At 36.8% G+C, this 72,089-nt stretch overlaps 1 protein-coding gene across 2 annotated transcripts; it reads right to left on the bottom strand.

The window, feature by feature from the left end:
• Positions 1–23,705: 23,705 nt before the first annotated feature.
• On the bottom strand, positions 23,706–66,155 carry fd3F (forkhead domain 3F). Of its 2 annotated transcripts, none has more exons than XM_073973382.1 (5): positions 64,614–66,155; positions 58,415–58,510; positions 29,632–29,803; positions 29,077–29,569; positions 23,706–24,725 (listed from the first exon to the last, which is right to left on the bottom strand). In XM_073973382.1, the coding sequence occupies exons 1-5, from the start codon at positions 65,828–65,830 to the stop codon at positions 24,337–24,339; spliced, it is 2,367 nt and encodes a 788-aa protein (XP_073829483.1). In that variant the 5' UTR covers positions 65,831–66,155; the 3' UTR covers positions 23,706–24,336. The 2 variants fall into 2 exon arrangements, with proteins under 2 accessions (XP_073829483.1, XP_073829484.1); XM_073973383.1 differs by having other exon boundaries at positions 23,706–24,722; positions 64,614–66,154.
• Positions 66,156–72,089: the final 5,934 nt, after the last annotated feature.

The raw sequence follows: 72,089 nt of genomic DNA, 5'->3' as shown, positions 1-72,089 counted from the left end.
ATTTTCCTCACGCCTGCACATCAAGAGCCAGCCATAATTGTTGAGATATTTTAATTGGGTTGCTCAGCGCCAAGACGGCTTAACCCACCAACCGCGATCCTCATTTCCAGCTCTATCTGTTCCCCCAAAACCATTTATAGTACTATTTAGTACTTTACATATAAATACGAACCTCCTCCTAATATTTCAAAATTCCCTTTACACAATAACAAATTGTACCAAATCCTGTACCATATAGTACGATTCGTATATTTATGGTACTTATTTCCTAAATTTGACGTTATTACCAAATAACAACAGTAATCTTAATTCTAAATCTCACGAATCCCGGTCTATTCGTTAGTCCAATACAAAATTGTACCATGCATTGAACCATCTTCGTACCACTAAGACTACCAAATCCTAATTGTACCAAATTTAGTACTGTTTGTAAACATAAGTACGAATTTCCTAAAGAAACGCCAACAGTAATCTCAATTCCAAATTTTAAGATTGCAGCTCTAGCCGTTTGCTTAAATCCAAATTGTACCAAATTTGGCACCATTTAGTACTTTTCGCACCCATAACCTAACAAAAAATTTATAAAACTACCTCAATCCTACACTTCAACAGGTATTTTAATTCCAATTTGAGGATTGCAGCTGCATCAGATCACCGAAATACAACTTGTACCAAATATAGTACTTTTCGTACACATAAGTACAAATTTTCAAAACTACCTCAGTGCTAAGTTCAAACAATAAGCTTAATTCCGAATTTCCAGATATATCCGATCACTCAAATCCAAATTTGGTACCATTTAGTACTATTCGTATCCAAAGTACGAATTTCTAAACCTACCACTATCAACACTTCAACATCAATTTTAATTCCGAATATCACGATTCAAAATGTATCCTATCACTGAAATCTAAATTGTACCAAATTTAGTACTTTTCCTATCTATAACTAAAAATTTCTGAAACTTTATCAACCCTGCACTCCATGGTACAATAATACAAGTAAAAGCAAGTCCCAGCTGTAGTGGGATTCTGTACTTCATTTTTGCTGTTACCGACAAAAATCGGTAAAATTAAATGGCAAAATTATGACTAAAAACATAAAGAAAATTTGACATCACTGTTTGTGTCGGTAGAGGCTAGCGACTACTTTTTATTCATCGTTAACTTACCGAAAAATTTGGTTAATTAACGAAATTATAAGCATTTTAATGAATCCCACTACTGATTAGGTTCACCTGTAATACTAGTGTCAAATACAATATGAAGTTCATGAAGTTGTTCTTTTCGTTAATTGTCAATTAATATTTATATTTTTTACTTTCTGATAAACAAACATTAAACACATATTTTTGAAGTACAGACTTCACGAGTAATATGTACGTGCGAACTTCGAATAAATAGATGCAACTTTCGAATAGTTTAGCAATCTGTAAGGATGGTGTAAGAGAACAAAAGACCGTGTAAAATGGTGTGTCAGGCATTGGCGGATACAGGTCAGTGGTATATTTATTTAGGGTCAAGTGGGTATTTATGCTTTTAAAAGTATCTCATTGCAGACAAGGATCGGATGGAAAACATTATGAATGAAATCTCAATATATATACGCAATTTTGGCAGGTCCTATCTGTGTTTTTCTATATTTTTCAACTATATATTCACCACAAATGTTTTTAAATCTGTTTAAATTGAACGCACAACATCTTCTGTATGAATTTATAACGAAAAACCATCAATAAGATATTTATATTTTTCAATCACAACGACAATCTGTATGAAAATTGGAAAATATGGCCCTAAAACCTATATATCAAAAACAAGTGCTGCTAAGAATGTTATATGTTATGGTTACAGATTTCTTTTATTCAGAGACTCATAATGAAATTTCATTTGGAACATTTCTTTCTTTAACGATATTCCAAAAAGTAAAGGATTTTGCTAAATTTTGATCCAGTATGGAATTATGTAAAATTAACAGTCCAAAATTAAAACATATAATTTCATCCTAGTATATATAAATTTGTAATCTAATTTATTAATGAAATAGTGTGCATAGATTTATGGTTTATTCTGAAACTCATAGTGAAATTTTGTAAAGAATTTTTCATCCTTTGACACTTTTCGCCTATAGCCAAGTTTTATATTACTTCCATGTATAAACTTGAAATAAGAAGGAACAAATTTTCATCAAAAAAATTGGGAAATATTTTCATGTTTTTTTCAGCAAAATTGATACTGATATTTTCATGCTATAGAATATAAATATACATTTCATTTCTTTGATGACCTATGGAGAAATTTGACGAAGAATATTTTTGTCTCTGACATCATCTCTCTAAAATTATGTTTTGTGGGACAATTTTGAATAAACTCAGATGAAGTCCGACTTTAACCCTAAAACGTGTTTTTCATTTTTAGAGATTCCTGGCGATTAGACAAGAGTTACAGATTTGGTGTATTCTGAGACCTATAGTAAAATTTTATGACGAACAAAAGGACAAAAAAGACCCCTTTGTTAAACCGCATGAGGGTTAAAATTTTTAACAAAAATATTTCCCACACCCTCCTTAGTAAAGTTGCCAAAGACACTATATACCTGAAATGCAAGGATTCCAAGATATCTAAACTCGAATATTTCAAAAAATTTAAAAATGGGCGGAACTTGCCCCGCCTATTTTGGTTACTTTCCGACGTAAACTTTAAAAACGCCGATACACGTGTCTCATATTTTTAGCTCTTCTTTCATAATGTACTCGGTTTTTCCTATCATTTTGAAAAAAATTGAATTTTGTTGCGCAGTGTTATTAGTAATTCTGGATATTTAGATGCAGTGATACTTACCACTGTCAACATTTTTGAAGAAAAGTAACACGCGGAATTATTATTGATGTTAATTTAAACAGTTTTTAATTCATTTAATAAATTTACATATATTTGTATTTCATTTAACCAATATTTATGAGACTTCAAAGCATATTGATATTTTATATTCTCGTTCAAAATTTTCAAAAATGAAGTTGACACTATATTGCGTACAACAACAAATTTCTATGTGGTATTATTGCTATTGCTTTTACCTGTAACAATTGTACCATGCCTGCACTCCAACAATACTCCTCATTCCAAATCTCGGGATTCCAGCTATATCCGTTCACCCAAATCCTAATTGTACCAAATTTGGTACCAATTAGTACTATTCGTACCCATGAGTACGAACTTCCACAACTACCTCAACCATACACGCCAACAGTAATCTTAATTCCAAATTTTAGGATTACAGCTGCATCCGATCACCATAATCCAAATTGTACCAAATTTGGTACCATTTAGTACTTTTCGTATCCAAAGTAGGAATTTCCAAACCTACCTCAATCAACACCCCAACAGTAATCGTAAATCCGAATTTCAGGATTCCAAATTTATCCGATGATACAAATTATAATTGTACCAAATTTGGTACCATTTAGTACTTTTTTAGTTTTTTGTAAATCTGAACTGAAGTAGGAGGAAAAATAAAGAACCATTTGGATGATGAAGCAATATCAATTTCGATGTCATAAAAAGCAGAGTAGAGGAAGTAAACTTAGTTACGATCAAATTTAATGGAGAGTTTTTATAATTTGTGATAATGTAATAAAGTTAATATTCTTGTTTTACACGAATAAGCAATGTATTTTATTTATTTTGGGATATTTGCAATGGCTTGCATTTTATAACATCTTTAGACTGCATTTAAATTCAATCCAAAACACTACATCAAAGGCTGTGATTTGGATCGAAAATGGAGTGCATCCTAGCTGTGTGCCGTGGAAGCAAAATGGAGTGCATCCTAGCTGCGCGCTCTCTTGTAAAATTCATAGGTGAATTCATAGGAAAAGATGTACTCCAGCGGCAATTGTTCTAGTGATTTAACTGCATCCGCGGATGCAAACTTTTTGCTGGGTAAGTATAAATTTTGAATACTACCTCAGTGCTATGTTCAAACAATAAGCTTAATTCCGAATTTCAGTATTCCATATACATCCGGTAACTCAAATCCAAATTTGGTACCATTTAGTACTATTCGTATCCAAAGTACGAATTTCCAAACCTACCTCTATCAACACTCCAACAGCACTTTTAGTTCCAAATTTCACGATTCCAAATGTATCTTATCACTGAAATCCAAATTGTACCAAATTTAGTACTTTTCCTACCCATAACTAAAAATTTCCAAAACTTTATCAATCCTACACTCCAACAGTACTCCTTATTTTAAATCTCGGGATTCCAGCTATATCCGTTCTCCCAAATCCAAATTGTACCAAACTTGGTACTATTTAGTACTATTCGTACCTATGAGTACGAATTTCCACAACTAACTCAATTAATTTCAAATTTCAGGATTCCAAATGTATCCGATCACCCAAATCCAAATTGTACCAAATTTGGTACCATTTAGTACTTTTCGTAGCCATAAGTAAGCATTTTCAAAAGTTTCCCAATCCAATACTCCAATAGTAATCATAATTTAAAATTTCACTTTTCCTGCTCTATCCGATCACTCAAATCCAAATTGTACAAGATTTGGTACCATTTAGTACTTTTCGTAACCATAACCTCAATCCTACACTCCAACAGTAATATTAATTCCAAATTTCACAATTCCTGCTATGTCCGTTCACCCAAATCCAAATTGTACAAAATTTAGTACCACTCAGTACTTTTTGTACCCACAAGTACGAATTTAGTACTTTTCGTTGCCATAACTACGAATTTCCAAAAGTATCCCAATCCCACACTCCAATAGTATATATTCTAGCTCTATCCGATCACTTAAATTCATATTGTACCAAATTTGGTACCATTTAGTACTTTTCGTACCCAAAAGTACGAATTTCCAAAATACCTCCATCCTACACTCCGACAGTAATCTTAATTCTAAATTTCAGGATTCCAGATCCATCCGTTCCCCCAAATCCAGATTGTACCTTATTTGGAACTATTTAGTACCTTTCGTACCCATATGTAAGAATTTCGAAAACTACCTCCATATCTCAAACCTACACTCCAACAGTAATAGTAATTCCAAATTTAAGAATTCCAACTTTCTCGGTTCGCCCAAATTCAAATTGTACCAAATTTAGTACTATTCGTACACATGAGTACACATTTTCAAAACCACTTCCTTATTCGTACACATGAGTACACATTTTCAAAACCACCTCCTTATATCAACTCATCTTCTAAACTTTGATTTTCATTCCAAATTTCAAGATTTTAGCTCTATCCGTTCACGTAATACCAAATGGTACTAAATTTAGTAAGTTTAGTACTTTTCGTACACTTATAGTTCGAATTTCCAAAAACCCTTTGGTACACCTTTCTACCTCTTCATCAATGAACCTCATTCCAAATTTCAGAATTTTAGCTCTTGGCGTTTGCCTAATACAAAGTACCTTTCACATAATACATTTAGTACCATTCGTACCGTTCTAGTTCGAATTTCCAAAAACCGAGCCTTATCTGACCTATTCGGACCAAGAGTGACCCTCACCCAAAATTTCAAGATTCTAGCTCCAGCCGTTTAGCCTGGGCGTTGATTATCAGTCATATTTTATAAGTATAGATTACTCTTAGGATAACTCCCACTTGTATTGATCATTTTTACTCAAATAATGATTTAGATGTATCATAAAAAAATTATTCTTAAGAAGTCTCTCAAAGATATGATATTTAATAACTGTAGCCTTGGTCAATCCCTTCCCAACTATAAGTACTTGTATATATAATGATGACTTCTAAGTCTCTTCAAAATTTCATTGAAATTGGATATACGTAACAAAAACATGAAATCGACCGAAAATATATATGGGAGCTATATTCCGATATGAACCGATCTCGATATAATTTGGCACATTTATTTTTAGACCAAATCCAGTCTCACATTCCAAATTTCATTGAGATTGAAAATACATAGCGTGTTTGGTGCATAAAATACAGAAAATCGGCCGAATATATATACATAGGAGCAATATCCAAATCTGAACCGATTTCGATGTAATTTGGCACATTTATGTCTAGACCAATTTCCGTCACACATTCCAAATTCAGACATTCCAAAATTTAGCGAAATCGGACATATATAGCGTCTTTGGTGCATAAAATACAGGAAATCGGCCGAAAATATATATAGGAGGAATATCCAAATCTGATGCGATTTCGATATAATTCGATTTAAATTCCGTCACACATTCTAACTATCAGCGAAATTGGACATATGTATATAGAGCGTTTGGTGCATCAAATACAGGAAATCGGCCGAAAATATATATAGGAGCAATATCTAAATCTGAACCGATTTCGATATAATTTGGCACAGTTATGTCTAGACCAAATTCCGTCACACATTCCAAATTTCATTGAAATTGGACATAAGTCGAGTGTTTGGAATACAGGAAATCGGCCGAAAATATATATGGGAGCTATATGCAAATCTGAACCGATTTCGATATAATTTGGCACAGTTATGTCTAGACCAAGTTCCGTCACACTTTCCAAATTTTATTGAAATTGGACATAAATAGCGTGTTTGTTGCATAAAATAAGGAAGTCTGCGGAAAATGTATGTCTACAGGAGCTATATCAAAATCTGAACCGATTTGAATACTATTTGGCATGGTAGAACAAATACAAGGTAAAGTTAATACTACAACAAATACAACTCGAACAACAACCACAAAGGAATTTGTTTTTGTTTGTAACGTTACTGCCAGTTGTATTTGTAAACAAAACAAGGAAATGTCTATAAATTATTGGAATTTAAAAAACTAATAATTTTTCACATTTGGTTGAATATTTTGGAAAACATGAATGAAAATTCGTTACATTTTCAATTTTTATGTTTTCACATCATTCCACTAAATGCATAAATTCTCGCAGAAAGTAGAATTCTTGCAGACGAGTTTGGGGTCGCTGGAAATTCATAGAAAAAGGAGAAGCTGTTTCAATGTTTTGTTTTAGAAATCAAAGAAGCACATGTTTATTAGGGCTTTATTTCTTTAAATTTTAACAAAATACCTCACATATTAACAAACGTTGTATCGCCTCTACAAGCGGGGATTTACTGCGCGGCTTATCGTTCGAACTTGGAGGAGGTTACATATCATTGATATGAAGAAGTCTTTCTGGGAAATGGTTTTTTCCGAATGATATATTTTTTTTCTCAAAAAATATATATCCCTAATGTACATCGAAATAGAAATAAACGTATAAAATGTCATATGAAATTTGACACTAACGTTACAACCCAGTTCAGTCAGCTGTGTATTGCTGCTACCTTTTCTTATTCTACCATGACTATTTGGTAAGTTTATTTCTACATCAAATTCCGTCACACATACCAAATTTAGAGATTGTATATGTAAAGGTTTTGAAGATATTTGCATACAAAATCTAAATTTTTTGGAGGTACCTCCGGCTTTGATGCTATATCTCCAGAATAACGCGGAATTTCAAAAAATTATATAGCCTATTTTCATTCCAGGCGATGTTGCAATAAACCCTAAACATTTCAGGAAGATCGGTTCAGCGGTTTCTGAGTCTATAAGGCACAAGCAAACAAATTTACAAACATTTTTCTATTTTATATATATAGATATACATAGATTCTTCTTTGTTTTATGTTTCTTTCATTTGTTGTCTTTGATTTTTAACCTTTTTATTTTCTTTTCTGATTTGTTATAATTTTTAATTATTCTTTATGTTGTAGTGGTTGTGTATTGGTTCCATTCACTTTCTTCATTTCACTTGGCAAAACCCGGACATGTTTGTCAATACTTATAATATTATACGTGCCATTTATATCAAAGTTATGTAGAATGTGTGTATGAGAATTATATGGAACCAAATCAAAAATTTTAGTAACAATCGCGTGATCGGGGTTTCGAATATAATATATTATTCGCCTGCACCAACAACAAGCAAAACATAATACAAATTCGCGGAAAGATCGCCGAGATTTTAAACAATAATTTTAGAGAATCATCTACGAATGGCAAATTACTCGCGTGTGTGAATTTTATATAAAAATTCGCTAAAAGATCGCCGGATAAAACAAATACAAGAAATAGCAAACTAAACGATAATTGCGTGATTATGGCAAAACAAATGAAAACAAAAACACACCAATAAAATGTAAAGTAAGAACTAGAATGATGAAGTGAATTCTATTCAATAGCTTTGTTCCTTTACTTTTTTAATGGTAAGAGTTGTAAAAGAGAAAAGTGTCAAAATTGCTCTCTCATGAACATTTTTACCAGAAAAGAAAAGGAACGGAAAAATGGTAGATCTGGCAGCAATGTCAAGAAACATAAAAAATCAATTTTTGTCTTTTATTCCAAAGTTTTTAATTTAGTTTTGTCAGCGTTCGACTTTTTCTTCTGTTTTTCGTTCATTTTCTTCTTCATTGTGAGTAATCGTCAAACAAATGTCGAAAAATATGTTGTGTTACCCCCTTGACACCGTGACCGTCCTGGCTATGCTGATATGGGGGTCGTGGTTTCTCAACCCTATGTCACCTGAGGGCACAACGAGTAAACTTATCGGAGACAAACATGGACTAACAACACTGACAATGAGATTTAACAACCAACACTTGATTCGGGGACTCCGGAATACCGGTCCCCTTCTTTACCCTCCCATCCTTAGAGCGCCACCAACAATTATAACATTTTACATTCCCGACATATTCCCCTTATCCTTCTTCACCTTCCCACCATTAGGGGTGGTTATTAGAAGTTGTTTCAGCTCCAACAGATTGTACCACGTCGAAATACTCGCCACGGGCCCTACATACACATGCCAAAATGAATGGCCCGACAAGTTAAGTCGACCTGGTTCGGTCGGCCGTCGGTTCCAGAGGTCGAAATGGCAAATAACAGCATTTGGGAAATAGTTGACGTCTTGTTATACAGTGAACGGATCTGCTCCTACTTGTAGCCTAACAAACATGCCCCTACTAATACTTCAGAAAAACATTGAACCACCAGACCTTAACCATCCATTCGTTCGTTGAAATGTTTCATTTCTCATTGTGGCGGCTTGGTAACGGAACTAAGCTGGTGACTATGTCTGTGTAGTTCCGATTCCGGTATAGTCCTATCTAGCGATGGGCCACATCCGTCAACAAATAGTTTCTGCCATGTTTTACCTGCAGAAATTTTGCTGCTAGCCTGTGGTAGAAGAGAAAGCCATTTTCGCTCTCTCTCCTCTCTCACTCTCTTTAAAAAATTGCTTCCAGTTTTGCCACTTTTCGGGGGTTAAGGAACGCTTTGCAGGTTAAAAATGGTAACAAATGGTAACCTCAGGTAAGTAAAGGAACGCAGCTAATATTTGTTGTTGTAACTCGATTTAAACAAAGTCCATATTTACATTTGGTAATTTTCCTTGCGGCAATTGTCAGTTTGTCGGTGAGAGAGGGTCCTGAGAAGCAAAGGGTTACCACATGGCACAATTACAAAGGTAGTGGCATCGTAAAATTTTAAATATGTTGTGTCAAAAGTTTCAAATTAACGGACATTAATGGGTCAATTCCGCATTGCGATGCGAGTAAATCGTCTCTGCGACAAAATTTAAAAATTGTACTACATAAAGCGATAGAAAATAATCGTCGATAACAAGTTATCGGTGATGTATCGGAGCGTTTTTTGTTTTGATTTGAATAAATCAGAAAAAATATCAGAGCCAGCTGTACAGAAAAGTTATAGTTTTCTAAAATGATAAACTCAGTGGAACAATTTTTTGATGACAGTGAAGAAAATATAGTTAACGTAGCATCTATCAGGCGACACTTAAGAGATAAATCGAATCCTAAAGACTATTTTCGGCTTCCAAAAGACGCTGTTATTTATATAGTAGAGGCATTAAAAAATGACTTTAAAAAACCCACAGATCAACAGCAATAAGCCTGTCTGGTTACTTTCCCAGCAAAAATTGTCCAGCAAGAACTTTCTCAGAGAGTTAGGGGTTTTTTATTCTCTTTTGCTAGAAAATTGTAAAAAGTAAATAGACACCTTCCCAGCAGATACCAGCAAGCAATCAGCTGGTTTGCCAAAACAGAACAATTTGTCCGCCAATAAAGGAAACAAACACGTTCTATTTTATAAAAATAAAAAAGAAAATTAAACAATAAAGTATTTTTCCACATTACAAATTTGTTCTCCATAAAACAATACAAATATGTATTGTTCAGACTGACGGTAATTCGTTCTCTATTCGTTGTTCGACCCCAAATTACGATATAATTACTTCATTTCCCATACAAAATTTTGAGAACGAACAACGATTTGTGTACTTTGTTCAATTTTTTATTACTCTCAGAACGACGATAAAATATGTCCCATCTCTAACAAATGAGAGAATTTATCGAAATAAATTAATTATGACAGGAAAAATATAAAATTTAAAATTTATTAAAAACCCAAAATTTTTTAGTAAAACTACAAAACCTGAATGAGAAGTAAACGGTTTAAGGACTAATAAACATTCAAATCATAGCAAATTTTCTATTTTCGTTTATGGCAGTTGCATTTCTTGTCCATCGTTTCAAATTCGCGTACAAATTTAAAAACAAAAATCAAATGCCTGCCAGAAAGTCTGTATACCAAAAAGTTATTTTGGCAGGTCTCTCTCTCGTTAATTTTGAAAATTGAAAAATATTTTTATTTGCTGAAAACACCAAAATTGTGAGAAAAAATAGAAAAGATGAATGAAAATAATGTAATTAAATATTAAATAGATATCTGCAAGAAGGACAAATAGTTTTTCAGTTCATATCAATTAATTTTACTTGTCTTTTGGACGAAACTTTCTTTAAAATCAGAAAATAAAAAGTATGAAAATATGAATCATGTTGCTATGAATTGTGTACCATGTCGTATGAACGGGTTAATTTGTGTACGTAATTATCAGAACGAACTACGTGATTCAAATTCTAGTATGAACATGGCATTAGACTATGTTATTTTCACCATGGTTTAATTAAAAAGGTTAGCTAAAGCTACCTGTCAGTTTAAATATTTTCTTTCGAGTGTTCCTAAAACTTCGAAATTATATACATAATCTGTGTATGTGCGTGTGCTGCTTGAAAAATTATGTCAAACAATTTTAAAAGCAATAGAATTTAATGATTTTTAAAATTGTTTTTGTAACATTTGCATGGAAGAAATTCTTCAGTTTTGCATTGAAACAATCATTTCATCATATCCACTATTCGATTATGTGGAGAAACTTTGACATTTCATTCATTTTTCGCGTTTTTTATAAAATGCTCAAAAAATGTATTGTAAACAAACCCACTTGTTGCTTTTGTATTTAGTAATTTTGACGTTTTAGGAATTTAGGAAAAACCAGGTTTCTATAATTTGTTTTCATCTAGATCTACCTCTTTACTTATACCATGATTTCCACAATAAAATTGTTTTTATTTTTCACAAACATTAATAAAAAAAACTAAAAGCAGATGATTGACTGTTTTCAGGAAGAAGAAGAATTGCTAGTGCTTGCTAGAAGAAATTTGTCCAGTAAGAATTTGCAAACTCTCAGTGAAAGAACTGTCAAAATGTCTCTCTCGAATCGATCTCTTTTGCTGGTTTTTTGTGTTAACAGACGACTTCCAGCAACAATTGGTACAAGTTGTTAAAAATTTTAGGGTAACCAGACAGACCTAATACAGCCACTCCTTAAAGTGTGTGCTGCTTTAACATTTTTTGCAAAAGGAAACTTTCAAAAATCCCATGGCAATGACTTTAACCTCGGGATGGCTCAGCTCACATTTTCAAAGGTATTAAGTGAAGTTCTGGAGTTAATAGAGGAAAAACTGTGTAAAATTTGGATTGTTTCCAAATTAACAGCGTCAAAATAAAAACTATTTTTATTCAAAAACAAATTTCCCGGGCGTTGTCATATGCATTGACGGAACACACCAAAGGAAAATGTTAGCCATTTATATCTGAATATACATTTTTTTCAGACATGTTTTTCTTTAGTTTGGATTTAAAATGGGTCCATACTCTGTGCCATTCATCTGGTGTACGCACACAACTATTTAATTGCTCCGCAACATCTTTCCACACTTCATCAGAAGTGGCTTTAGTTTCGCCAAAAAGTCTGACTCCACGAGCTACGTTTGGGTGGGCTTCCATTTTTTCAAGCAGCATTTCAAATTGCTGTTTTGTTGCAATTTTTACCAATATAAGTACTGAAACACCAAAAAATGTATATAATGTTAAATAAATTCACTTAAAAAAATGAAAATGTTAATTACGTTTCAATTTTTCGTTTTTATTAGTTTGTTAAAATGCACGGCGACAGCTAATTTGTTGTCGCAGGAAAATGAACTTTATGGCGACAGAATTTGACTTCGTCGGGCGACTTTTGCCATACGTAATGGAAAAATTGCAACTGGCAACGCGACACGAATCGCGTCGCAGTACGGAATCGACCCATAAAATAAATTAATGGGTCGATTCCGTATTGCGAGGCGAGTCATGTCGCGTTGTCTATCGTCTCTGTGACAAAATTTAAAAAATGTACTACGCAAAGCGGTATAAAATAATCGTCGATAACAAGTTATCGGTGATGTAGCGGAGCGTTTTTTGTTTTGATTTCAATAAATTAGAAAAGAAATATCAGAACAAGATGTACACAAAAGATATAGTTTTCTAAAATGATAAGCTCAGTGGAACTATTTTTTGATGATAGTGAAGAAGATATAGTTAACATATCATCTATCAGACGACACTTAAGAGATAAATCTAATCCTTTAGAATTGTCATCAGTATTGTGAGTTTGTTTGGTTTCCAACATTCATCATAATAATTGTTAATTGTTTTTTTTTCAGCTTCCAAAAGACGTTGTTATTTTTATAGTAGAGGCATTAAAAATGCCCAAGAGATCAACAGCAATACAGCCACTCCATAAAGTGTGTGCTACTTTAAGATATTTTGCAGAAGGAAGCTTTCAAAAATCCCATGGCAATGATTAACCTCGGAATGGCTCAGCCCACACTGTCAAAGGTATTTAGTGAAGTTCTGGAGTTAATAGAGGAAAAACTGTGTAAAATTTAGATTGTTTCCAAATTAACAGAAGAGGAAAAGCGTCAAAATAAAAAACTGTTTTTATTCAAGAACAAATTTCCCGGGCGTTGTCGGTTACATTGACGGTTATTTTAGTATAAACGTTGTGTTGGTAAGTAATATTTTACCAATTCTGAAAAAAATTCAAAAGTGTTAATTGTTTGTTAGGTTTGCGATTGTAAAATGCGAATCAGGTTTGTTGACGGTAGACATCCTGGTTCAACTCACGATGCCTTCATATGGAACAATAGTACATTAAAGCAAATGATGGCTGCAGATTTCGGGCCCAATACGTGGTTACTAGTTAGGGCTTCAATTTTTTGAACCAGCATTTCAAATTGCTCTCTTGTTCTAATTTTCACCATTATAAGTACTGAAACACCAAAAAACGTATATAATATTAAATAAATTCACTTAAAATAAATGAAAATGTTACTTACGTTTCAATTTTTCGTTTTTATTCCTTAGTAAAAATGTACGGCGACAGCTAATTTGTTGTCGCCGGAAAATGAACATTACGGCGACAACATTTAACGGCGTCAGGCGAATATTGCCGTACGGAATCGAAAAATTGCATTTGGCAACGCGACGCGACTCGCCTCGCAATACGGAATCGACCCATAACTTAAACATAACAGTTACATTCGTAACGATATGTAATAATCGAGAAAAATATCGGAATTAATCTTTTTGAATTTTTTTTAAATATGCAAAATACGAGTCTAGCGATAATTATAAATAAATAAAACTAGCGATATACTCGTTAAATCCCTAAGGCCATGATTATATTATAGATTTTTGCAGGGTTAACCTTTCTTATGAGGATTTATTTGAAATATAAGCAATGACATTGACATTTAAAACCCTGTGGATTTGTTAAATCCAGTTGTATATAAACCTACTATAACTCAAATTATTCCGAATGGACATCAACATACAATTTTTAAATTCGTTACAAACTTAAAAAGTTCCTATTATTTTATACACAAAAAGTATGTTTGTCTACGTTTGGCGAGTATCTCATAGGTCGGTGACGCTGAGATGCAATGGGTGCCAAGGATGGGTGTATTTCAGGAACTGTTCATGCCTGACCTTCTTGAGGGAGTATTACGACAGGGTTTACCCCCAGCTTTTTGTAACTCTTTTTTGTTCGTTCGTCTATATTCGTAATAATTTGGGCATCCATAGTTCAGCCCCTAGATGACATACAGATCTAATTCTTCGTTGCCACGTTCTATATATATATATATATATATTCCTCATTCAAAAATCAGCGTTCCATATTTGCGCTAAGCAAGTAAATCGATCTACAAAATTTGACAATTCGTGTGAGAACATAACAGGGGGCTATATTGCTTCGTGCTGCGCCAACATGATCCCCAGTGAGTCTTCTTCATCATCATCGGTTTATGAAACTCCCCCGCAACCTCCCCAACAGCAGTATCAGCCGCAGCCGTTAACACCGCGTATTACTGTTCCAGTTCCTGATTATGTGACATTCCTGCAGTTTAACTGCGATGGTCTTCGAACCAAGATCAGTGAGATCGTGTATTTTATGAGTCGAAGAAATATAATGGTCGTGACGATTCAGGAAACGAAGCTGAACAACAACGGCAGCATTCGGAGTTGTGATTGATACAACGTTCTTCGCCTGGATCGTACGAGAAGTGGGGGTGGTGGTCTTGCATTCCTACTGCACCATTCTGTCCAGTACAGACCTATCTCGCCTGAGCTGGACTCTAGGGACCCATACTTGTAGTGTATGGGGGTAGCGGTAAGGTGTGGAACCGCCGAGATAAAACTGCTGAATGTGTATATCCCGCCGGTCAATAGCTGTGCCCCCCGTTATACGCCTAACATCAGATCTCTGTTGCGAGGTGATAACCGGCTGGTCATAGGGGATTTTAATGCGCATGCGAACGAGGATTGCTACAGTTCGCCTGACATATCCATAGTGTCACCCGGTCTGACGAATGACGCGACATGGCAACCCGTCATTTCCCTTGGGTCGGACCATCTCCCAATCCTCATCCCATAAATAGACCACCATACTTCAGAACCTCCAAACGCCGTACTTTCATAAACCATGGGAAAGCGGATTGGCAAGGTTTCAGAGAGTTCACTAATCAACGCTTCAGAGAACTGCCCAATCCCTATGATGTTGGGGTAGCAGAGAGGAAATTCCGAGACATCATCACTGCTGAAGCCGCTCGCTACATTCCTGCTGGCCGAATACCTGAAATAAGACCTAATTTCCCGGCAGAGGCGACGGGATTAGTTAATGAGAGTGAAGAGCTTCGCCGCACGAACCCTAATGATCCCAGAGTCAGAGAACTGACAATGGAAGTCAAAAGATTAGTCGGTGAACACAAGCGGAAAAAGTGGCTAGAACATTTGAAGTGCTGCAACATTGAAGCCGTTTGTAACAAATTGTGGAAACGGTTAAGGCGCTACCGAATCCGGGTAGGAGAGATGATCCGACATCTGTCATGTTTAACGGCTTGGCTGTGACAGATCCGAAGAGGTGCGCAGGATATATCTCCCGACAATTTATCGAGTACCCCGATAGTGACCGGGCGAAGAGAAGTGTTTTACGTCGTTTGCGATCTCTTCCAGCCGAGGAAGAACCGCCACAATTTTCAATGGATGATGTTGAAGATGTTATCAGAGGCGCAAAGGCATCCAAAGCGCTTGGACCTGACGGAATTTGAATGGTTGATGCTAAAACAGCTGGATGACCCGGAAGTCGAGTATTTAATTAAGGTCCTCAAATTATCGATGCCTGTAAGATGGGCAGGGTGGTCCCGCTGCTGAAACCTGGCAAATTTGCCAGCAAAGGTGAGTCATACACTTCACTTCTATCGCCAGTAGCATCATCATCAGCATCAGAAGTTTTATTCAGTTGCGGATCATCAATACGGGTTCCAGAAGCAGCATAGTACCACAACAGCACTGAACGCCATTTCCACATATATTGGGCGGGGAATTCCCCAAGGAGGGCGGATAAAGAAACCTTGTTAACCACATATAACGCGATAGGTCGGTCTGTGGTAAGCTATGCGGCGCCAGCGTGGTTTGCTAATGTAAATGATACGCAATGGGATCACTTGAAAATCTGCCAGAATGCTGCCTATTTACATGGGGAGACCAAGATCCTGCCGGTGCGTCGACACAACAAGATGTTGACGATGCAGTACTTGCTTGGATGCTATAGGCAAGACCACCCAAATCAACATCTGGTGGATATGCCTGAACTCCCCCAGGCGAGTCAGGGAGGATTATCGTGATCTAGAAAGGCAGGTCCAGATATTTAAAAGAGAACCCCTTGATCAACGTGCTTACCAGGCAGGTTTGAGAGATATTCACACTGATGCGGTCGCTGAGGCTCTGGAAGCCTATCGTGCGAATGTAGTCCTCGAAGATCAATCACCACCCGTGGCAGCGGAAGAACAACAGCTGCCAAGGCAAACGAGAGTCGTGTTGGCACAACTAAGATCAGTAGTTGGATTCTCTAACCCATTTTTTGGTTACCGACAAAAATCCGTAAATTAAAAATGCTTATAATTTCGGTAATTAACGAAGTTTGTCGGTAAGTTGGCGACCTAAATAAAGCTGTTGCTAGGTCCTACCGATACCAACAGTGTTGTCAACTTTAATTTGTACTTTTCATTCATAATTTTGCGTTTTAATTTTACCGATTTTTGTCGGTAACCAAAAAATTACTTACAGAATTCCACTACTGGTGGGTGCAGTCGCCTCAATTCTTACTGGGCCAAGATTGATGGCACGCGGAATATCTGTCAACATGCGGCACCGGTCCGCATACTACGCAGCACCTTTTTAACTGCCCAGCCAACCCGACTAACCTGACTCCTGAATCAATAAAATGAAGACATAAAACAACAACAACTAAATTGAACAGAACAGACAAAAATCATCCTTTATAGTACGTTTATATATAACCGGATTTAACAAACCCACTGGGTTTTAAATGTCAATTCCATTACATATACGTCAAACAAATCCTGATAATGAAGGTTAACCCTGCAAAAAGCTATAATATAAACAGCATATTATATTCCTTTAAAATGTATATTTTAGATGTTTCTACACACTTTTCATTAATATTTTCCATGAATTCTGAAAATTTTGGTATTTTCAATACATTTTTTATGTGTTTTTATTTTCAAAATTAAGGAGAGGGAGACATGTCAAAATAATAGTTGTGTATACAGATCATGGTGCAAGAAAGGTACAGACTTTCAGTTATTGGTTTCGTTTTTGTTTCTAATTTTTCACGCTATTTTGAACTAATGAACAAGAAATGTGTGTAGGATTAAGAATGAAACACCACCGTCTTCCTTCTGCATCCAGGGACCGTGAATTCAATGCAAATATGCATTTTTTATTATAAAACAAAAATTACAGCTCCCTAATACCCCGTTTATATATAACCGGATTTAACAAACCGACTGGGTTTTAAATGTCAATACTGCTAAGTTTACATTTACGAAATCCACTCGATTTCAACTGTCAATTCCATAGCTCAAACGACAAATGAAATCTCATCTGGATTTTATTTGACGTTTAACCTATGGATTTGGCAGTTGAAATCGAGTGGATTTCGTAAATGTAAACCAAGCATTCCATTGCTTATATTTCAAACAAATCCGTATAAAGAAGGTTAACCCTGCAAAAAGCTCTAATATAAACAGCATATAAAGTATGTAATAGTAATTTGGTGCACCGACGTAGCCAGGGGGGGGGCCCGGGGGGCCCGTGCCCCCCCGAAATGATTTTCGATCCCATAGGATATTAGCTTATGCTACACATTTTTTTTAATTTTTGAATAAAATTTTAAAATGTTTTAAATGTTTCAAGAAGTATGTAAAGTATTTGGAGGAAGTATTACAGAGAATTATTTAACTACATTGGTATACTTATTGTCCAACATATTTGAAAGTATAAAGACTAATGAGCACGTTAGACTTTTTGAGCAATTTTCCGCATAGTTGTTGTTATGTTACTGAGTTCAGAACAAGATGTTTATTTGTATTTGATGAACGTTTGTTGCATATTACGTCCAATACTTTGGCTTAAAAACAACATCTAGAAAAAACATTCTTGCGATCGTTTGTTTTTGAAATTTTTGATAAGAGCACTTCAACAATAAAAAAAAATTTTGTATATAGTTTCTAACACGTTTTTGTAATGAACTATTTGAAACAATTACAAATTCTTTATTATGTTTGAAATTTGCAAAAAAAAACTGTATCAACCATTTTTAATGATATAATTCTGTTCCACCGCAGTGTCGCCCGTTGAGATTATTTGAAACTGGTCTCTTGCTACAAATTAGTAAATGCCTATTGTACAAAAAAGGATTTTTCTGTCGTATTTTTCAGGGTGATTATGAATGTAAACTCCCCGTGAGTTTTGTCTTTCAACCGTTTCAAGGTGAGAAAACTCACGGGGAGTTGATATTCATAATTGGGCTGTTTACGTTTGGTTCGACATTTCGAATGATAATAAAATCAAGATTATTTTGGTTAAAGTTTATATTTTAATATATATAGATTTATTGCATACTATTTCCAATATTTCGAAATTACATTGAATTTCATCTTCAGGGATTTTTCAGTCGATTACTCATTGAATTGTATTTTGGGACGTACTTTCAATGGATACACATTTCTAGAAATGTTCCTTTTTCCTTCTTCGGCAAAGGACTTTATGACGACAAACGGAATCAAACAAGTGGGCAAAGGCTATAGTCGGGACGGGGCCGACCATGTGATACCCTACACCACTACCCCTGTGCATAAGCTTTTCACTGGTAAACATTTCTTTTAGGGAATATAGTCCGCCTATCACCAAACATAATATGCCTCTCTCTCTGGGACCTCCATAAGCAACCAACAGATCGACTCAGATCGTCGAGACATTCATTTTGGTATATATATATATATATATATATATATATATATATATATATATATATATATATATATATATATATATATATATATTTTGGTACCATTATTTCGATGCGTTACAAACTTTTTGGCCAAAACCAACTTATAATACCCTCTCCACATAGTGGTGTAGGGTATAAAAAAACTGGTCGGAAACAGATTCTTCTTCGTCAAAATCTCAACAAGTATCAGTCGGGTTTGCGGGCAGGAATATACCGTGCGCCTGTGTGAACTGAAACTTTCAATTATGGACAGATCGAACAACGGCTACACAACCAAAATCTCTTAACCCAAACCTATGCATTAGGAGATTTTCAGAATTGTGTAGCCATTTGCGGACGTATGAACTTGCCAACAAGATATAGATTTTATCATTTATCACAAGTGTTGCGGAGAAGGTACCTGAAGAAATGGACCGGACCAACATAGTTTATTTTGGAAGTAGATATTATTTTGGAGGTCATTCCTTTTAAAAGATATTGCGCCCACTATTCATTTCATTTCTTCACCAATGTGGTTCATTATACCCTCAGCATTTATGCTAACGAGGGTATATACACTTTCATACGGGCAAAATGTGCCTCATCGAAATAATGGTTTTAGACAATTTGGAGTCGATTGAGCTATGTCCGTCCGTCTGTATGGCTGGCTGGAGTGCACGATAACTCTCGAACGGATCTTCCGATTCGGTCCAAAATGTGGCCTTAGTAATATTTTGTCCAAACATAGTTTAAGTATGAAGATAAGCCATATCTGTCAACTCCTTTAGTTACCTCCCCCACAAAAGTTCAAAAATGTTCGGAAAACTTGTGCTTACGTAACTCTTGATGGGAGTGACAGATTTGGTCCATACTTCACACATCCTAATATATCTACCAGGTATAGGTCAGGTTCAAATATGGACTATATTTGTCCACTCCGTCGGGTACCTCGCACACACATTTTTGGATAAATTCGCCTTAAGACCTGCTTTCGGATCACTTTGATTTTTGTTGAAGCGATTTGCATTCGCTACCTCCATTACGACGGTAAAAGTTTTTTCAGGGCCAAGTCCATATTTCCTAGGAAAGCAGCCCGAAAGGTGTAAAAAATCCCTGTGTCACCATATGTGGCGGAGAGCACGATAACTCTCGAACTGTTCAACCTTTATCGTCATATTATATCCAAACTTAGTTTCATGGGGCAATACCGGTCCACAACTTCCGGTACTTCTCCCCAATATTTAAAAAATTTCACTAAAATTTTAGGACGATATGTATCACTTGAATAGGGCAACCAATTTGGTCCAAACTTTGGATCTCCTAATATTTTGTCAAAATTTAGTTTAGTCCTAACTCAAATTTTTGTCGGGAAAGACAAATGTCCCAAAAGGGCCACAAAATTCTGAAGAGACCTTAAATATATTCGATCTGTCCGTAGGTGAAAGTTTCGCTTCACATTGGCTGAGGGTATATATCTGTCGGCAAAGCCGACTGACACTTTTTTACTTGTTTTCTAGCTAAAACTAAGTTTGGAAAAATATTACTAAATCCAAAGCTTGGACCAAATCTGTTGCTCCATTCAAAAAAAAAAAAAAAAAAAATCGAACATACCGCTTTAACTACAATTCTTGTAATTTGAGGGAAATACCAGAAGGAGTAGACCGAAAATCACCATATTGGAACTTTATATAAGGCTCGCAGAAATATCGCGATAAACAAAGTTTGGAACAACGTAGTATCCGGTTCGACAGTTGTTGTGCGCACATGGTAGGTGCCATAGGTGTTCTTTACAGCTTTCGGGCCATTTTCTCTGGAAGTATGGACTTGCCCCTAAAAAATTTGTACTGTAGTAATAGGGGACCCGAGAACGCTTGTTGCAAAAAGCAAAGCGTTTATTTATTTCATATTTTTACTTATAACTAAATTATTAGCATAAAGGAAGTGAAACCATATTTACTAATTATCCAGAGAGGTATTAAACTGCACTTCTCTGAAAATTTTAGAAATACTCTGTGGAAGGATATCGAGAGAGTGCATCGATATTGTCCATATTCGAAGTTGATCGAAATTTGGACAAAATATCACGAAGGCCAAATTTAGGACATAACTGCTAAATATACATGTAAATATAAAAAATACTACTGGATAACGTCATGATATCTGAATGTTCCCTCTGCATAAATCAATTCTCTACTAATCTCATTTTTCTGCCATAAATTACTCAATAAAATTGGAGTGGAAAATTAAAGCCGCGATTTTGAACTTTTGTGAAGTAGGAAACAAAGGAAAGGTCCTCAATATTCCATGTAAACAAAAAAGTTAAATCTTAAGATATTTCTAAGGGTTTCCGATTGTATACTCCTTATTTTGGACTTACCGAAGTGATATCACTGAATTACATAACATTCACTGTAGTTGTGAGTTATTTGATAAATGATACACCCAAAATATATGCGATGATTAATATATCCATTGTTTTGAACATATATTAACTCTGATATATTGTCAAAAAGACAAGGGTCATTGGCCAAGAAGTCTTAGGTCATTTTATTTAAAATATAGTAATGAACATTATTTCATCAGTAATATAAGTCTAAAATAAGGTTTACGTCTTTGCTAAATAAGAAATTTTCGCTAACATGAACTTTCCAAATTTGGTCAGGTAGGGCTGCTTTGCTTACTTTATAGCTCATTTAGACTAGCCATAAATCCTCGACTGGATTTAATAAATCCAGTACAAATCTCATTGCATTTAGATATGCATTTTGGAGGATTTAAATGGCAGTCAGCTGATTTTTGTTCATATCACAATTACCAAGGTAGATGCATCAGCCCATCTGAACGAATGTGAAACGTCAAAAGAATTTTTTGTAAATTGAATTCGTCTCAAAAAACATACGTCAAATTACAAATGTATTGTTTAATACTGAAAATGTTAGCACATTATGCTACTAATGCTAACTAAAGAGCAAATAAAGAATTATTTTATCGCAGTTTGCCATCTAAAATAAATAAACGAATTATTTTATCGTTTAGACATCATAAATATTAGTCTTGGTTGATTAAAATCAACTTTGTACATCAAAACAAATTTAATTTTTCCGCCTTGTTTACAAATTTTTACATTTTAAATTATTTTTAGTGTAGCAATTCACCGATGCATCTACCTTGTTTCTTGTGCCAGCTTGCAACTTTTTGTATTTTCTAGCAACATGTTGCAAAAAACAGAGTTGTATACGAAGATTTATGCCAGATTTAAAACAAATCCACTCAATAGGAGGATTTATTATTGTATGGGAAATCTGGTAGATTTTGGCTGGATTAAGCAAATAAAACCTGATAATGCGCTAAATCCGGCTAATGGTGTCATATCTAAATGGCATATTAGAGAGCTGTTATTGTGAATGTGGTTTTTCAATTTGTTGAATTGAGGGCACTTCGTACTTCTGTCGCTTTTTGCAGATACATACATACATATAAAATTGACAAATAACTAGGCGTTTACACACAGACAGTACACACAAGACAATAGCAAAGTTACAAACCATTTTCGCTAATACATTCATACTTTTCTCTATACCCTGCCAGCATTTTTTTAAAATTTTAATCAATTTCGAGTCTTTTTTGATCCGACTGCACGATTAAAAAGCTGGAATATGAGCTCATTTTCTGATCATAAATGACTCCTTTGTCGGTAGGAAAACATAACCTCAGGCGACTCGTCTAAGCAAGTCACAAATGAGTCTTCCTCTGCATTAGTTTCGAGTCATTTTTGCCCATTTTCTGATAGTATATAAAGTCTTTTTCGAGTCGTATTTCAATAATTTATTGGTGATTTGTTGATTGCTTTGGGACTCTTTTTCGAGTCTTTTTTGGTTCATGTTTATAATCGTTTATGAGTCTTTAGGGAGTCATTTATTAGACGAAATAAATTAAAAGAAATTTCTCTTTATTCTTTTTTGTTTCTTTCCTTTGTTTTGTTGTCTTTTCTGCTTTGTTATGTCTTTTAATTATTCTTTATGTTGCGCGGTGAGTATACTGCCCCTTCATTTCACTTGGCAAAACCTGAACATGTGTTGTGTTTCTCTATGCACTTAATATTATACGTTACATTTATATCAAAGTTTTTTAGAAAGTGTATATGAGAATTATTTACAACCAAACAAAAATAAAACAAAAAATCCGTTTTTAATCACCTAACTGTTCAAAATATGATCAGAATATACATAATTATAATCACTTTTCAAACACCTGCATGACCCTTATTTGATTAAGCATTTTTCAATCTTCCAGATGATCAAAATGTGACAATAAATAACAAAAAAATTGTCACATTTTAAACACCTCAATGATTTATTTGTGATTGCTACACATTTGTTGTTGTATTTTAAATTGAACTCTTTTTAATCATTACATGGAGTCACTTTCGAGTCCCTTTCTGATCACACAAGCGACTTAATCAAAAGGACTCTAAAAAGACTCCTCAATGTGATTTTTGACAAAACAGTCTTCTAAATGCTATCTGGGTAGATATTTAAAAATTTATAAATGTATTTGTGAAAAAGGTTTGTATTTTTGCTATTGTCTTGCCAATACTGGCACTTGTAAACGCAGGGTAAGAACAAACCACAAAGCTTATTGTTTTCGATAATTTTTTTTATTAATTTTTTTAAAATTTACAACTACTTAGAATGAGATCTGTGGTGCGAATATAAACTATTATAAAATACACATGTTTTAAAACTAATTTGGAACCCCTCCAATTGGGCGATTTGATTTCTATATCTTTGGTATTAAGGTTACAAACAATATTAAAGTGCTGATTGGAATAATAACCAATTTGTGAAGCTTTGGAAATTTACAGCTTTGGGATGTATTCTTAAGATTCTAAGCACATGGACTAATTCGACTTAAACACATAAATTGAATAACATATTTCAAGAAAATGGAATATTAAGTTTTTTGTTGTTTTGACTAGGAAATTGGGTGATGGTAATGGCGTAACGATAAACATATCCAGATTTACATTTCGAAACCATTCTTCATTTGATGAATTACTAAATTTTACAAGTAAAATATTAGTATTTCCTTAGGGCTGCCCCACTAACTTGTCGGTCGGTGTTGGGAACCCCTAATTACTAATTAAGTTGGAGGAGGATAATAAACGACGCGACGATGTTGGTATAACAACGGTAATAAGAGGTTGTTGATATGACAATGACTGCTGAAGTTGAAGCTGTTGGTGTTGTTCACGAATATGTTTGGGTCAAGCAACAATATCTGTAGCCGGATTATAGGTGAAATAATTTAAATTGAATTCATCATTAAAAAGAATCACATCGGTTTCGTCACCATTCAGTGAACTGTTGGCATCCACATGGCTATGGTGATGGTGATTTGACTGATGTGGATGATGATTGTGTTGGTGGTGATGTTGATGATGATTCGTATTGCTTTGACTGTGTACCAATGGATTTGGATGTGATGACATTTGTATACCCAATTCCATGGGATCGATTTCGGTAACATAATAGGGAGTTGTTGTTGTACAGTGACTTGGGTGACTGCTTCCAGTTGATGGGATTGTTGTGTGCACCTGATGTAAACCACTTTCATTGACAGCAACATCTTTGTGTATTGGATTGAGGTAATCTTCTGGGTCAAAGAAAGAAGAGAAGAATATAAATAGCATTGAGTTAGTATAAGGTAATAAGTAAGGAATAATAAATTTGAGTATGTCCTCAGAATTTTAAGATGTGAGCACAAAAAGATATTTGCAGGCGTTCCAAAAAATTTTTCTTAGAAATCCATAAGAAATCAATAACATGGCATCCGGTTCTGAGTACCGGATTAACCACGGGGAATCTTCAATCTCCACCTCAACAATTATGTGTTTGTCTTCAAGTATTTTTTTTTTCACAATGGGAGCGGCAATATAGCCCGGAAAGCGGGCTCCGTGATCTTTTGGTCCGTGCTGGTATATAGAAGAACCCCGGAACATGGTCCATATCTACATTAAGCAATTTCCCTTGCGACAATTGCCAGTTTGTCGATGAGAGGGGGTGTTGAGAGGCAAAGGGTTACCATATGCCTCACTTCTCTCTCCTACAAACTGATAATACATACCTTGTCGAATTCCCGAAATTAGACCAAATTTCTCAGCAGAGGTGGCGGGGCTAGTAAATGAACGCGATGAGCTTCGTCGTACAAACCCTGACGATCCAAGAGTTAGGGAACTTACTTTTGAAGTCAATGTAAGCAAAAAAGTCTAGGCCTCCTGAAGCAATGCAAAATTGGTACCTGATTAAGTAAATTTTGGGCAACGGTTAAATCGCTCTCGATTTCGGGAAAAAAGTATAATAGAGCGGTTGTTACTTTTAACGATGTAACAGTCACATATCCGAAGAGCTGCACGTCTTATTTCAACCGACAATTTATAAAGCACCCCGAGGGCAGTAGGGGAAGAGTAGTTTGCGATGCCGTATAAGATCCTTCTCAGCCGAGCAGGTACACTACAATTTACGATGAGCGATGTTTCAGATGTCAGGCGAAACGCGAAATCATCCAATGCGTTTGGCCCACACGGAATCTCCATGGTTATGCCTAAGCAAATGGATGAACCTGGAGTTGAGTACTTGACATGTGTTTTCAATTTTTGTTTGCCACCTATATTGTACCAGAAGCCTGGAAAGTTGACAGAATGGTACCGCTACTGAAGTCAGACAAGGATGCCAGCAGAGGCGAATCGTTCAGACCAGTTTCCCTGCTGTCGCCAGTAGCGAAGATACTAGAGGCACTACTCCTCCCCATGATGAATAGCTGTTTGATAGTTACCCAACATCAATATGGATTTTGGAAAATGCACAGCTCCATAACAGCATTACACGCCATATCAGACGAGGAGTGAACCATTTATGGTGCCCCTTGACCTATAGAAGGCCTTTTTTAACGTCAACCGTGCCAAGCTGTTCGAGGACATAGAGAAGACTTCCCACCGCCGAGATTGAAACGATGGATAATCAATTACATGTGTTGCGGCCAGTCGTTTCTGGAATTCACAACTAAGAAGTCCGTAAGACCCGTAGAGTAGAAAAGGGTGTTCCCCATGTTATTTCTGGAATTTATTTAACCTCTATCTTTTTGAAATTCCACAACCTCCAGACGGCATAGAGATGTTAATGTATGCGGTGTATGCGATTAAACGATCTTGGCGTCGGGTCCTATCGTCGATGACATACATATGTGATAGGTTAAATATTTACATAGCTGATTTAGTGAAGTTCTTCCATCTGAGGAATTTGAAAATATCCGTCGCTAAATCCACTGCAATACTGTTCACCACCTGTACGGCTGAAAATAAGCTACCCTTGAATTTAATGGTCGATAGTATCCTGATTCCGACCTAAATATTGGTTGTAACGTTTGATAGCATGTTTAAGTCGTCCGAGCAAGTCACTGCTATTCGCGACAAGATCAGAAGCAGGAACAAGGTCCTCAAGTGACTGGCCGGAATCACTTGGGGTACTGCCCAAGAAACCTTGGGGACCTCTTACGAAGTAATAGGCCGGTCTATGGTAAGCTGTGCGGCGCCAGTGTGGTATGCAAATGTTAGCACTACACAGTGAACGAATATTCAAACCTGCGAGAATGCCAACCTGGGGACTGGGGACAGGGCGTCTGCTCGTTTATAGAATTCAGAAATAAGAAGTCCAAAACCCGTAGAGGGAAACAGAAAGTTCCCTAAGGCGGAATGATATTACGGGAACTGTTAACATCTATCTTCTGAAATTCCACATCCTCCAGAAAGCATAGAGATGGTAATGTATGTGGATGATTGAACGATCTTGGCGTCGGGTCCTATATATATTTATTCCTTAAAACTCCTGTAAGGAGCATAGGGCCACACGTTAAATATGTAGCTGACTTAGTGCAGTTCTTCCATCTGAGGAATATGAAAATATCCACAGCTAAACCCACTGTCACACTGTTTTAGCTGTTTTAGCATCTTTAAGTCGCCTTCTTAAACCATTGCTATTTGCGACAAGATCAGAAGTAGGAACTAGGTCCTCAAGCCGTTGGTCGACAGCACTTGGGGTACTGACAAAGAAACCTTGTTGATCTCTTTCAAATCAGTAGACCGGTTTGTAGCTATGCGGCGTCAGTCTGGTATTCAAATGTTAGCGCTATGCAGTGGAAGAATAATCAAACCTGCCCGAATGCCGCCCTGAGGACTGCAGCAGGGTGCATCCTTATTACACCAATGAACCATATTCATGAGGAGACGAAGATTTTACCGGTGCATCAGCACAACAAGATGCTGTCGGTACCTGTTTGGGTGTTATCGTCATGAGCATTCATATTGGGTCCTAATTGATGGTACAATACCCAATACGTGCCCTGCATGTGAATTGAGACCGCGCGTCAAGCTGCATTTGCTGCATATTTGCTACAAAAATAACCTAACCGCTTTTAAATAATGAGGAGTGGGAAAGAAACATTGGGTCAGTACTTTTTGACTCTAAATCATCTATTGGTAAAAAGAACCACGCCTCTGCGACACCAGTTGATCCGCGAATAAATAAAACACGATGAAAAAATATTCAAATTTCTCAGAATGCCGCCCTGAAGATTGCAATAGGGTGCCTTTTCAGTGGACCATTTACATGAGTAGACAAAGCTTCTTCCAGTACAGCAACACTATGGCATGCTTTCGTTGCAGTACTTGCTCGAGTGTTACCGTGAGACCCATCATAATCACCAGATGTGGGGAGGAGGGATCTTCATGATTTAAAGAGAGAGGTCCAATGTTACAAGAGAGAACCTCTAGATCAACAAGCCTATCAAGCCTGTTTAAATAGCATTTACACGGATGCTGTTGGCGGCTTTAAGTTCGGCTCGCCCGAACTTGTTTTACCCTCCACCACGAGTTGTATTGAAGTAAAACTGAACAATAGTTTCCTTTTGTTTATGAAGAAAACTAAATACCAAAATCAAGCAATTTCGTTGTGGCTATCTTTCAAAATATCGAAAGTAGGGAGGTACCGTTCTATGGGGGCTATATAATGGCGTGGACCCTTATGGTCAAATTTAGGGGGGGGGGGGAGTTTTAAACTACCAACGAAGACTAAATACCAAATTTCAGCCATTTCGGTGGAATATTGAAGCCACAACCTTCAAAATACCGCAAATCGGGAGGTACCGTTCCATGGGGGCTATATGAAGGCGTAAGCCTAACCGAAAAAAATCTGTGGAAAAGGTTTTTACCCCAAACGAAGAATAACAACCAAATTTCAGCCAATCCGGTGTGATAAAGAAGCTAAAACTTTCAAAATATCGAAAATTAGGCAGTACAGTTCTATTGGGGGCTATATGAAGGCGTGGACCTATACAATTTTCAGCCATTTCGAAGGAATATTGAGGCCATCAAAACGTGGGCCTATATGTGCGATTTGCGATACCAAACATCCAAGGAGTAATATAAACTTCTATACCAAATTACAAAGCTCTGTCTTAAAAATTGCGAGTTGTATCTTGACTTCAACAGACGCACGGACATGATTATATCGACTTAGAATTTTACCATGATCAAGAATGTATTTACTTTGTAGGGTCTCCGATGAATATTTTGATGTGTTACAAACGGAATGACAAATTAATTATACCCTCCATATTATGGTGGAGGGTATAGAAACGAATTGTGGAATTGTCCTCAACGATTCCCTAAATTAAACAATTAGAAAATAGAAAAAAAAATCAAAAATGTTCACTTATTTGTGTTTTTTCAAAAACTGAAAGAGAATTGTACAGGGAGCTATATTAAGCAGAAAAGGAACATACAGACCATAGATGAGCAAAATGAGCACATAGATCAGGCGATTAGGCGTTGCTCTCACAATTCAACCCATTGAAAAAGCATGCACTCACACAATGACACCCCATAAAGTATGCAATAGAAAAGTATGGTGCCTGACGCTGCTCTAAAGCTTTTCAAAATCCCAAGACCTACCATTATCCAGTAGCACATCCTGATATGTACTAATTATCGGCTGATGATGATTTACAGATTGTACTTCGACCTCTCGATGAATTCCATTTAAAATTTGGCCAGCAGTTTTGCGCAATTCTTCTTCGCACAACAGTTCATTGTACGGCAGATCATGTAGAGATTGTGAGTGATGATGATGGTGTTGTTGTTGCTGCTGCTGAACATTATCAATGTTGGGATGCAATGACGTTCGATGATGAGGATGATGTGAAATATCTTTGGCTGTCGTTGGGTGGTGTCCCTGTTGTAACATTTCCTGTTGAATAGCAGCTGCCGCCACAGCAGCTTCATCATATAAACTTGGATCTTGGGATGATGAACCATTATGTTGGGAATTATTGGAGTGGGATTGCGGCCTGATGTTGTTGGAAGATTGCTGTTGTTTTTGTTGTTGAGCAAGTCGTTCACGATTCATTGATTCCATTTTGAAAAATAAATCCAGTCGCTGCTTTTTCTGTAAAAAATTGGTTATTATCAATGAAAGTTTTATTTGATTGGGAAAAGTTTTCTACTTACATGCTCCCAGGCTAATACATTTTCTGCCGAGTCACCACTTGATATTGTCCACAAGTGACCAGCACCTTGTGGAGCTTTGTGACCTTTACGAAAATGCGGGTTTATTGAAAGATTGTGCCGAACAGAGTTCTTCCATCGATCATCATTGGATTTGTAGTAGGGAAAACGGTCACTGTAATGGAAGATAAAGGGGAAAGAGAATATATAATTAGAAGATATGCAATGGAATTGATAACTGAAATGACACGTTTTATTAAAACGTGTTTGATGTAAATGCGGCTTAAGTCGAATACTGTCAGGTTTCTTATTGGAAATTCAAACCACTTGTAATCACTGTGGTTCACAATAACATGTTTTACCTGTATATACCTACGATTCAAGTACATAAATAACCACCCCAGCCAATTAAGGAGACCACATTTCCACCCCCAAAATTTTGCTAAACAAACCAAACTTTGCTTTCCACCCAATTGCACTGGGGATATTTTATTCTAGTTTTTAAGGGTGTGAGAAAAATATGGAGGGCAGTCAGTATGTCATTGGTTTGTAAAAGAAACTTCTATGTGGAAAAATAATAAAATGGAGACCAACCTCTAACTAGAAGAAAATCGTCTATTTTGGGCTATAAAATCACAGAAACACGCGACCATTTACCAAAAGAATGAAAAAAAAAAACATGCATTTATTTCTCTCCATTGGCTAAACGATTCACCATGGAGGACGAGGTGGAATCGGTATGAGGAGCAAAGTGTTTTTTTTGGAAATATCAATTTAAATTTAAGACCCCATTCTGCCGCAGTTCTCTATGACAGAGTATTTGTACGTTTTCAGGACATTTAAAATGAAATATTTAAATGTCCTTTCCGGTGATTTTAGTTGTTGCTTCTTATGTGCAAAACGATGGAAGATAGTTCATGTTAAGCGTGCTCCCCATTTCAACTTCAGCTGTATATTTAATTGACTCGCTGTAGTTGCGTGCCTCCTTAAATATAACATTTCGTTTATGGTATAATAAAATTATATACTTATTATAGATATGTTTATGCATACATATTTACTACTTATATGTACCTACATACTATGTGGTAGTTACACATACATAGATATTTTGTTTTGGTAATTGAAGAGGTGATTAATATTTGTTGCATTCATCAGATATAAACCGAACTTTTTTGTCATTGGATTGAGTTTGCCGTTTTCCTATGAATGGTATAAGATCCCTTTGAGGACTGCGACTTTAAGATTTTTCGATAATATCTTCAAACAAGTAAGAACGGCGTTAAGACTAAATACCAAATTCAAGCAATTTCGGTAAAACAATGTGGCTAACTTTTAAAATACCGAATTTCGGGAGGTACCGTTCAATGGGGGTTATTTGAAGGCGTGGACCTATACCGAAAAATGTCATATGGGAAGTTTTATACCCCAAATTAATACTAAATACCAAATTTCAGCCATTTCGGTGGAATATTGAAGGCGCGGACCTATACCGATATATTTAGAGGAGAAAGTTGAATACTCCCAACGAAGACTAAGTACCAAATTTCGATGGATTATTATGGCCATAACCTTAGGGGCTTATAGGGGCTATATTACCGACACATTTCTGGGAGAAAGCTTTATATAACCAACGAAGACTAAATAAAAAATTTTAGCCATCGGTGGAATATTGTGGCCACAACCTTCAAAATACCGAAAATCGGGAGGTATCGTTCTATGGGGGTTATATGAAGGCGTGGACCTATACCGAAAATTTTTATATAGGAAGTTTTATACCCCAAACGAAGACTAAATACCAAATTTCAGGCATTTCGGAAGAAAATTGAGGCCACAACGTTCCAAATAACGTACTATTTTTTTTTCTCTAAAAGAATGTTAGCGAGCTTAAGAAAACTGTAGCAGTTTGTGTACCTCTGTAGGCTTTTCTTAAAGAATTTATTGCATATGGTTGCAATTCTTTGAACTCGTCCGAAATGTCGCTAATAGCTTATAGAATATCCTCTTTAGTAGACACACCATCTATATCATTAATTTCTACTTGTACTTCCTGGGTTAAGGCTGTCTTCCTATTTGTTTTCACATTTTTTCCTAGAACAGCCAGCTCTGCTGCACTTTTCACTTGCTTCAGAATGTCGGAATATGAGGAATCTCCACATGATTTAATTATTAAAGCATTTGGTTTATTGGTTCTCCTTTTCCTTCTAGACCTTGGCCATGCTACTGTTTAGGTCTGCTTATTGACTACATGACCCATTTGACGTATCTCATCCTTTTTACTCAGATCGTCAAATACTTTTAAATATATCGCATGTATTTCTCTCATCATGGATTGGATATCTTTGTGGACGTTGTTTTTCGATTTAACGAATTCATCCAACTGTGATATATTCCTTCCGAGTCTCCTTAGATTTTCACTTCCATGGTTATTATTGGACGCTTTCTCACCGGGATTGTTAGTAGATACCATCTTTACAATCACCGAACTTCTTCCGTATGGCGAATCTAGACTTCCCATGTTTCCGGCTCGTAGACCCGAGTATTTTCCTAGTGCGGTTTTTTCAACTCCTATATTTGTTCTCTTGTTTTCTGGATTTTCATCATTCATTTTTAGGTTTTGTGGTCCCAACTCAAAAGCCGCTATCTCCTCTCGTAAAATGTGCAGTCACGTAAAGATCCCATGGGACCCTATTTCTAGGTCCATGCGAGGGTTGACGGGATACCCTTAAGCCAGATCCGTATTAATCGGGAATGTACCTACACTGCCAACTTAATGGGACTAGCATTGAACGTACTTTGAGACTTGCCAGGATTTAACGGGACGGAGGCAGCTGTGGCATTAGCCTGAAAGCCATTTCTGTACGGTTCCACCCCGACATACTTAGGTTCCAGAATACCACAGCCGTCAGCCCCGGGGTTCATAAATTCCAAATCGTAATCCAGTAATGCCATAATCAAGACCGTGCTGGCTTGATCATGATGCCTTTTGGCAGGATTCCATTTTCTTCCTTGTATAGGTGTTTGACTGGGGAAAACCACGGACTAGTCACCTCCTTTCCAACCTCCCTTGAGGTGTGCCCGTATGGTGGAATACATAGTTGTCGGCGGTATTCACTTGTCCCGCCATAGAGTTTCACAGAGCACTTGCACCATTTTAGTACGCTCTGCAGACCTGCCAAAACTAAAGTCCGTTTGTTGACTTTATCCGATTCGATTAATGAAAGAGATCAATATTTCGAGGTATTACATTAATTCTAATCAGTGGACCTAGAGATCTTCTTGATAGAAATCCAAGAAGGCCTAGAGGTCTTTTTCATAGAAGACGAATTCATTTTCTTCATAAAAAACCTAGAGATTCATAGAGTTCTTAATAATAGAATGCATAGAGGTCTTCTCTCATATAAGACTTAGAGATCGATGATCTTCTCAATGGAAGGCCTAGGGATCTTCTTTATGGAAAGTCTAGAGGTCTTCTAGAAGACCTTGAGAACATCTTCATGGACGCCGTAGAGATCTTCTTCATGGAAGACGTTGAGATCTTATTCATGTAAGATTTAGTGATCTTCTCAATAGAAGTCCGAGGAAGCTCCTCTTCTCCATAGAAGACTTAGAGGCCTTCTTCACAGATAGCCTAAATCTTCACAGAATACCAAGAGTTCTTCTCCACTGAAGACCTAAAGGTCTTCTTCAGTGAAGACTTAGAGATCTTCTTTATAGAAGACTAAGAGGTCTCAACTAGAACAGACCGTGTTATAGGTCGGTAATGGTATTCTTGGACCCATCAAATAGTTTTCGATACGTCAAGGTCTCATTCAAAGTGTATATACCGAGGAGTTGCTTAATGTGTACATATATACCGTCGATGAATAGTTTTGCCCTGCGTTATATACTCGACATTGGTTCGTTTTTGGAGGGCAATAACCGTCTGGTGCTAGGGGACTTCAATACTCAACGTGAACTTTGACTTCCGTTAATGATCAGATAGGTACAGCGCTGGTCGGGCAAACTTATTGCTCAACATTTTGCACGGTGAATGAAGACACTCCTACGAGGAAAAGACTGCTACAGCTCACCAAAATGGTGATGTCTGAAAAATAACGTGTCCTGACAACACGTTATTTACCTTGACAAGGGTTCAGAGAGCTGCCCATTCCCTGAGATTCTCGGGTAGCTTAGAGAATTTTCCGAGACATTATCGCAGCTGCAGCGGTACGGACCAGCAAATGAGCGTGATGTGCTTCGTTGTACGATCCCTGATGTCCCAAAAGTTAAGGAACTTACTTTTAAGGTCAACAGGCTAGTGGACGAGCATAAGCGGAAAAAGTGGCTAGACTTCCTGAAGTAATGGAACGACACTGGTGCAGGATTAAGAAAATTATTGGCAAATATTAACGATGTCATCCGAAACAGGAAATCGTCCAAAACGTTGGACCCACACCGAATCTCAATGGGAATGCTTAAGGAGTTGAGTATTTGACAATTTATCGTTAGCCGCCCCTATTGTTCCAGAAGGCTGAAAAGTTGGCAGAGTGGTCCCGCTTCTAAAGTCGGACAAGGATGCCGGCAGAGGCGAATCGTACAAGCCGACATCCCTATTCCACATGCTGAGAAGCGGTTTCCCAGTGGCGGAATTCAGATATAAGAAGTTTAAGGACCGTGCAGTGCAACGCAAGGCGGAGTGAGATTACTGGGACTGTTAAAGCTCTATATTTCTGAAATTTAACACTCAATAGATGGTTTAGAGGTCGTAATGCATATGGATCATTATACGATCTTGGCGTCGAGGCCTATCGTTGATGACATATGTGATAGGTTAGGCTGAATTTGCGCAGTTCTTCCATCTGAGAAACATAAAAACATCAGCTCTTAAATCCACTGCCATACTATTCACCAATTGTACGGCTGAAATGAGGTTTTCCATGTACATATTGGTCGGTTGGATTCTAACCACCAACTGCCCCATGTGGGTGTAATGTTCGATATCATTTTTAAGCCGTCCGCGCAAGCCAAGGCTAGATGCGACAAGTTTAGAATTAGGAACAAGATCCTCAAGTTGATATACAAATAACACTAGTGGACCACCTTCATGAGGTGATGTAGATTTTACCGCTCTATAGGCACAACAAAATGTTGCCGATACCTGCATGGGTGTTATCGCCGTGAGAATTCCGTGAGAATTAGTGTACAGGCATGATGTTGAAAAAGAGGCCAAAAGGTACAAATAATCTCTAGATTAACGAGCCTACCAGGTATGCTTGGACAACATTCACATTTATGCAATTGCGCACGTAGTACAAAGTTACAGTGTGAATGCCGTACCGGAGACGACCCCCATCCATCGTGACAGAAGAACACCAACTACCAAAGAAAACAGCAGTGGTTTTAGCCCAATTGGGCCCGAATTGATAGCAACACATACATATATCCAACACATGCTCTGCATGTGTATTGGGACCGCACGACACGCTGAATTTTTTTAACTGTCCAGTTAAACCTACTCATCTGTTTGCTGATTCTTTATGGACGCATCCAGTCCAGGTTGCACAATTTTTGAATAAGGACTCAGAGGACCAAGAACAAGAAAACTGAAAATATATACGAAAGAACATATTTACGTTGCTACAACAACAATATGTAGGAACTGCTACAACCACAGCAACCACCATGACCTGCAGACCAACACATACCGAATGTAGCCATTGTCCTAACTTTTCATTGGCCATTGCGGTTTAATACCAGTCGTAAATTACTAGCCATTACACAACTATACTCATTCTTACATCAGTACATACATATGTATGCACTACACCCAAGGTATTCCTTTGTGATATTGGTGTGTATAGCAGCAATAGGAAGAAGGCCCATTAAAACTTTTTGACCAGTGGCAATTAAAACTTTTTTGCCTTTTTGAACAATTGCCATACATTTACAACACACAGATATACATACATTCATAGTGTATATAATGGCTGCGTCGCAATACAAAGTTCTACGTATAATTTATATGCATATCCACACATACATAGGGTATGTACATACAGATGTTTATTTGCTATCCATTTGCCCCTCACACTCCAACCAACTACTTTGAAAACTTTTTGTATATAAATGTGAAAAAATGGAACTTCCGAACGGAAGGGACATCGCGTGTATTGCGCACGCTCTCCACCACACCTGTGAAGTCATCAGCAGCAGTAGCCAGAATGAATGAATAATGATGGTCGTTGGGAAAGTTTTTAAGGCTCACACAAATTCAAACTGTATATGATAATTATTTATCATTATTTATTATGTATAAAACATGGTAAATTCCATATTTCAAAAAGAAAGAAAAAGTTTGGGATTTGAGATAATTTCCTTTAAGACGACCAACGGATTTCGATATTACCTATGTTGGAATTTAGCACAGTTTATTTTTTGTATTAGATTGTGATACTAACTACCCCAAATCCATTCCACAAATAAGCGTTTAAAATTCCAATTTAATAATGAAAAATTATAGTGTTCCAACGTCACTATGATTTTCCATTTCCAGGGCAGGTGCACTCATTACTTTAATCGAAACTGTCCAAATATTTCAAATAGAAAATCAATATGACAGAAGTATGAACCATATCCATCCACGACCACCCCCAGTTCAGCCAATAACCTCCATATAAATGAACCAAAACGAAATATGACATGCTGCTGCCTATCGTTTTGGTAGACAGACTTGTGTCTGTCGGCCTAAAATCGTCCATTTCCATTTCAGCTGCAGGTTGTCATTCGAATCGATTTGTTGTTTATTACCACCATTTGGTTAAGCATAGCGAAAAAAATAAAAGCTACGGCATTTGATATCAATAAATTTACATACATTCAGGTTGTGTGTTGGGGTGGGTCGAATGGGTGATAGTAATTTTGTGGGGGGTCAGAGAAATGAAGCATGTACATATTTAAATTTAAAGAAAATTGTCGAATAGCCAACAGAGTTATTGTGGCGAATTTTTAAAAATATTTGTAGAAAATTTTAGTTGTATATAGACACTTTTTTTCTAAATTTATAATCGTGAATTTTTTATGAATATTTTATGAAGTATTAACGCACAAAAGATCGGCAAACAAAAAATTGAAAACTTTTAATGAAACGTTTAAGGTTCAACAGACCACAAATAATAAAATATATTCTTCATGTACGTTTTTTAACTATGTTTAAAGGATCGTGGATGTGTTTAAATTACTTATAAAAGATAGTGGACTAGTGGATCGTGAATTTTCTTAAATTATTTTTAAAGGGTTTTGGATTTTTTTAAAAAACCTTTTTACAGAGTCGTGGCCATTTTAAAATTATGTTTAAAGGGTCGCAGAATTTATTTTTTTTAAAAAAAAAACTTGGTTTAAAGGATGCTGTATTTTTAAAAAAAAAATATATTTAAATCGGGGATTTTCAAAAAAATTATTTTTAAAGAATCGTAGACTTTTCTGAAATGTATTTTACATCTTTTAAAATGTACTTCAAATTTTTTAAAATATTGTTTTTAAAGGATCCTGATTTTTTTTTTAAATAATTTTTAAATCATGTTTAAGGGATCGTGGTTTTTAGTTTTTAAGGGATGTTTGTTTAGAAATTATTGTTAAATTAACGAGGATTTTTGAAAAATAAATTTCATGGGTTTTTTTAAACAAATATTTTTAAAGATCGTGAATCGTTTTAAAATTAGGTTTAAAGGGCCGGGAATTTCTTTTATTATTTTTAAAGGATCGTGGATCTGTTTTTAAAAATGCGTGTTTGAAGGATCCTAGATTTTTTAAAAAATCATCGGGGGTTTTTAAAAAATATTTTTAAAGGATTGGGGATTTTTAAAAAATTGGTTTTAAAGGATCGTGGACTTTTTTAAAAAAATAATTTAATTTTTTTTCAAAATAGTTTGGCTTAATACCATTGTTTTTGTTTTATTATTTTAAAACAACTAATTTATTAGTGGAAAAAGTTTGGCATTATTCGCCAAATTTAAAAAAAAATATTTTTGAAGGATCCTGTTTTGAAATCATTTTTAAAGGATCGTGGTTTTTAAATTTTTTAGGGGTGTGTTTTTTTTTAGAAATTATTGTTAAATGAACGTGGACTTAAAAAAATCTTTTTAAAAGATCGTGGATATTTTTTAAATTATTTTTAAGAATAGAGGATTTTTTAAATTATTTTTAAGGATGTGAGATTTTTAAAATTATTTTTAAAGATCGTGGTTTTTTTTAAATTATTTTTAAGAATAGTTTTGTTTTAGATTATATTTAAGGATGGGGAATTTTTTAAGTTAAGGATCGTGGATTTTTAAAATTATTTTTAAATAATTTTTAAATTTTTTTAAAGCTCGTGTATCTTTTTAAACTTTGTTTAAAGGGTCGGGGATTTTTTGAATTCTTGGATTAAATTCTTGGATTAATGATTTTTAAAAAATAATTCTTAAAGGATCGGGGGTTTTTAAAAAATTATTCTTGAAGATCATGGATTTTTTTTTAAATTTTTTTCAATTTTTAAAAAAAATTATTTTTAGAGGGTCCTGTTTTTTAATCATTTTTTAAGGATCGTGGTTTTTTAGAAATTATTGTTAAATTAACGTGGATTTTTTAAAAATTATTTTTAAAGGATCGTGGATAATTTTTAAATAATTTTTCAAAATAAAGGATTTTTAAACTGTTTTTAAGGATGAGGGATTTTTTAATTATTTTTAAAGATCGTGGATTTTTTAAAATAATTTTTAGAATAGTGGATTTTTTAAATTATTTTTAAGGATGAGGGATTCTACAAATAGTTTTTAAGGATCGTGGATGTTTTAAATTATTTTTGAATGTCAATATACTACAAATGAATACAGCAGCGTCTGACGTCAGATACTTGGACATGTATGGCCATAAAGGCCATTTGGATCGAAAGCAGTAAGACCAGTTACTAAAGAACTCTTTAAGTGAAGTTTTCTGAAATCGGAGTTCTCGAAGAAAATTTTTATTGAAATGACCTGTAAACTAATACTGGACCTTATCAGCTAAACTTAACCTTTGGGAGTTTTTAAGTCCTCCTCATGCTTCGGCTCCATTGAGTTGTTGTTGTAGCAACGCAAATTTGTTCATTCGTATATGTTATTCAGTTATCTGGTTCTGGTTCCTCTATGTCCAGACTCAAAAATTCTGCAACCTGGACTAATTGCGTGCATAAAGAAGCAGGAGAAAGACAAGTGGGGTTAGCTAGATCGTGGCAGGAATGCTCGTGGCGCTAACACTCAAACAAGTAGTGCATAGACAACATCTTGTTGTGTTGATGTACCTGTAAAATATTCGTCGTTTCATGAAAATGGTCCACTGGAGACATTCTGGCAAGTTTGAATATTCTGCCACAGTGTGTGCAAACATTTGAATACCACACTGGCGCCACATAGCCTACCACAGACCGGCCTATTGCTTTTTCTTTGTCGTCAAGTGACGCCTGCAAGCGACTTGAGGGCCTATTTCTGATCTTGTCGTAAATAGCTGTGACTTGCTCTGATGACTTAAACATGTTATCGAACGTCAATAACTTGTAACATTTAGTGGTCAGAACCAGGACACCATCGACCAATATATTCAGTGGGAGCCTCATTCCAAGCATCCAAGTAGTGAAAAGGATATTTTCATATTCCTCAGATGGAAGAACTGCAGTAAGGGAGCAACGTAGATATTTAATCTATTACATATTTCATCGACGATTGGAACCGACACCAATATCGAACAATCATCCGCATATATTACGATCTCTATTCCGTTTGGAGAATGTAGAATTTCATAAAGGTAGAGGTTAAAGAGTTCCGAAGATATCATTCCGCATTGGGGAATGAATTCCACAAACGACTGGCGTCTACACATATATCCAACGTTTCAAACACGACTGGATGGAAATGGTCTCTATTGTCTCGAACAGCTTGGCATAGTTTATGGTATAGAAAGCCTTTCATACGTCATGTTCTGTTCGGTTGCATGATCTGCTCTGGTTCAGTCCTCGACTGTGGTACAGCGGATTTTCCGGAATCCATGTTGATGTTGGGTAACGGGGGAACTTCTTCTTGTCATAGGCAGGAGTAGTGCTTTTTGGCGATAGAAGGGAAATCGGCCTGTACCATACGACTCTGCTGGAATCCTTAACGGGCTTCAGAAACGGGACCATCTTGCCAACTTTCCACGCTTCTGGTATAATATGGGTAGCTAACGACAAATTGAGTTCCCTAGTCAAATACTAACTCCGGGTTCATCCAGTAGCTTAAGCATTGCCATTGAGATTTACAGCCTGTTTATGTATGTCGATATGAAAATGAATTCTTAAGAAACACTACCAAACTCGAGTGAGTTTTTCAAATTGTTTTTTGTTTTGAGGCAAAAGCAATGGAAATAATAATTCCAAAACTAAAGTTTGGATGTGTTTCGAATTACATAAACAGACTGTTAGTGTGGGTCCAACTCATTGGATGATTTCGGGTTTCGTATGACATCTGCAATATTGCTCCTGGTAAAATATGGTGGTACAACTTCGGCTGACAGGGCGCTTATACGGCGCAGAACACCCCTCATCGTTCGATCGCTTTTGGGTTGCTCTATAAATTGCCGTTAGAAATACCACGCGCACCTGTTCAAGTCTGTCACTGTCACGCCGTTGAGAGAAACAGCCGCTCTATAATCTTTTCCCGGATTCGAGAGTAATTTAACCGTTGCCCACAATGTACGCTGGTCGGAGGTTAAGAAGGCGGGTGGTCTTTTTACGGAGACGATGATAGGAAGGGGTTCTGAGCCAAGGGAAATGACGGCTTGCCAGGACAAATCGTTAATCAGACCGGGTGCCACAATGGTGATGTCTGACGAGCTGTGGCAATCTCCTCTTATCCACGTAGGAGCGGTTTCGTTCACTGTGCAAAATGTGGAGCTATAAATTTGATCGGCCAGCGCTATGCCCCTCTGGACATTGTCTAGAACGAAATGCTAAAGCTCATGATGAGCATTGAAGTCCTCTAGCACCCGACGGTTATTGCCCTCCAAAACTAATGTCGGCCATATAACACAGTTATTCATCGTTGATACATTAATAAAATCTATTTCAGCAGCCCCATACATTCAATGTATGGGTCACTAGAGTTAATCTTAAGCGAGATAGGTATGTACTGGACATACTGGTGTATAAGAAAAGCAATTCCTTCTTCATTCCGCAAAATGTTGTATCCATAGCAACGTTGCAAGCTACAGGAAACGGTCGTGTCTCCATTGGTTTGATGGTGTTGATTCAAATAACGTAGTGGTTACTTATAAGGACCAGGCTCTGATTCTGCGTCAACCGCCGCATGTTATCCCTGCTTGCATGGATAACTATGCACCGAATTGATGACTATTATCTACCGCTACCGAAGCGAAACTTTTTTTATTGTAGCCGAAATCAGGAGAGAGACCTCCAAACTTCAGCACTACTCCTGCTGACAACAAACTGAGACAGATTCAGCATAAAATAATCTTCTTAGACTAGGTACCATTTGGGATGGTACGACAAGGAAGCTAGTTTCCAATTGAGTTGAAAGAGGAACCATGATACGTCAAGCAGGGATGCTCCTTGCTGTCTATCATTCCTCACGTCCATAGATAGACGATTTCGTAAGATTATCCCCATAGAAGAATTCTAAAATTTAGAAGAATTTAGATCCATATGGAATATAAATGGTCTTCTGTATAAATAGCTTCTACAAGTCTTCTGCCACAGATATCCTATTGATTGAATGCCTTATTATTCCATTTCTCAAAAATGCCCACCCAATCCTCGTATGTGTTATGTGGGCAAATGAAAGGAAGCGAACGAACGAAAAGAAATATTAGACAATTTCCTATAAATGTCCATTAGCCGTAGTTTTTGCCTGAAATCATGCAAAGTTTTGATTGATGTTTAGCTGGCAATAGAGTTTTTTCAGCCGTTGTTTCTGTTGAATGGCCATGTAAAAGGATAATAGCAATAGCCTCCATCAAAAGAAGGCCTAATGGTTTGTTTCATTGTTTTTATTGTTGGTCGTTTTTATTTTCACGCGGCGGACAAACTGATTGGCGAAGAGATTGGTTGGCTGATATTCTCCTCTGTGGGAAAATGCCAATGAAGCAGAACAGCCAGCCAGCCAACTAGTCATCCTTTTTGATGATGGATTTTTCGTGCCACGCGGTAACATGGTACCACTGAACGTCCAAACGTTTGACTCTAAATGGTTGGCTGGTTGGTTGCTTGTAAATGTTTGCAGAAAAAAATACCAAAAGGAGTTTTATTCTCTCTCTCTTCCTTTTGTGTTTAGTTTCCTCCGGTAAGGGGACAAGTAGCTGCTACTTTCAAAACATTCTATGAAGTCCTCAACTAACAGAGAAGAACGAGTTCATAAATTACAATTCTTTATTATTATTTTTATTCATAATTTTGTTCGTCGTCATTTCAAATGAATTTAGTTTTTTGTTGTTTTTTTTGAATATCATTATTTTACTGTATGAATATGAGAGAGAGAGGGAGGAAGAAAGAAGCAATGATTGTATTTTAAGGGGATTTCTTGAAGTTTTACTCGGCCAGAAGAAACTTTTTTAATGATTGCCTGCTAAAGTCAATTACGAAAAATGTTAATGGCAAGGCGAGGTTTTTCATGGATTTTCTTCTTCATTGGAGGCATGTCATGAAAGCGACCTTCAAGACAAGGTAAACTTGTGGTACTAGAGGGAATTTTGAAACAGGTTAATATACTACATAAGTGTATACAGGCCTAAGGGTCTAGAGACTTATTGTGTGCAGCAAGAATTTCTCTGGCCAGTTGAATTGTGTTAAAGTCAAGCAGTCCGGGTGAAAGCAAGTAGCCAGGGTATTTCGACGAAAGGGTGCTTCTATTGACCCTTTCTGATAGAAAGGATCCTTCTATTGACCCTTTCTGATAGAAAGGGTGCTTCTATAGACCCTTTCTGAAAGAAAGGGTACTTTTATAGACCTTTCTGAAAGAAAGGGTACTTTTGTAGACCTTTCTGAAAGAAAAGGTGCCTCTATAGAACCTTTTCTGAAAGAAACGGTGCTTCAATAGACCCTTTCTGAAAGGAAGGGTGCTTCTATAGACCCCTTCTGAAAGGAAGTGTGCTTCTGTAGACCCTTTCTGAAAGAATGGGTGCTTCTATAGACCCCTTCTGAAAGGAAGTGTGCTTCTGTAGACCCTTTCTGAAAGAATGGGTGCTTCTATAGACCCTCTCTCAAAGAAAGGGTGCTTCTATAGACCCTTTCTGAAAAGACCTTTATCGAAAGAAAGGGAGCTTCTAAAGACTCTTTCTGAAAAGAATGTGCTTCTACAGACCCTTTCTGAAAAAGAGGGTGCTTCTGTAGACCTTTTCTGAAAGAATGGGTATTTCTATAGACCCTTTCTGAAAGAATGGGTATTTCTATAGACCCTTTCTGAAAGAAGGCGTGCTACTACAACCCCGTTCTGAAAGAATGGGTGCTTCTATAGACCCTTTCTGAAAGAAAGCGTGCTACTATAACCCCTTTCTGAAAGAAAGCGTGCTACTATAACCTATTTCTGAAAGAAAGAATGCTTCTATAGGCTCTTTCTGAAAGAAAGGATGCTTCTATATTTCCTTTCTGAAAGAAAGGGTGCTTCTATAGTTCCTTTCTGTTCCTTTTCCTTTTCTATTAGTTCCTTTCTGAAAGAAAGGGTGCTTCTTTAGTTCCTTTCTGAAAGAAAGGGTGCTTCTATATACCCTTTCTAAAAGAAAGGGTACTTTCATAGACCCTTTCTAAAAGAAAGGGTACTTTCATAGACCCTTTCTAAAAGAAAGGGTACTTTCATAGACCCTTTCTAAAAGAAAGGGTACTTTCATAGACCTTTCTGAAAGAAATTTCACATAGACCTTTCTGAAAGAAATTGTACTTCCATAGACCTTTCTGAAAGAAATGGTACTTCCATAGACCTTTCTGAAAGAAATGGTACTTCCATAGACCTTTCTGAAAGAAATGGTACTTCCATAGACCTTTCTGAAAGAAATGGTACTTCCATAGACCTTTCTGAAAGAAATGGTACTTTCATTTCTGAAACAAACGGTGCCTCTATAGACCTTTCTGAAACAAAAGGTGCCTCTATAGACCCTTTTCTGAAAGAAAGTGTGCTTCTATATACCCTTTCTGAAAGAAAGGGTACTTCTATAGAACTTTCTGAAAGAAAGTGTGTTTCTATAGACCCTTTCTGAAAGAAAGTGTGCTTCTATAGACCCTTTCGGAAAGAAAGTGTGCTTCTATAGACCCTTCCTTAAAGAAGAAAGGGTGCTACCTTAGACACTTTCTGAAAGAAAGAGGCTTCTATAGACCCTTTCTGAAATTCAGTAGTCACACACGCAAAAGAAAATTGAGATTTTGGTAGATTGCGGAGAGGAAAGAGCCCCTCTCAACTTTTTCCTCCCCGCTCTCAACCAAAAACTCAATTTTCTGTACCGCAAATTTTGCGCGTGTGACTATTGGAAAAGAAAGGGTGCTTCTATAGAAAGGGTGCTTAGGTAGACCCGTTCTGAAAGAAAGGGTGCTTCTATAGACCCTTTCATGAAAGAAAGGGTGCTACTATAGACCCTTTCTGAAAGAAAGAGTGCTTCAATAGACATTTTCTAAAAGAAAGGGAGCTTCTATAGACCCTTTCTGAAGGAAAGGGTGCTTCTATAGACTCTTTCTGAACGAAAGGGTGCTTCTATAGACTCTTTCTGAACGAAAGGGTGCTTATATAGACTCTTTCTGAACGAAAGGGTGCTTCTATAGACCCTTTCTGAAAGAAAATGTGCCTCTATAGACTATTTCTGAAAAAAACGGTGCTAGTATAGACCCTTTCTGAAAAAACGGTGCTTATATAAGTACCATTTCCTTTGAATATTGACTAAAAACCAAATTTCAGCCATTTCGGTGGGATATTGAGCTCACAACCTTCAAAACATCGAAAATGGGGAGGTACCGTTCTATATGAAGGCATGAACCTATTCAAAAAAAAAAAAAAAATCAGGTGGAAAGTTGTATACCCCCAACGCTAAAAACCAAATATTTAGGCCATAACCTTTAAAATATCAAAAATAGGGAGGTATCCCGATGTGAGGGGTATATCAAAACTTGGAAGAATATTGCCCGTTTTCAATACCAAACATCTTATATATTGCGAACTGTATCTTGATTTCAACAGACAGTCGGACCTGGGTATCGACTTAGACTTTTATGCTGATCAAGAATATATAGGCAGTTCTGAGTGAAATCGGACACCTTTGAAAAAAGTGATTTTTGATATCCTTTATTTTTGCTGAGTTTATGCTGATCATCAACGCAACAAATAAATAAAGGAAATCAAAAACCACTTTTTTCAGACGTGTCCGGTTTCACTCAGAAATCCCCATATACTTTATAGGTTCTTCGACGAATTTTTCAATGTGTTACAAACGGAATGACAAATTTAATTATACCCTTCATATTATGGTGGAGGGTAAAAACACACACATATTTGTTGAGGTCGAAGATTGCTCCTAGTCAATCCGGTGTAGTAGTTTCTTTATATTACTTTCTAAAGGGTTATTCGGCTCATGTGGTTCCCAATTTTAAGCTAGGAACATGCAGTATACTCCTTCTATAGATCAGCTAATCAGAACCCTATTCTTCCTATTCTCATTTTCATTAGCTAATCATATGCATAGTTGGTATACCTACATACATACATATGTGTATAATTTGTTATCTTTACATGTCTCTATAAGCCGTGTATGTGTTTGTAAATATGTATGTGTGAAGGATTACGTCAAACCCCCTTCCGTTTTACGTCGTTCTACTGCTCATAACTATTAACTGTTCGTATAATGATGGTAATAAAAGCAATTAATATAAATATTTTGCTTATTGTGTTGAAAAACGTTTAACTGCTGCCTTGAGGAGGTAAAACAGGAGGAATAAGGTGGGTGTAAAAAAACGTAGCACTAAGGGTTGTCTTTGATATCACATGATCTGTGTTAAATGTCGATGTGCATCATAAAACAGGTAGTTTGGCCATCGTCCTTTTATTAAGTTGAAGGATATGAAACATAATGCCACGTGATGTTTAATTACAGTTCCGCTTTTCAAAGTCATACGTCTACAATTTTCCCTACCCCCATACTTTAGGTGTCCTCCACCGTCATATGTTTACTGATATTGGTTTTATGATAAGGTCCTTTCTTTGCCGGCCATGTGGTGTAGAATTCAAATTGAACGGATATTGGCATTTTGTTTTTGAGAAAATATAAATTTCCGTTTTATTGACCATTGCTTGTCCTTTCCGGTTGGAAATATCCTTTCCCCCTTGAGTGTATGAAGTGTCATACATGCATGACTGGTTGTGAAAATTATCATACCATTGATGATGATGATCGTTTCACCTCTTAAAACGTTATTAAATTGTAGGGGTGGTTACTGGCCAAGCTAACTTCAACACATTATTGTTTAAATGCCACGACATTGCAGGAATCGTACGCATAAAAGGTCATAGTTGAAAGGTAATTGTCAGTTTAAATTTTGAATTATTATTTCAACACGAATGCAAGTTGTAATCATGCGGAAAATTTTTAAAATTTGGCAATTATGAAATAATACATTTTAGGAAGGATTTGGTGAAATATCATTAAACTCGGGACAGGGAATAATTTGTCTATAGGGAAAAATTAGTCTTCTAGCCAAGTTGACATTTTTATACCCTCCAGCACACTATGGAGGGTATATTGAGTTTGTCATTCCGTTTGTAACTACTCGAAATAATCATTTTAGACCCCACAAACTATATGTATATTCTTGATCAGAGTGCAATTCTACATCGATATAGCCATGTCCGTTTGTCTGTCTATGGAAATCACTCTAGCTTCCGAACGGATTGAAGTAGGTGTATGACATTTTGGTAAAATCTATTTATGTATGTATGTAGAACTTATGGTATTGAAAATGGGCTATGTAGGCCCACGTTTTGTTATAGCCCCCATACAAAATGACGCATGACGCGTCAACGTTTTAAACAATTTTGAAGATATTTGTCCTATTTGACCACCGAATTGGTTGTAATTTGGTATTTTGTGTCTTCAGAGGCTAAAAAACATTTCTACCAAAAACTGTTTATATAGGTCCACGTTTTGGTATAGCCCCCATATAACGCTTTATGTTTTATGTTAACAGAGGCTAAGAAATATTTCCACCAAAAATTGTTTTTATAGGTCCTCCATAGGACGGTACCCCCCGATTTTTAGTATTTTGAAGGTTTTAGCTATGGCTGGAATTTGGTATTTTGTCTTCCTTTGGGCTCCACGTTTTGGTATAGCTCCCATAGGACGGTACCTCCCGATTTTCGGTATTTTGAAGGTTTTAGCCTCGTTATCTCATAGAAGTGGCTGAAATTTGGTACTTTGTACTTTTCTGGGTTACAAAACTTTCCCACAGAAATTTGTCGGTATCGGTCCATGTTTTTATATACCCCCGTTGAACTGTAGATCCCGATCCGGTATTTTAAAGGTTGTAACCTCAATATTCCTCCGAAATTACTGAAATTTGGTATTTGGTCTTCGTTGGAGGTAAAAAACTTTCTTTCTAAGTCCACGCCTTTATATAACCTCCATAGAACCGTACCTCCCGATTTTCGGTATTTTGAAGGTTGTGGTCTCAATATTCCGCACAACTGGCTGAAATTTGATATTAATTCTTCGTTGGGGTTATAAAACTTTTCACATGAAATTTGTCGGTATAGGTCCACGTCTTCATATAGCACCGATAGAATGGTACATCCCGATTTTCGGCACTTTAAAGGTTGTGGCCGCAATATCTGAATGGCTGAAATTTGGTATTTGGTGTTCATTGAAATTTTTCGCTATAGGTCCACGTCTTCATATAGACCTCATAGAACGGTACTTCCCGATTTTCGGAATTTTGAAGGTTGTGGCATCAATATCCGAGCGAAATGACCTAAATATGGTACTTAGTCATTCTTGGGTTAAAAACTATTCCAGAATATAATGATCGGTATTAGTCCGCGTCTTTACATAGCCCCCGTAGAAACGTACTTCCAGATTTTCGGTATTTTGAAAGTTTTATACCCCGGTTACACTATTGAAGGTTAACCCACTGGGTTTAATAGATCCACTGGGTTAATCTTTGCTGGTTGCACTTAGCTTTTCGAGGATATAAACAGTCAGCTGATGTTTGTTTACGTGTACATACAAAATAACTAATAAAGTCGTGTGTTACACTTTTACAATTTCTCGTATGAGATATCGTCCACTCTTTGCTCATATTGGTATATTTGACACACAGGGATACATTTTTGTATCATGGTATCAATCGTGCTTTTTGTTAAAAAAGTGTCTAATGAAAAAAAATAATAATTTTATGATTTCCAAATAACTTTAGATTTATTAACTCCATAGAATCTCATGCGACCAATCGTAAACGTGTAAAACACGACAAACTCTGTTGCAAAAACAGTTGCAACTTTTGGTACTTTTTGAGTAGAGGTGGATTTTTTTGCACAAATACCGAATACAACACTGTATTTTTGGTGGATTTGTGCCGGATTTAAAATATACCCAGCCATGAGAGGATTTAATTTTTGTATGGCAAATCTGGTCAGATTTGAGCAGATTAAGCAAATAAATCCTCGTGAAGTGGGTTAACCCGCCAAAAAGCTGTAGTGTAACCGTGCTATTAGCCACTTTATTTTACCTAAATATTTGAAATTTTGTATTTAGTCTTCTTCATAAACGAAAGGAAGCTAATACTTCCATTTATTTCAATATGGAAAGGCAAGTATTCAGAAAATTTAACAATCAGCACTTCGGAGAGGAGATCTTCGAGTAGCCGATCGCTACATATCTGTGGGTCGAATGCCCGGAATTGGATCACATTGCCCAGCAGAGCCGACCAGACTAGCAAATGAGCATGATGAGCTTCGTAGTATGAACCCTAAAGACCCAAGAGTTAGGGAACTTACTCTTGAAGTCAACAGACTAGTAGGCGAGCATAAGTGAAAGAAGCGGCTAGACTGTCTAAAGCAATGGGACATCGGTACATAATTAAGTAAATTGTGTGTAACGATTAAACTATACTCGAATCCGCGAATGAAGGATAATAGAACCGCTGCTACTTTCAACGGCGTGACAGTGATAGATCCTAAGAAGTGCTCGTGCTGTGTTAACCTGTAGTTTATAGATCGATTTTGCACATGTTATCGAAACGTGATTGGAGGACTTCGTGCTGGAATCTCAATGGCATAATGGATGGACTTAAGACCCGTTCTGAAAGAAAGGGTGCCTCAATAGACCCTTTCTGATAGACCTTTTAGAAAGAAAGAGTGATTCTATAGACCTTTTTGAAGAAAGAAGTGGGTTCTTCGATAGACCCTTACTGAAAGAAAGGGTGCTTCAATTGACAATTTCTGAAAAAGGGTGCTTCGTTAGACCCTTTCTGAAAGAAAGGGTGCTTCAATTGACAATTTCTGAAAAAGGGTGCTTCGTTAGACCCTTTCTGAAAGAAAGGGTGCTTCGATACACCATTTGTGAAGAAAGGGTGCTTCGATAGACCATTTGTGAAGAAAGGGTGCTTCGATAGACCATTTGTGAAGAAAGGGTGCTTCTATAGACCATTTGAAAGGGTGCTTCGATAGACAATTGACACTTTCTGAAAAAAGGGTGCTTCGTTAGACCCTTTCTGAAAGAAAGAGTACTTCGGTTGACCCTTCTTTAAAGAAAGGGGGCTTCGTTAGACTCTTTCTGAAAGAAAGGGTGCTTCGTTAGACCCTTTCTGAAAGAAAAGGGTGTTTCCAAAGACCCTTTCTGTAGGAAAGGGTGCTTCGATAGACCTTTTCTGTAGGGAAGGGTGCTTCGATAGACCCTTTCTGTGGGGAAGGGTGCTTCGATAGACCCTTTCTGTAGGGAAGGGTGCTTCGATTGACCCTTTCTGTAGGATGGGGTTCTTCGATTCACCCTTTGTGTAGGAAAGAGTGCTTCGCCGCAGTGGGCATCGCCTCTGCAATGAAGTGGACAGGGTTTCTCACCAAGCGAAATTTTCATGATCTGGAGAGAGAGGTATAAAAGTTCAAGCGCAAACTTCTTGAATGAAATTAACTTTGCTGCATTTATGCAGTACAAAGGTACATCAGAAGAACGCCAAATGCTAAGGCAAAAATAGTAGTGTTAGCTCAGTTAAGATCAGAACGATTAGTATTGGGTCCGAATACATGCCGAGTGGCTCGCATTTATTCGCCATCCTTTATTCACTCTGCTGACATGGCCCATGTCTATCGATGCCGGTCGGCTGGTACAGCTCGTGGTTCATACGACGCACAATGATTTAGAAATCGATTTTCCTGGCCAAACCCCCAATTTGCAACTAAGGAAACCAAAAAATTGGGTCAAAATATTGCAAGGTGTGGGTGTGCTCCTAAAGACCACAAATTTGGAAAAATACGCAATTTTTGCTAATTTCTGTAGAAAGAAATAGTTATTTCTCGGAAACTATGACAGATATTGTGCTCATTTTTTTGAATCTGGTACAGCCCGCTACCAAATTTATGGCAGCCCCTTCACCGTATGATATCTTATGAAGAAATTTAAATATCCTAGGATAATCTTGCTGACATGTCTACGATAGTGTCAGACGGCCGCTCTGTACACTTGTAGATTATACCTTTGATGTGTTTATCTTTAAATTATAAATTACTATAAATTACTTCCATGAAGAAGTTCCGAAATGTCTCATATGCCACATAAAGTTTTCTAGATTTGTGTTGTGTAGTTCATGGACAGATTTACAGCCTGTTTCTGTATGTTGAAAGAAGAATGTGTGCGAAAGAAACACGTCCAAAGTTTTGTGTGTTTTTCAAATTTGTTTTTTGTTTTGAAGCAAAAGCAAAGGTTATTTCGAAAACTAAAGTTCGGGCGTCTTTCATTCGCACACATTCTTCTTTCGACATACAGAAACTGGCTGTTAATGTAAATTCTTCTAATGAATTTCCCAACAACAAACATTGGAATGCTTGATTAACCCCAATCAGGTGCGTCTAAGTTAATGAAATATTTTTGTACATGAGGAGGGCGAGTTTATATTTTATATCTACTTTATGATTTTTATAGCACCCGCACATTTCATTCACTAAGTCACCAGGAGGTGGAGTGAACTATGACTCCCCAAAAGCAACCCTTGTCGTTAAACACTTTTATTTACTAACCTGAGGTCTTCCATTGGTAAATTTGGTTGGTGGTTAATGGCTGGCCTGTTTTTTTCGGTTTGTTTTGCTTTCAGAGCATAAGTAAAGTATCACATAAGGCATTTGATTTAATAGAACGAATAATTTTTTTGTAGTCAATAAACTAACCAGCCCTGTCAGTATGACGGTGATTATCCAACCAGTCAGCCAGCCAATGCATGAAATGTTAGCAGGACAATATGTATTATGTTTTGTGGAAATGTCGAATTTGTGGTGGTGTGGAATGAAATGGAGTTCAATTTGGCGGCTAAGGGTTGTCGCTTAACCGTTTTTTAACCAAAGTGTGTATAGAAAATATCACTTTCTAAAGAAAAAATTTATTCGCCCAGAAACTGGAATATAAATTCTGTTTGTTTCTGTAGAAAAAATGTCCTCAGACATAAAGACTAATTGGAACAAATTGATTATACGAACAGCTGGCCGAAAAATCTGAAATTTTTACCACAGGTAGATCTTCTCGTCCTAATTACAAAAATATAAAGTTCTTCGGGGGAAGTCCATACTTCCCGAGATATGAGCCTTTGAAGTTCCGGAAATTTCTTTGTTTATAACTTGTTGAACGGATAATGACATTATGGGTAACATCGTAAAGCTTGCGGAATACACTATCATATCGACGCCTCCAAACAATAGTATGCTAAGTCGACATAGCATGTTTTCAAGTTCTTTATATTTTTATATTTAACGTCCTTTAACTTAAATTCTGTCTAATTTTGGTAATGATCGGTCAATCCGAACAGAAGTTATAAACAAATATCGACTTAGCATAGTACTGAAGTTCAAAAAAATTTCCAAACTTTGAGAGCTTCTCCTGCAAAACTCACTTTTCAGACTTAGCATACTATTATTTGGAGATGTCGATATGTAGTACAATGTATCTCTAAATAGCCGGCCTTCGGCCTGGGATTTAAGACTTTCTCCTATGGACAGGAGTTAATCTCCGGCACGGGAACAACATTTTCTTTTAAATTGTATTTTTTTCCAAGTAAACATAGGGAATTTTCTGAACTTCAGAAGCCCATATCAGTGGAAGTATGGTCTTCTCCCCGAAAAGTTTTATATGTTTGTAGTCAGGACGAGAAGATCTACCAATGATAAAAATTTCAGATTTTACTGCCAACTGTTCGTATAATCAATTTATGCCAGTGATATTATGGACCTGTTTCACTAAGGCGATTCGAATACCAATTCGTTCGAACTACAACAAAACATCTGTTTTTTGAAAAATATTTCATTTAGCTTTGTTTTCAATCAAACAAAAATTTTCTATAACAGAAGTTTGATTATAATTCGAACGAATTTGAATACCAATCGTTTAAAGGGGAGTACACACCATCAGTCAAAACTGACAGTCAACGAACTTTTGCTACAATTTTCTGGCAAATAAAAACTTTTGTTTAGGTAATAATGCTTGATATACAATATGTAAAGTATTATTTAGAGATTAGGAAAGTAATTATTCAGCTAGACTTTGACTTTAACAAAATAGACCTCGATGACTGTCAGTTTTGTTGGCCGGTGTGTACTATGCTTAAGAGAAACTGGCCATATATGTATGTATGTATTTGAACTTTTGAATCAATTTTCAATTGTTGTCTTTGATTAAAAAAAATACAGAAATCCTCTATAGAGCTTCAGAATAATTTTATTACAAATCCAAAAACGGCATCCCTATCGCCATTCTCCACTGGTATGGTGGTGGTTTTTTATTCAGTTTTTATTGTTATTATTGTAGGAATGACAGGTAATTGTGAAACTATGTAAATTCATTCATATATGATTTATGCACGCAATCTTTATTAACATTTCTTTTTAAGTGGTTTTTCGCTTAACTTCGCTTTACTTGCAAGGGGGTGGAAGAAGGTATTTTTACTTTCTTGTGATGAATCAAAGTTTTTAGATAAAAAATTCATTTATTTTATTTAGTTTCATAGTTTTATTGTTGTGTTTTTAGAAACCTTGAAAATTGTGCTATGCTAGAATACTTAACCTACAGAATAATGGTTACTAATTATTTCTAAGGATAATATTAGTGGGTGATTACATATGATAGAGTTGGGAGTTGACATTGATTGTATGGGTATAGATTTTTCTAATATAATTAACATGTTTTCATAACGTTCGAATAGATGGAATACATGCCTTTTACCACTATTAAATTATTCATCTTTCTAATCATGAAGACCAGAAACAAAGTTTATTGGTGTGCAAAGAAAACCGAGTAAAAAAATCCATAGAACAAAAAGAGTGGCCACTGGAAGAATTTGTGATCCTGTAGCACTAGAAGAGTACAGGCTAGCAAGAAAAAATCTACGCAGAGAAATAAAAATAGCAAAGAAAAAAATCCAAGGATGAAGTATGCGAAGAAGTTTAAAACTCCACGCTCCCTATTTGAACACAACTTTAATCAGTGTCTCATATAAGCTATGTTCCCAAAAATCTGGAAACAGGAACATCTCTTACTTCTACGAAAAAATAATAAACTGTTAGAGAACCCTTCCTCGTATAGACTGCTCTGTATGTTAGAATCTTGCGGATAATTGTTAAAAAACTATTAGTAAATAGACTAAAGGAGATACTACAAAAAAACAAAAAACGGACGCTTCCCAAAATTGCAGTTTGGGTTTCTTTAAGGTTTTCAGGATTTTGATTGAAAATGGCAAGTACCATCGAAGTCGGAAAGGAAAAGTTATAGCTGTGAAAATCCTCTATAAGATTGGCCTTTGTGGTTTTTTCCTAGGTATATAAGTTGAATATGTGATCGGAACAATATTGCCTGAGATACGAATTTTAAAAGTCAAACATTTATTTTGTTTTGTATGCAACACAGAAAGTAAAAACGAAAAAAACATTTTGAAATCATTGCCAACTATAGCTCAAAAACGAATGAACTGATTGTCATACAATTTTGTGGCGTTGTCGAGGACATCGAAATCTAGTCCTTCATCTATCGATTTTATTTTTATTTGTTGTCCATTTTATGACCAGAAAACGTAGTTTGTTTAAAGCCAAAAATTGTAATTTTGAGTTTTTTAATCCATCATTTCAGTAAATTTTTTAACTATCTTTAAATGAAAAGTCCTTACACCTGGAAAGTTTTTGCGGATTCTGAAACAACAATGTTCATAGAGGTTTTTTAGGGTTTAGGTTTTTTAGGGTTTCACTATTTTGCTTGAAAATCTAAAAGCTGTAAAAATTCTCTACAAGATTGGCTTTCGTAATTTTTTCCTAGGTTGAACCATTTTTGAGATATATAAGTTTATGCGGGGAAATTGCAGTCATGACATTGTTTTATAAGCAGGCGATGCAGTCAGTACATTGTCCCAATTTCAACTTCTTTATCTGAAATATGGTAAAACCTATGAAAATATCAGAAAGGTCTATCTTGTAGAGAATTTTCACTTTGATCCCATTTCGATAGAACTTGGGGTTTCCAAGCAAAATCGTGAAAAACGCGATTTGTTTTAAAAGTTCACCGATGAGGATCCTAAAATTGTGATTGTGAAGGATTTTAGAAAGACTGTTTAAAGTTTGTGTTTATGATGAGATTTGGAATGTAACCAAAAGAATTCTCCCGATTGAGCGAATCACTCTCTTCAAACCGGCAGCCAACTTAGCGGAAGTTAATGTTACCGATCCTGCAAGGAAAACAAAAGCAAGAAATCCATTAACTCAGGTGAGTCAATTCCTCTCCCCGCTGAGGATATTGGCGGAGAATGACTCTATCCCTTCTATGTTCCTGACCCAGAAGGACACAGCAGCAAAAATATGCTGTTAGAATAGTGAAAATACCCATACACTACCCGTTGTAGCTCAGACTGGGTTGGAGACCTAACACTTTAAGTCCATCGTGACTTCGACATGCCCTATGGCTAAGATACCACAGATGTATGCCGAGGCTAAGCTCAAAGCTGGCTCCTAGCAGCATCTTCTCCAACTAAAGAAGTAAAAAACTGAAAAGTTAAGCCGGGCCTGGTCAAATTATAGATAATTTGTCCAGAAACCTCAAAATATCGAAATCGGTTGGTGCCTTTATATTATACACGGAGGAAAATAAACGGTCTCTCTAACATACTTTGCAGCAAACATATATATGTTCTAACATAAAAATATATGTTATAACGTAAAATATGTTTGGATCCAAACATATGTTATGTTAGGGACTGTTGCAAACATATAATATGTTTGGATCCAAACATATTTTATGTTTGCATCCAAACATATAATATGTTTGCTGAATTTTTTTCTGCGTGTACCAATACGTGTGCCTTCTGTATAGGTTTTTTGTGAAAATGTTTTCTCTTCTGGAAACACAAAATCCCAAATTACTAGCAATTCGGAGGGCAAATTCCTTAAATACATTTCCCCAAAATGTTTTCCACCTACTTCGATCCATTCGGACGCTAGAGTTTTTTCCACAACCGGACAGACGGATGGACAAAGCTATATCGATGTAGAATTTCACGCTCATCAAGAATATTTACACTTTGAGGGATCTAAGAAGATTGTTTCGAGGAGTTACAAATGGATTGGCAAACACCATGATAACCACCAATGAAGAGTCAAGCTGTTCGGACATCTTTCTCTGTGGGAAAGGGATGAACTTAAGAGTCCAAACCCACCTCGCAACAGGAAAGTGTGATCATGTGAGGATACAGGCCCATACGGCCTCCTGGTAGCAGTCAAAGACTAAGCTGATCCCATAGGGAGGATTAGTGACGACACTACTGGCAGCTGGTGGAGGTTCCTATGAGGAGAGTCCTCCCATATGTCTGTGTGGATGAAAGTAACACGTGCTTCGGCAGAACAACCCTGCATTGTGGGGCCAAAGTCATTAGCTGTCGGCAAGAAGAATCGAATAAATTCCTGATTCAGACCTAGACGATCTTTCGAGACAAAAATACCTTATAAGATACACCCGATGGCACTGGCCATTTAATAACTGTGCCGACGATAAAGACATCCCCAGACGACCTCTTAGTAGCAGTCATTGACACAGCCGATTCCGAAGGGAAGATTAGTGATGGTCTTTGGCTGCTGATAGACGATGTTTTGGCAGGGCGGATGGAAGTATGACGTGATTCGGCAGAGCAAGCCTTTAAAGGGGAGCTGTCGGTATGGTGAATCAAGGGACCAAAACGATCTTCTGAGACAAAAAGGTCTTCACGAGAAACATCTGGTAACTCTGACCATTCAAGAACAATGTCCGCTTTGAAGAAAGACTCAGTAGTAGCAGGCATTGACAAACCTGATCCCGAAGGGACGATTTATAATGATCACCGGCAGCTAGTAGAGGATCTCACAGTTAATGGTTTTGAGGCCCCATGGGATGGCGCAGCTCTAGGAGCTGTCAATCTGGCGGATATTTCCTTGAAAATTTGACACAAAATAAAGAAGTCGTAAAAAAAAATCAGAAAACCAGTTTTTTGAGGTATAAGCGAGATGTTCATGTTTTGGTATAGCCCCATATAACGGTACCTCCCGATTTTGGGTATTTCGTGGATTGTGCTGAACGAATTAGCTGTAACTTGGCATGTAGGATTTCTAGAAATTGGCGATAAGGGTCCGCATTTTGGAATGGTCCCATATAACCGTACCAGCCGACTTCAGGTACTTTGAAGTTATTAACGACTTTTTTCAGTGGCTGTAACTTGGGCTTACAGTGGCCAGAAGACTTCTCCAATGCTAATTGTGTTTGTATTTTTCGGTCCAAATTGGCGATCCAGCTGGGAACCTTAATTGTTCCAAGGGATCCAAAACATCTACATCAAAAAGGCTTACCCTTATATCCTTTCTACTGTTTGATACGACCAAAAATGTACCTTATCGAAATAACGGCTTTAGATCCCAAGTATGTTTGGACAAAATTCGTTTCAGACCATTTGGAGTCGATTTAGCCATGTCCGTCCGTCTGTCTGTCCGTCTGGCTGGCTGGTGCGCACAATAACTCTCGAACGGATTAACCGATTCGAACCAAATTTAGGGTATTCATCCAGGTATAGATCGGGTTCGAATATATTGGTCCATTCCTTCAAGTACCTCCCACACAAAATTTGAATAATGTGAAGTTTAAGAGCTCCTCTCGGATCGTTTTGAAATTTATTTCAGTAAGTTGTCCTTGCGGCTCCCTTTACGACGGTACAATTTTTTTTCTTGCGCAAGTCCATGCTTCCTGTGATATTGGCCTAAAAGTTCCAAGAAAACCTAGCGGCACCAACCAAAATGGCAAATCAGCAACATAATTCCTGCAGTGAGTTTGGTGCAGACTTTACACATCATATTATTTCATGCAGTCCACTTGTTCGGGTACCACCCACACAAAATTCAGATAAAGTGAAGTTTAAGAGCATCGTTTTGATTCTTTTTCAGTGTTGGTTTTGTTTTGGTTTTGGTCAGTGGCTGAGGGTTTATCTCCGTCAGCACAGCTGAGTGATACTTTCATACTTGTTTTACTTAAAATTATTTCAAAGTTCGTACTAAAAACTTTTTTACTTGTTAATTTCTATAATAGTTGTTTTATATCACTCGCCTTAGAATCTAATAGTAGCTTCAAGAGTCCCGCAATTAAAATTTCAAATTTGACATTTTCCTCAGTAAAAAATGTGGAACATTTATTTTCTTATCGGAAATCTCAATCAAAGCAAATAACATTCCATTATGTTTTTCGCTGTTTTGCAATAATTAGCAACTTGTTGATAATCCGGTGGGTACTTTGACAACAAACAACAATGAATTAAATTCCTTTAAACGTTGCAAAAGAACAAACAACATGATAAGCAAAAAGAATGCCAAACAAACCTTGTTAGTATACCAGCAGTCAAAACAAAGGAAAGGAGTAATAAATTAAAAAGGAATAGAAAAGTTTATACATTGCTCGACAAACTAAGTGCACTTATAAACTAAAAGAGAGAAGTTATTTCCAAAGAGAAAATCACATAATATCCATATTAGGTATTTGGTAGCATAAATTGATTCCTACTGTGCCTATCTACTTATACCATTGCTATGTAAATCGGTTTGTAATAATTAGCGATGAAAGAAAACTCTCTTATAATCAGCTACCCTAACAACATCGATAGGAAAATTAAAATGCCGCGTTGCAATAACAAATATCCTCATGTGGTTAAATAACAAAAACAAAAGCAAGGATATTCATTACAAAAAGTATTTTTGCGACATGTGTACATGAAAACTAAAACTATGTAACAACAAAATTGAAATTCTTTACAAAACTCTAAAACTAAAAGGAAAACAGAAATACTTCAAAAAATCCAGAAAAAAGATTTGTTAACTGATCAACCAAAGTTTAATTTACTTTTAGGTATGGAGAACACCAACACACAAACGCATACGCACACCTACCATAAACACCCAATCACATGCTTGGTATTAGTGTGTAACGGAGGTGGAGCACTCCACCAATGTAACCCCAACTTATATACAAAATGGCGTTGTAGTATAAATTTCACCCTCTTTACAAGTAACTACTGTCTACATTTACTACTTACGATATCCATGTGTATATGCCGGAGACTGTCAGCTCACCCTTATCCTCAAGGGCGTATTCGATAAGTTCGGTATAGGTGAATGGTGGTTTCTTTGGCCTTTTGTTTTCCCATTGAAAATGCGAAGGAGACGAAGAGTTGAGTTTGGTGTTTTTTTGTGGTTTATGCCACATCGACCACACATAAAACATCCAAGGTAGACATTATTTTCAGCACAGGGAATACCAACAGCAGCGCCAGCAGCACGACCAATAACCGAGTAGACATGTTTTCATTGTTGGAAAATTAAAAAGGAAAAACATCGTTAATTTGTTTGCTTGGAATTTTGTAAAAATTATAATTGAAAGATGTGAATAGTCGGGATTTCCGACCATAAGCCAATAAATGACAAACTATTGCACAATAAATAACAGCTTTGGAGGCATTCTGTTTTATAGAAATAACCCACGGAGATGCATTTCTAGAAAATAGACATATATACCTATAGAAGCCTCCTATGGAGGCCTTCTGTTCTATAGAAGGCTCCGATTGAGTCCTTCTATACTAGGAGGCGGTCTGTATACAGAGAAAAAAAATGCAGCAAACAAATAATTTGTTTGGAATACAAACATATTATTTGTTTGCACCCAAACAAATTATTTGCATATTTTATACTTCTAGCGGAGAGTAAATACCGAATTTCAGCCTTTTCAGTTGAATAATGTTGCTTAAACCCTAAAAATATCACAAATCGGGAGATACAGTTTTATGGGGAGGGCTTTATCAAAACGTCGATCTGTAACGACAAACACTAAAGACAAAATTCCAGCTTTGTCGGTTGGATAATATCGCTAAAATCTTCAACATGTCCCAAAATCAAGAAGTACCGTTCATTAGGACCTACAGTTCTTCGCGGGAACAATTAGTAGACCCAATGGGGTGTAAATGCCGAATTTTAGCAGTTTCGGTTGGATAATTTGGCTAAATTATTCAAAATACCGAAAATCGGAGGGTGTCGTTCTATTGTGGCTACATCAGAACGTGGACCGATATAGCATATTTTCAATACCAAACATCTTAATATTAATAGAAACTTCTGTCCCAAATTATAAAACTCGGAGATGAACATATATGAACATTTTACCGGTACATCGGACAGATGTTGTAGATGCAGTACCTGCTTGGGTGTTATCGCCGTGAACATTTCTGTAACAATCTTGTGGACAGGCTTTCCTCACCAAGGCATATCAGCAGAGATCTCCACAATTCAGTGAGATTAAAAGGTACAAACGAGATCCTCTAGATCAATGAGCCCACCAGGCAGGCTTGGATAGCATTCACTCTGACGCAGTTGCGCACGCAGTTCAAATATAAAGTGTGAATGCCGTACTTCGAGAACATCCTCCATCCAACGCAACAGAAGAACGCCAGCTGCGGAGGCGAAGACGATTGGTTTTAGCCCAATTAAGTTCCTCATGGAAGGCGTTTTTGGAACTCTCGGGCCGTTATCGAAAGAAGTATGGAGAATAAAATTATAGCATTCTAACAAATATTACTGAATAAAAACTTTAGAGTGAGTGGTGTATGAAGGAGTGGTCCCAAATATTGCAACATTTCTAGGCCCATATCTCAGAAAGTTGTATTCGTAATCACAACGACTGCCTGCTATTAAAATTCCAATACAATCCGACAATTATCCTTAAACTAGAGTCATGTTCAGACATATTCTAAGTTTGGGATCAATTCGTACGGTAGGCATTTTTTAGCATTTGGTCAATATTTCAAAAAAAAAAAATTGTGTAATTATAATCAGAACCGCAAAGACTTCCTTCGAACTTTTGAGGAAGGTACATCCGAAGGTGTTGGCCATTATAGTCTATAGATATATCTTTAAGTTTGATTTAAGATAAAGAGATTATATGGCTGTAGACAAGACCACAAGGAGTACATACGGTAAAAAATTAAAACGATTTTCAAAGAGCCCTTGAACTCGCCCCCCCCTCAAAAGGGTTTGATCGACTACAATTTTTTGAGCTACTTTAACAAATTAATACGTTTTTTCTCTAAATAATAAAAATAATAAAAATTATTTTTGGAATTTTGAATAGAAAAATTAGATTGTTCTGAAGGTTATGTACTAAAAATTTACTTTAAGAACAAGTTGTCTAAGAAATATTTAAAATTTTTTTGTTTGAATACTATTTTTGAGAAAAACTTCAAGTAAAATCTGAATTACTTCCATATATCATGTTATTTTATAATAAAAATAATAAAGGCTCGAGGAATTCTGTAATGAATATAAAGGTCTTGAGGCTTTAAACTCATTCTGTATTCAAAAAATGACGAGTTTAGTAGTGTGCGGATTGGAAGTGCATGAAATTACTATTTACTGGACAAAATGTAAGATATATCAAGTGTTTTCCGTGGAGTATATCTCTTGTTTTACTACCTTAATTTTTATACCCTCAGCCTTTAGGCTAAGGAGGGTATATACACTTTGATACGATGAAAATGTGCCTCATCGAAATAGTGGTTTTAGACCCCAAGTATGTTTGGACGAAATGTGTTTCAGACAATTTGGAGTCGATCTAGCCATGTCCGTCCGTCTGTCTGTCTGTCTGTCTGTCCTGCTGGCTGGAGCGCACGATAACTCTCGAACGGATGAACCGATTCGGTTCAAATTTTGGCATTAGTAATATTTTGTCCAAACTTAGTTTAAGTTCGAAGATGAGATACATCGGTCCACTCCTTCCTGTACCTCCCCACAAAAGTTCGAAAATGTTCGGAAAGTTTGTGCGCACGATAACTCTTGAAGGGAGTTACCGATTTGTTCCATACTTTGTCTAGCGTAAACATTCTACCAGAGTAACGTGAGGTTCCAATATGGTCTCAATAGGTCCACTCCTTCGGGTACCTCCCACACAAAATTTCGGAAAAGTTCAGTTTAGGGTCATCTCTCGAATCGCCTTAATTTTTGTTTTAGCAACTTGTATTCACTGCCCTCCATACGACGGTACAAGCTTCATCAGGGGCAAGTCCATACTTCCTGAGAAAATAGCATGAAAGTTGCAAAAAACCCCTATGACACCCTGTGAGGTGGTTGGAGCGCAAGATAACTCTCGAACGGATCTGCCGATTCGGTCAAAAATATGGCCTTAGTAATATTTTGTTCAAACATAGTTTAAGTTTGAAGATAAGCAATATCGGTCCACTCCTTCAGGTACCTCCCCCACAAAAGTTCAAAAATGTTCGGAAAATTTGTTCGTACGGTAACTCTTGAAGGGAGTGGCCGAATTGGTCTATACTTTACACATCCTAATATATCTACCAGATATAGATCAGGTTCAAATATGGACTATGCTTGCCCACTCCATTCGGTACCTCCCACACAAAATTTCGTATAAGTTCACTTTAAGACCTAATAACGACTAACTTTGATTTTTGTTGAAGCAACTTGCATTCGCTGCCTCAATTACGATATTAAATGTTTTTTTAGGGGCAAGTCCATACTTCTTGAGCAAACAGCCCGAAGAGTGTAAAAACCCCCTATGACACCATATGTTGTGGCTGGAGATCCAATTCCATAACGGTCAATGTCGATCCATTCCTTTTAGTATCTCCTCCGCAAAACTGTTGATCTTTAATCCTAATCAACATTTTTGTCTTTTCAAACGCCCAAATTTTTTAAAACCCGTTAAATTGTTTCAATATACACATGCTGAGGGTATACCTCTGTCGGCAAAGCCGACTGATACTTTTTTACTTGTTTATTATTTATTTAATGGAGAAAAATTTATTATTGTGCTTCATAAAGTTCTAATATCTGCTATAAGTAGCATACCCACCAGAATTTTTTTCCTATCATTAACAAAGTTGTAGTTGAAACGAAATTAATGCTCAAACATTGGTTAAATTTGTATTAAAATCTGCTGTAATTTCGGTCTTTAGGCTAACGATAAAAATGTACCTCATCGAAATAATGGCCTTTGACTTCCCATATGTTTCGACAAAAGCCGCTTCAAATAATTGGCGTCGATTTAGCCCAGTTCGGCCGTCTGTCTGGCTCTAGCGTATAACAACTCTCAAACGGATCAACCGAACTTTAAGACAAATCGGTCCACTCCTTTTTTCCCACCACAAAAGTGCAAAACTTTTGCGCTCTTATTGAAGTCAATTTTATGAGCTCAACATAAGCATTTATTCGCAACGCCCACAATCGTGAAGTTTTATACCCAAAGACTAATTTATTATAATCTGTTCCAAAGTTCAAAGTTATATCTAAAATATTGTAAACACTCTCTATTGAAATTATATACATTGTGTCAATATTTCATATAAAATCAACAAAAAACCCTTTAAAATAGCTTTATGTAACGCTACACAACATTTTTTAATTTCATAATTTTTGGTCAAGGTGGCCCCCCCCCCAAAATAAAATCCTGCGTACGTCCCTGCTGACAATTGGTACTTAGTCTTCGTTGGGGGTATACCAATTTTCATGTGAAATTTTTCGGTATAGGTCCACGTCTTCATATAGCCCCGACAGAACGGTACACCCCGAATACCGGTATTTTGAAATGGGTGTTATTTTGAATTAAATTTGAAATTTGTCAGTATAGGTCTCGTCCCACAGGACGTTTCCTCCCGATTCTCGGCATTTTGAAGGCTGTGACTTCAATATCCCACTGAAATATCTAAAATTTTGCACTTTGTCTTCGTGGTGGTATAAAACTTTCCACCTGAAATTTGTCAGTATAGGTCCTAGTCCCATAGGACGGTCCTCCCGATTTTCGGAATTTTGAAGGCTGTGACTTCAATATCCCACCGAAATGGCTAAAATTTTGTACTTTGTCTTCGTTGGGGGTATAAAACTTGCATCTGATATTTGTGGAAATAAGTCCACATCTTTATATAGACCCCATAGAACGCTACCCTCCCGATGTTCGGTATTTTAAAGGTTGTTGCCTCAATATCCTATCGAAATGGCTGAAATTTGGTATTTTGTCTTCGTCGAGGGTATAAAACTTTCCACCTGAAATTTGTCGGTATAGGTTCACGTCTTCATATAGCCCCCATACAACGGTACCTCCCGATTTTCGGTATTTTGAAGGCTGTGGCCTCAATATACCAACGAAATGGCTAAAATGTGTACTTAGACTTCCTTGGGTCTTCATATAGCCCCCATAGGACGGTACCTCCCGATGTTCGGCATTTTGAAGTCTGTGACTTCATTTTGTCTTCGTTGGGGGTATAAAACTTTCCATCTGATATTTTTGGAAATAGGTCCACATCTTTATATAGACCCCATAGAACGGAAACTCCCGATGTTCGGTATTTTGAAGGTTGTGGCCTCAATATCCCATCGAAATGGCTGAAATTTTGGTGTTTTGTCTTTGGCGAGGGTATACAACTTTCCACCTGAAATTTGTCGGTATATGTTCACGTCTTCATATAAACCCAGAGAACGGTACTTCCCGATTTGCGTTTTTTTGAAATTTTTGGCCTCAATGTCCCACCGAAATGGCTTTGGTATTTTGATATTTTGTCTTCGTTGAGGGTATAAAACTTTCCATTTGAAATTTGTTTAAATAGGACCAAATCTATATATATCTCCCATTGAACGGTACTTCCCTATTATCGGTATTTTGACTATTTTAGCCACATTGTCCAGCCGAAGAACCGCTTACGTAGGTGTGTGCTTCATAAGTGTGTAGCAAAGCTTTCAATCAGCCTTCAATCTGCAACCGAAATCATCAAATATTCCTCTAAAAACGAATGAACTTAATTTTATTTCTTTCCAAACACAATGTTTTCTTTTTTCAAAATTTCTTTTTGACAATTTTGAAAATAAACCATATTCATCGGATTGATTGGGTTTCATTTTGAAAATCAAAACTATTTTGATTTTCCTCAATCCATGAAATTCACACACACATTCTCATATTTACAAAAATTACACATACTACTACAAATTTTGACATCAAAATTTGATAGTGTATGGGCCACTTAAAGGTCCACGTTTTCATATAGCTCCTTTAGAACAGAAACTCTCCCTATTTTGAGAATTTTAAAGCTACAGCCACATTATTGAACCGAATTTGCTGAAATCTGGTTTGAATTAATTTTATGGTGTAAAGCATAAAAAGTTCTGCTGTGCCGAATAGAATTTTTTGATCGCATATTCAAATATTATAGACTTTGTAAACTATCCAAAAATACTTACGCTCTTTGTGGAATTGTGGTATCCTCAATGACGACATTTTCAGCAACCACCATATCACTGCCCTCCATTTCGGAGGTCACTTCCATAACAAGTTCTTCGAATTTTCTACCAGCTTTATTTTTAGGTGATTTGGAACGTTCTCGACCGCTTTGAGTGCCACTGTGGGAATTTCCATTAATGACCTTATAACTTCCTCCGCCTGCCGAAGAACCATTGCAATGCAATGTCGATTTTAAGGATTTATTTTGCACTCCCGATAGATCCGGATTTAAATGGGGAAATTCATCAAATTTAAAGTTCAAGAGCCATGACAGATTGCGATCCTCAAAATCCGGTTCATTGTCCACTGCTGGTGGTTGGTTGTGTGCGGGAGGTAATTGTTTCCCCGTTAATTGAGCAGATTTAGAGTTTTGTTCTTGATTTTCTTGATGATGCATGTATGGGCTGTGATTACTCGGGTGCTGTTGAGGATGCTGATGACTTGAATTGTGCTGCTGTTCAACCAGTGTTACCAGATTTTCTTCATGCGGCTTTAGCGATACCGTAGGATTCAATTGTGTAATTTCAGTTTGTAGTGTAGAGTTGTAGCGATGATCTAATTCCAAGAGATCTGTGGCCTGCCAATTGTCACCATTATCTTCGGAAAATTGTTGGGTGGTATTTACACAAATGGCCGAAGGTGCTGTGAAGCAGGGTTCCCCATTGCTGAGTAAATTGTCTGAGGATGTTGTGGGTACCAACAAATTGGCATCATAGGCAAAAAGATCATTTATAAATGCCGGATTATTGGTCATGATATTGAATGTGTTGGAATTGCTACTGTTAACATTGGGCGTGGTGGTGGCTTCCGCCTGAGAATTGGAGCAGGTTATGTTGGTTGTTGTTGTCACCGGGGAACTTCCATTATTTATGGGATATTTTTCGGGGGAAGAAGTTGAAATTTCACCACCATTATAAGCTGTTGCAGGAGAGGTTGTATCTGCCACCATTTCATAATTGGCCTTTGCCTCGTCATCCATTTCTTCATTATGTTTGGCTTTCTTCCACGAATTATTACTATCACTGTTTTGATTTTCAACACTCTGATTCTGATTGTTCTGTCTGTTGTTGCCATTCTCATCGTCGGGATATTTACGTTTCAAAAAATCACAAAATTCACTTTGACCTGACTGGGTGTTGGACACGGCACCGTTTGTAACGGGCATATTTAAAATCATTTTCTTTCGAGGAAAAAAATAAATCAGTAGAAGACTTCAAATGTTTGGTATTCTTTTTTATATATTTTTTCTATTTCAACTGTCACCACTTGTCACTTTTCAATGCACTACACCGCATGTTGTTTTCAAAATTTCTTTAGACAAACTCTCTATGTGGAAGTAGTAGGTGTAACCGTTAAACGTTCCCAACCGTTTAGAGGAAAAATGTTGTTGTTTACCTTCGCCGAGTTTTTAACAAACTGAAATATCCTTTTTTCACAAATTTCCTTTTCCTCGTCGTCATTCATTCCTATCGCCCTCTTTTAATCGTATCCTATCGTAGCGTATCAATTAAAATTTCACATCAATTTTGCGCAATTACTCTCTATTGGGGTTCCTGTTGTCTCTTTTTCATCGTTGTTAGCATTCTCTTCGTCCCTATTGCACAGTGGCTTATAGAGGAAATAAAATGTGGGGGTGGATATTGTAATAATGTTAGGATTAGTGACTTAATGCTTACAGGGGGTATATAAAGGTATATCAGAAATGGGTCTCATTTAAATTTTGGACAATTTGGAGTCGATTTAGCCATGTCCGCATGTCTGTCTGGCTGGATGGCTAAAACAATAAAGGCCTGGGTACATAAGCTGCCTCGCCTGCTTGCCTTGCTCGCTTCTGATAAAAGAATAAAAAAGAAAAGGACAACCTAGTTCGAAATTGGTTCGGCCTTCTTTATTCTTTTATTTTTATTATGTCAGAAATGAACCAAAGCTAGAAAGCCAAGCGACGAGCCTGCTTATGTATTCAGACCTTTAGTGAAGCACGAGTGTTTACAATTTCAATCTTTATTATAAATGATGTACGAACAACATGTGTGAGGAATATAGTTCTAGTCGGCTCGATGATAAACGGGTGGTTCCCGTCGGCTCCATTGCGATCGGGTTGAGATGATCGGTTCTATGGTAATCGGGTTATTGCTTTGGGCTCGTTGGCGATCGGCTCGAAGATAATCGGATAGATATGATTGATTCGATGGTAATCGGGTTATTGCTGTCAGCTCGTCGTTGATATGATCTGTTTGAAGATAATCGGCTTATTTATGTTGAGTCGATGACAATCGGATTGTTGGTGTTGAGCCAGAGGCAATCGGATATGTTGCCCGGCTATGTAGTATTGTGATGTGGTCGCTTCAAGGCAAGCAGGTGTGTTGTTTGCTTCAGTGGTAATCGGATGCTGTCGGCTTAGAGATATGTAGCTCGGCTCTGTGCTATATCGATAAATGAAGCTGGACTCTGTGCTATTCGGGCTGCTGTCCGCTAGGTATCGAGACTGCTGACGGGCCACACGTCTACTTCTACTGTTTCGGCTGGTGTTCGACATCTTTAGTGAGTAAAACCGGAATACATATTCGGGCAGGCAAGCAGGTGTGTTGTTTGCTTCAGTGGTAATCGGATGCTGTCGGCTCAGAGATATGTAGCTCGGCTCTGTGCTATATGGATAAATGAAGCTGGACTCTGTGCTATTCGGGCTGCTGTCCGCTAGGTATCGAGACTGCTGACGGGCCACACGTCTACTTCTACTGTTTCGGCTGGTGTTCGACATCTTTAGTGAGTAAAACCGGAATACATATTCGGGCAGTAACGCGAAGTGAATGAGAATTACAATGGATAAGTGTTTGTTGATAATTACATCGAAGTTAAAGTTGTTCACAATTCATACAGACCTCTGTTAAGTGCAGTGGGAATTGCAGTGGAATTCCTCCTACTCAATAACAACATGGAGTGTAAGATGCTGCGTTTGTTGTTGTTGGGGAGACTTCTGGGGTGTCTCTCGTTCCGACGTACTTGGTTGGAGCCGCGTTGATAGATGTTCTGGCGCAGCAAGCAGCAATATAACTATCGCGGATAAGAGCAGAACACCCTCGGAAGTGCATTCTTTTACTATATCCATTATATTTCACCGAAGTTGACATGTGGTGGATGCGGATCTGACAAACGGAACAGATCCATGGACCGGGGTTCTTCTATATTCCGGACGGACTAAAAGAACTCTTAGCTTGCATTCCGGGATATATTACCGCCAGCCAGTCCAAGTTGCAGAATTTTTGAATCTAGATACAGATTATCTAGGTTCAGATGACTAAAAATGATATACAAACGAATAGGATATATGCTACGAACTGAGTATCCGATTTGACTGAAACTTGGCACATAGCACAGTGTCCGATTTTCCGAAAAACCTGGCCAAAGCTTTAAAAATGAATGGATTTTGACTTAACCTTTGGTTCTTATGTTTTTCGGGCCGCTGATTACATTTTTGATATTATTTAACCCTCAGGCGGTCATTTAAGGGGTCTTTTTGGTCCCTCCTCCTATAAAATGTGATCTTATCGGATCAAAATATTATACAAATTTCTTCGCCATCAAGTTTTACTATAGGTCCTAGAATACACAAAAACTCTATATCTTACCTTAACTCCAGAAATATGCAAATTAGAAAAACAAGGAAATATCGGTATCAATTTTGCAAAAAAAAAAAACCAAGAAACTAAAATAGGGGTGCAAGCTTCCACAATTTCTAAAGTTTTGGAAATATTTGAGTTAAGATCACTTGGAATCCTTGCACTTTAGGTGTATAATGTCTGGCAATTTTACTGACAAGAATGCAAGGAATATTTGTCTTAAAAAAATTAACCCTCGTGCGAGTCATAAAAGGGACCCTTTTGGTCCCTTTTTCAACAAATCTTTAAAATCTCCTATAAAATGTGGTCGGATCAGACCAAAATATTCTAGAAATTTGTTCGCCATAAAATTTTACTATAGGTCTTAAAATATATCAAAACTCTAAATTATGCCCAAACGCCAGAAAGTGACCCTATACTATATTCTCACATTCTGAATGAAAGAAAATCTGTATATACCTGCAAGACAAAATATCACATAAAAACGAAAAGTGCAAATATGTGCAGGATGTTTCGATGGAAATTGGTAAAAACCCTTCCTTTTTTATAAAATGATAAATTACACGGCCCAACTCGATCTTACTCACAACTATTTTCATAATTTATTGTGAAAATTCATCTTGAAAAAAATTAACAAGTACGGACAGCAATTATTAAAGAACGCACAATTCATTGGCGACACTGAACATCTTAAATACGTTTCACATACCTTTCATTACAATTACAAAAAGAAAATATTTAATAACCGTTGTTTATTTTGCATATTATCATAGATTTACAAACAACTTAAATATTAAAAAAAAATTAAATTCCAAATAGGGTCACTTCGACCTGCTTTTATACCCACTTATTAAACAAGAAATGTATATATTTTTTCATAACTACACGCAATGGGATCCTATAAACAATATCTGACCCTTTTTAGTGTAAATTGATAAATTTTTTTTTCGATTTTTGGCCAGGTTTTTTGGAAAATCGGACACTGTGCATAGTAAAATTTCTTCCAAATTTACATAAGTTCATATATATATATCGGACAATACCTTATAGTTCAGAAAAGGATTGTTCGAGGATCGTTTAAAAATTTTTACTGAAGGTACTCCTTGTGGTTTTTATGGACAAGTACATGCTTCCTGGCATAATGGTCCAACAGCTCTAAAAATCATACAGGTATAAGTAGGAGTGACTGGCATTTCTCTCAATTTTAAATCGAGTTCGAGGATGTACAATATCAGACAACCCCTTCTGGTACCTCTCTTTCAAAAGCTCAAAATTTTTGCTTTTGAAGGATTGTCTTGTAAGTTTGATCGAAGGTAACCCTTGTGATTCTGTTACTAAGTTATATTTTATCGTAGGCAAGCCTATGCTTCCTTATATAATAACCTCAGCGGCAAAAGTTCAACACTTTTGAGTTTTATTCCAGTTTAACATGTGGGTGTTTGTCAGCTCTTCTACCAGGCGCATCCACACCGGCGGAAAGGAGAGATGGATTGTCATACTACTCTGCCCTAAACGAGAAATAACTTGTGCAATAACTAGTCTGGGCTAGAGTGGTACGACCACTTACCTCCGGAAACCTTGAGTTTCCGGCAAACAAAAACTGATATTGAAGAAGGAAATATGTAAATAAATAAAATTTGAGGTGTAGAGTCCAAATAACCTAATACCGGCGGCGACCAGTGATATGCCTGCGAGTCAAACTTCGTCATCAAGCCATCGTAAACAAATGTGGGTGTCTTGGTATCTGTGGTCGAAGGTACTGCTACAAGCAGGAGGAAGAGACAGGGAAGCTTACGGGAGACTCCGAATCCGACACCAATAGCAAAATAAACACCACCGTTGTGGAAAACCCCAATAGAGGGCATGTCCACAACATGGTAGGTGAAGTATACCAAAGTATCGCAAAATTCCCAACGAAAAAAATAGGCGCGACTAAATAAAAGACAGCGGAATGCTCCAAAGGATGAAGACAATACTCCCTCCAAAGTGGCGAAGAGGATAAAATCTTTTGAGGAACAGAACGTTGCTGAACCGTGTAAGAAGAAGAAGAGCTTCCCACATTCAAATATCCCGAGTAAACCTCGTCAAGATGTCCCTAGTAGACCTCGGCGACAAGGTGAGCTCAGACATAAAGAGGGTGAGTGCGACAGCAGAATCTTCTAAATGACCGAGGACTCAGAAAATAAGTCTAGGACCTTCCGTTGAATGGGTCAGTCATGGAAACAAGTGGGCCCCCTGTTATAATACTTTATAAAACTTCCAAAACTTTGTCACTATCATAAGCATTATTGTTTTTTAAGAGATAATGGTGAAGGTCCTTCGAACTGTATATTGTTGAGCAGTTTTTTTACATCGTCGATGTTATCTTCAGCATTCAGACTTTTGAACAGCTTGTTTCCAACATCTCCAGGCCCATCACTGTGGCCTATGTAGTCGAGAGAACTGGTGCAGTGGTTGTTTAATTTTCCTAAGTATTCTTATATTACGTTTGCATATAACCGGATGTAATAAACCCACTGGTTGAAACCCAGTGAATTCTATTAGGTAAACATCAAATAAACCTTCATAAAGAAGTATACGAACTCTTGCGCGATGCAGAAATCCTGTTTAGTACACTTCCATGCATTAGCTTCCCTTGAAACCACGACGGGCCTTCTAGCAATCGGAATGAAAAATTTCCGTTATAAGTTCAGACACTTAAGATTTTTACGGAGATTTATGAAAAAATTTTAGTCATATGTTTCCGTGAGCTTACCATGGACGGGAGTAAAGGTAATCATATATTTTCTACGGAAAATTTAGTTATTCTTCTTGACAGATTTTATCACTTCTATGGCCTTTTTTGGACTAAAGAAAATTTCATAACAGGTCTTCCATAAGTAAATAGCCTTCTTTTTTACACTTTTTATCCATAATTCCTCACAAACATTATTTCCACGCTAAACCACTGTTCATTCCTCAACAGCTGATGAGAACACATGCTCAGTGAACCTGAGCATTTAATCAATTTCCTCCTCACTGCCTTTATAGCCATGTAAAAGTGTATTTTCCCTATTAAACGTTTTACATGTAAACTCCAACTCTAACTATTTCAATATATTTCTCTCTCACTTTTTTGCTTGAATTAGCCCTCCCATTTAGGGCTAGCATGAAGAGAAAACGTTTAGGCCAAAGAACGAACGACCGACTGCCGTCCGACCATATGCTTTGCTTTACTATACTTATACAGGGTGTTGCTTACAAATGATATCTTAAATGTTTAAACATTGTTGTTTTTGTTGTTGTGACCAATCAGCCGTGTAATTTATTTCAGAATGTTTCAATGTTCTTGTTGTTGTTGGCTCTAGTGTTCATCGTCTACCGACCGAGTGCGTTTATCACAAACAGGTGTTGCTTTACATGCAAAGAAGGCAGCACCACCAACCAACCACTAAATTTCACCTCCTTCCACCCAAGGGAAATAAAGAAAAGGACAATCATCGTCATTCATTCATTGATAAGGAAACATTTATAGGCTAATATTTGTCAAGAAAAAGGGGGTCAGAAATTGTTGGCATTTGGAAAATGTGATTTACTTTTTCTTTAGTGGTAAAAGAGGGAATTTCATACAAATCTGTTATCTTTTGGACTGTTCCAGAACTGCAAGAATATACTAATATTTACTATTTTTTCCGATAACATAAAGGAAATATGTTATCGTAGTAAAAATAGTAGCTTCTTGCAGGTTCTGGAACGGAGCATTTATTTTATGAGGGTTAAAATGAATTTGATTTTTTTAAACTTAATGACAAGTAAGCAAAGGCTATAGTCGGACGGACC

The sequence above is a fragment of the Musca autumnalis genome, unplaced genomic scaffold (assembly GCF_047663935.1).
Source record: "Musca autumnalis isolate F117 unplaced genomic scaffold, ASM4766393v1 scaffold_3, whole genome shotgun sequence".
Taxonomy (NCBI): Eukaryota; Metazoa; Arthropoda; class Insecta; order Diptera; family Muscidae; genus Musca; species Musca autumnalis.
Note: the sequence above shows the minus strand (reverse complement) of the source record. Positions and strands in the feature narration are given on the sequence as shown.

Bases quoted from the DNA above. Each gene is read 5' to 3' on its own strand.
- fd3F (XM_073973382.1), bottom strand. From the start codon at position 65,830: ATGATTTTAAATATGCCCGTTACAAACGGTGCCGTGTCCAACACCCAG. The intron at 29,570-29,631 runs GTAAGTAGAAAA...AATTTTTTACAG, and splicing joins ATGTATTAGCCTGGGAGCAT to AAAAAGCAGCGACTGGATTT. The intron at 24,726-29,076 runs GTAGGTCTTGGG...TCTTTGACCCAG, and splicing joins GGATGTGCTACTGGATAATG to AAGATTACCTCAATCCAATA.